The sequence below is a fragment of the Danio aesculapii genome, chromosome 3 (assembly GCF_903798145.1).
Source record: "Danio aesculapii chromosome 3, fDanAes4.1, whole genome shotgun sequence".
Lineage (NCBI taxonomy): Eukaryota > Metazoa > Chordata > Actinopteri > Cypriniformes > Danionidae > Danio > Danio aesculapii.
Genome location: NC_079437.1, coordinates 3,977,940 through 4,050,028, shown reverse-complemented (window position 1 = coordinate 4,050,028; position 72,089 = coordinate 3,977,940). Strand labels below are relative to the sequence as shown.

General features: G+C 39.0%; 4 protein-coding genes and 1 long non-coding RNA gene across 6 annotated transcripts in view; all 5 read right to left on the bottom strand.

Annotated features, from left to right (window-relative positions):
• Positions 1-5,373, bottom strand: part of LOC130220697 (sterile alpha motif domain-containing protein 9) — a 7,067-nt gene extending 1,694 nt beyond the window's left edge. The window contains exons 1-4 of the mRNA XM_056452922.1: positions 5,311-5,373; positions 4,859-4,980; positions 3,004-3,066; positions 1-2,873 (exon numbers count right to left, since the gene is read on the bottom strand). The exon at positions 1-2,873 is cut by the window's left edge and continues 1,694 nt beyond it. Coding sequence (XP_056308897.1) covers positions 1-2,873; positions 3,004-3,027 — 2,897 coding nt within the window. The 5' untranslated portion in view covers positions 3,028-3,066; positions 4,859-4,980; positions 5,311-5,373. The remainder of the gene's footprint in view (positions 2,874-3,003; positions 3,067-4,858; positions 4,981-5,310) is intronic.
• Positions 5,374-11,474: 6,101 nt separating this feature from the next.
• LOC130216758 (sterile alpha motif domain-containing protein 9) lies at positions 11,475-21,434 on the bottom strand. The gene is given in 3 exon segments (XM_056448623.1): positions 11,475-13,540; positions 18,819-21,279; positions 21,411-21,434. Coding segments are annotated over 3 exon segments (4,518 nt in total). The 3' UTR covers positions 11,475-11,507.
• Positions 21,435-21,581: 147 nt separating this feature from the next.
• Positions 21,582-28,765, bottom strand: LOC130220709 (uncharacterized). 2 transcript variants are annotated; one of them, XR_008836220.1, is made up of 3 exons: positions 28,715-28,765; positions 27,464-27,516; positions 21,582-21,644 (listed from the first exon to the last, which is right to left on the bottom strand). It is a non-coding gene; the product is annotated as an uncharacterized LOC130220709 (long non-coding RNA). The 2 variants fall into 2 exon arrangements; XR_008836219.1 differs by lacking the exon at positions 21,582-21,644 and adding an exon at positions 27,308-27,379.
• Positions 28,766-31,508: 2,743 nt separating this feature from the next.
• On the bottom strand, positions 31,509-44,669 carry LOC130216742 (sterile alpha motif domain-containing protein 9-like). The gene is given in 2 exon segments (XM_056448617.1): positions 31,509-36,821; positions 44,616-44,669. Coding segments are annotated over 2 exon segments (4,491 nt in total). The 3' UTR covers positions 31,509-32,384.
• A 6,131-nt stretch (positions 44,670-50,800) lies between these two features.
• On the bottom strand, positions 50,801-54,051 carry si:ch73-59f11.3 (MADF domain-containing protein). Its single transcript, XM_056452935.1, has 2 exons — positions 53,633-54,051; positions 50,801-51,309 (listed from the first exon to the last, which is right to left on the bottom strand). The coding sequence occupies exons 1-2, from the start codon at positions 53,960-53,962 to the stop codon at positions 50,860-50,862; spliced, it is 780 nt and encodes a 259-aa protein (XP_056308910.1). The 5' UTR covers positions 53,963-54,051; the 3' UTR covers positions 50,801-50,859.
• Positions 54,052-72,089: the final 18,038 nt, after the last annotated feature.

The window sequence follows — 72,089 nt, the reverse complement described above, 5'->3', positions numbered from 1 at the left end:
TCTTTTCTGATATCTTTATCTGTGGCTGAATACTGCCTCCTCACAAAGATGTTGTGAACATCCTGCAGTAATTTGTCTTTGCCTGGACCGCTGTCATAAAAGGAGATCGTTCTGAGCAGAAGGTTAGCAATTTTTTCCTTTGTCACTCCATGAGAATCTGAAAGCTCCTTCAAACATTGCTCAGCTATACTTGAGTGAATCACCGTCATGCCTATAATGGAAACTTTGTGAAAAACTGTGCATCTTTTCAAAAGAGTGGAAAACACCTCAAATCCATCTTCAACCTTAGCTTCTATTGGCAAACCAAGAAACTCTTGACATGTAGAGACTGAAAGAACTGCATTTCTCCGGTAGACCTGCAAGAGGACAAGAACAGCAAAGAGCTGAGCAGGCTTATGTTCAAAGTTGAAGCCCTTCAGGGTCTTTTTCACGACATCCCGAATACAGTCCAATGAATATTTGGTCATGAACATGTGCGAGTAAACTGTTTCAGAGTTGGTCTCCTTCAACTCCTTCAGCTTTTCTTCAGATAGTTTTCGTTCCCTCTCAGACAAGTACTGTGGAATGAAAACTGCATTGCCAGCATCTTCGATGTGTCTACAGGAATCCACTCTGATGCAGTTGACAATAATGACTTGTGGACTTCTTGAAAAAACATCCTGGTTTGAACATTCCTTCTCAATTAGATCTTGAAGTCTTTGTACATTTCCAAAGAGCTGGTACTCAGTCTTGAGCAAAACAGGAAGTCGTGTAGTTTTCCCTTTTGCTTCATATGTAAGTAACTGCACTACTTGTTTAGCTGCTTCTACTGTGTAATCATCTGTTGAGTCCTGCAGCACCGCACAACGAAATTCATCCTTGAGTGTCCACAGAACATGCATGGCCAGTGTAGTGCCACCACAGCCTTCAGTATGGGAGATGTTAATAAACACACAAGCTCTCTTCTCATTCAGTACGTTTGGAATAAGAGCATTGACAATATGGTCAAACTTGTCCCGTTTGATGACTGAAACTGGCTTGTTCTGACTCTGACGCTGTTCAGAGTAGTAGAAGTTCCACCAAGTTGGCTCTCCTCCCTTGTAAAAGTTCTCCTCATGTAGTTTTTGATCCTCATTTCCTCCTTCACACTGGTTCACACAAAGAATATTCAGCAAATTTAAACGTTCCTCTGTTTTCTTAAAGAGCACAACATTGCTGCCGCCACCACAAGGCAGAAACCGTATTATTTTGCGGGCTTCAGACCACAGGCTGAGCACAGTGCCGTTGATTTCAGCAAAGCTCAGGTCATAAGTGCATTTTGAGATGTCGATGTTATATCTGCCTTTAATGAGATCCTTCCAGTAGCTGTATGTTGCTTCATTGTCACAGATGCATAAGATTTGGTTTTGGCTTCTAAGCTCCTGTAAAAACATTTTGAAGGTCTCAAGTAAAGGGTCTTTGGCATCTCTAACCTGACTTGAAAGCAAGAATATGACAAGAAACTTGTGAGGTATCTCTTGTCGGCACAGGGAAGAAACTTTATTTTGCACTAAGAATCCTTTCTCTGTCTTCCAATTATCATGATCAGACAGGGTTTCACCATTAGTTCCACCATTACAGAAAACCCAGCTTCTGGCATTAGCCAGCTTTAAGCTACCTGCAGTGTCTTCAAGTGTACCCGTAGCCGGTAAAATATGATGCCCATTTCTCTCTTCAAATAGCTTTCTCAAGCCATTCTCAGCGGATTGTGGATCAAAGTCCAAAACACCCAATAGATTCATAGGAAGAAGGAAGTCCATGTTTTCCAGCTGAACAGGATGAGACTTGTTGGCCACCACAATGTATGATGTAAAGTTTGATATGTCCATAGATGTAGCCCCTCCTGTTATCATATGTTTGAGTTCAGAGCCCTGCGCATACGTTTTGACAACAGAGAGATGCTTTTCTTCAGCATTTGTCCTCCAACTGTCCTTCTCTGACATGTCTGTGATATATTTCTCATACTCCTTTGGTTTAGCTGTAATGAGATTCCTGCTGCTGCTTCCATCTCTTATGAAGAAAGATTTGTCACCTTTCTTCTTCTTCTCTCCAGCTGTGGGCTGTTGCATCTCATCTTCATTTATCTTCACATTGTTAGTGTGAAAGCGATGGCCTTCACAGATTATAGTAGACGGCTCTATGTCTACCTCAATAACATATTTTCCAGAGGGTGTCATGTCTGCTTTGAGAACTTCAACAAATCGAGGTGGTTTAATGCACATCTTTGCTATCTGAACTTTATCTGAATTGAAATGTTTTCCAATTGCTTGTTTCAGTTTTTCATCAAACTCATCTGTTTTTGGCTCGTCCACACCCAGAATTTGTCCGTGTGGTTCGTCTGCTACTCCAAAGTGAATGGTGCCATTAGTGCGGCTGTTCATACAAGCTGCTGCAAATCGAATCACCTCATAAGTGAATTTTTTCATTCTGTTCTTTTCTGTTGTGTTGGTAAAACCTTTAAATTCATGGCAGGGCTGAATGAGGTCTTTAGGACCAGTTTCAGTCACATCTAGAATGCTGTTTTCAATGTACCTGTAAGCGGCATCATGTCTTTTGAAGGGGTAAGGCTTCATGCTTGGCCACTTCACCATTTTGTTCAGCTGCTGAGTCTTTGGGTTCAAAGGATCAATGTGCTGAATAATCATTTCTACTGCATCTGATTTAATTTTTTGCACTATAAGATAGGTCTTCTCCAAATGAAGAAGATCAGCTCCATTAACTCCCTGATTATACAACAATTCTGCATCTTCTCTGTTCACATTTATCTCAAGTAACCATTCTCTCACATCGTCTTTATTCCAGTCCTTTATGTCCACTGGATGTTTAGGTGAAACAGCTGTCCTGCCTTCATTTTTCTGAAAGAAAATCAACAACTAAAGTTACGGTGGCATTGACACTAGACGCCTGGATATTATTTATTTAATATCTATTAAATAGCAGTAAGATGAAAAAAGCTAAAATATTAGCCTATCTGGTGCAACTTACCCCAGAATGTGTTGAGGTTTCCATACTGGAACCAGAAACTCTTCTGATCAGGAGCTTATGATACTGTAAGTAAATTACACATGGTAATTATTATGATGCTTGTGTTAATAATGAAAATAATAGTAATGAAATAAAAAGTTATTGAATGTATATGTCATTTGTGTATAAGTCCCAAGTGTTTGCCTCCTTATTTCTTGATTTTTTGCATATTTATCACACTTTAATGTTTCAGATCATCAAACAAATTGAAATATTAGTCGACGATAACACAAGTAAACACGTCATGCCTTTTTAAAATGAAATATTTTTATATTATCATTAAGGGAAAACTAAATGCAAAACTACATAGCCCTGTGTGAAAAAGTGTTTGCCCCTCAAAACTAATAACTGGTCCGGTCACCTTTAGCAGCAACAACTGCATTCAAGCGTCTTCAATAACTTAAAATGTGTCTGTTACAGTGCTGTGAAGGAATTTTGGCCCTCTCATCTTTGCAGTATTGCTGTAATTCAGCCACATTGGAGGTTTTTCAAGCATGATCCACCTTTTTAAGGTCATGCTGCATGATCTCAATTGGATTCAGATCAGGATTTTGACTAGGCCAGTCTAGTCAAAGTCTTCATTTTGTTTTTCTGGTGTGCTTTGGATCCTTTTCCTGCTGCAGAACCCAAGTTTGCTTCAGCTTGAGGTCACTTACAGATGGCCAGACATTCTGCTTCAGGATATACATGTTCAGCAGAATTCATGTAGGTGATGAAGCAGCAAAACAGCCCAGATCATCATAGTATGATTTTCTTTTTCAGAAATGTATACTGATGTGTCGCAATTAATGGGATGCACACCTTCCAAAAACCTAAACTTATTCTTGTCAAAAGCACTGAGGTTGTGATACTTCGATTGTATATCAATTTCCCGCAAACAATTGTGTCCTGTTGAGCGCGTTCTTAAACACAACTGATCTCCACAGTTCCATGTCGTCTTTGCCATTTGTATATAATGGCTCTTACTGTGGTTCACTGCAGTCCCAAAACCTTTAGAAATGGCTTTATAATCTTTACCAGACTGGTAGATCTCAATTATTATTTACATCTTTGTTTTTGAATTCTTTGGATCTCAGCATGATGTCTAGCTTTTGAGGATCTTTTGGTCTACTTCTACTTTTCAGCCTAGTCCCTTTATTAATCAGGGGTTGCCACAGCGGAATGAACCGCCAGCATATGTTTTATGCAGCGGATGCCCTTCCAGCCACAACCCAAGTCCCACATTCACACACATACACTATGGCCAATTTAATTCATTCAATTCACCTATAGCACATGTGTTTGGACTGTGGGGGGAAAAGGAGCACCCGGAGGAAACCCATGCCAACACGGGCAGAACACGCAAACTCTACACAGAATGATTGTATTGTAGCCTAATTGTTAGTAATTAGTTATTAAAATTATTAAGCTTAAATATATAAGTAAATGTGTAATTTTACACAGACAACAACCACACGCTGTAAATGGTGAATTGAAAATGTGTCAGTTCAACAATTTAAGCTTCTTGATAGAGATGGGATTAACATTCATTCTAAAGTGTTGTCTCATTACAAAGAAATAGACAAATAATAGTTGACCTATGTATCATATTACAGTTAAAGGACTTGCTGTGTTGAAGAAATGTACTGAAGGAGGAAAAATAAACTATATTCTCAATAATATTACTATACTGTAATCAAAGGTATATAAAGGTAAATTTGTATAAATTAAAAAAAAGGATAGTTCTGAGCTGGGTTCAATTCTCATATCAATTGTGTTTCTATCTAGTAATACAAGTTTAAGAAATAGATTTTCAAGAAGTTAATATAATACTTACTATGTAATGAAAGTATTCATCAGACTGACCATAGTCGTTTTACACAGTCTGTTCACCAAGGCAGCAGCTTATGTGCATTGTCAGGGGAGTTGGAGTACTTCTGCCCAAACATGGCAACACATCTTGAAGTGAGAAAAACAAAAAAAAGCCTTTTTGAGAAGTCAGCTGATATACTGGAGCACAAGTCCACAATGTTTACCTTTATTCAGCCCACAAAGACGATACCGTGTATAAACAGACAACACAGAGCTGGGTTGTAGGCATAGTTTTATACTTTTAAAACTAGAGTTCTTTCTCGAGTTTTAAGAAAAGACATGCTTGACAAGACTAATCAAAACAAAATTGGCACCCTTAAACTTTAATTTGCACTATGACTTAAAACAGTACTGGATCATAGATCTAGAGAAATGCTCAAAGTGAAAGATAAATGAAGTGAAAGCTGTTCTATTTACCCCCATGTCAAGTATCCTTGTGTAAAGGTCGTTCTTTATAAGTTTTGCTCTCTCCGATGTTTCTTCTTCCTCTTATGGGAGGAGTGGATATGTGGAAAAGAAGGAATTCAGCCAGGTTGCCACATGTTTCCCAAACCCACACATATTTGTCGGCACTCTATAGTGTGTGGCTCAAAAACGTAAATTTATCCTCAATTTTTATCATTCTCATTGCATAGTTATAATTATTATAAATGCAATTTGTAGATAATACATAAATGTAATAAATAAAACTTTAGCCTGTGTGAGCCATTCTAAGAAATTTGACGTATTTTGTTCTGTTACTAGGTTCCATAGGAAAATATATACAGTATACTAGATATATTTCTCCCCTCGCTGCTTTTGTTGTTGTTGTTGATATTTACAAATGCCTACACTTCCTGCAGTTGGCTGATGACAACACAGTCATTAGACTCATTGGTTATGTTATCACTGTCAGGTCTTGATGCCTAATTCCGATTTGTTGCCTATATATGATTTGTTTGCCTGTCCGTTTACTTGTTCTTTTAATTGTGACCCATATCTGATTCACGTGTTTACACTTGCCATACAATTTACAACATCACACATGCAGAAAGGCGGGTTCTAGCATCTGCACCACACTAGTCACGATGAAAGAAATGGTCTTGCTTTTAGCTCTGAGAAATATGCAGAGGCGGAGGGAAAGGGCTGTCATCACAGCCTGCGCCTATGGTTTATATGGTGTCCTCCACCATTCAGAGGATTTTGTGGGTACGAGAGAGATCTCAGGTCTGGCAGGTAACTTTTAAAGAGATCTGATGTGTGTCACATCTGAGTAAAAAAATCTGAATTGGGTCACATTTAACAAGCAGGGTTAAAGGGTCCTTTGTTATGGCAAGCCAAGGGCTCACAATACATAAATGTATAAAGAATTCAGAATTTATGTGCTTTTCACCACTGACATTTTCATATTTTTTATTAGGTGGTGCTTTGCAAATAAAACACTGAACCCAGATCATCTATTAACACTGTTTGGTCTAAAGTTATCAAACCAACTGTCCCGGTTTTGTGTTTCGGAGTATTCCTTTAATATTTTATGAGTATAATCCATTTAAATGTACATTTATTTTGCACAATATTTTACATTTTGTATGTCAGGGTTTTTCCTGGGTCAAAATTGGTCTTCGATGGTGGCTGAATATATTAATCAAAATTTAAATCATATTAAAAGTTAAATTTGCTGTATCTGATTGTAATGAGGCAACAAACACACTAACTTTAAATGTTTAATGCACATTTATGCACCGTGTCATATCGCTTAGCTCAGACATGTCAAACTCAGGCCCGCGGGCCAATTTTGGCCCGCACTACAATTATATTTGGCCCGCGAGATGATTTCAAATATGTATTACATCTGGCCCGCTGGCCCGTTATACAGCGCACGTACCGCTAAAGGTGCCTACACATTGAACGCGTCAAGCGCTGGGTGGCGTCAGTGCAGCCATTCATTGTGTATGTGCGACGTCAGTGACAAAGCGCAAGTCCGTGCTGAGGCGCAGAGCGTCGCACAAGGGTGGCGTTTGACTCCCGATTTAAAATATTTTTAATTCGAGCGTCAAAACGTTGTGACGACATCTACGGGCGGCCCATATGAGAGCAGCCGGTGCCGGGAGTTCCCGATGTGGAGCAGGAAGCTAAGCTTAGCTGCTGCTAAGCGATAGAAGGGGCACTGCCGTCCGCGACACTACGTATTAAACTTTATTAAAGGGACACCACTGAGAAAACTCTGCTCTATCGCTTAGCTTAGCTTAGCAGCGGGCTTACTGCTCCGCATCGGAAACTCCGTCCGACCTAAAAATCAGCTTCTCTCCTATTGGCCGCTGCCCGAACTCCGTGCCCAAGCTGCGCAAATGCTTTCTATGTTCGGGAGCACATATCTGTGCGAGCAACTGTTTTCGTTGATGAAGATGAACAAAACACCACATAGGAGTCGTCTCACCGATGAACACCTTCATTCAGTTCTGAGGATTTCCTCTGCGCAGAGCCTGACTCCAGAAATTGATGCACTTGCATGTAAAAAGCGGTGCCAAGTATCTGGCTTGGACCCATGTGCATCATCAGAGTAAATGAACAGTGAAAAAAACTAAAATGGATAAATATTAATTTATTTACTGATATCATGGTCTGTTCAAAGTTGAAAGAGATATTTTTTTTAGGTGTTGGCCTTGATGGTCTGTGATGAAAAGATTTAGGTTACAATTAAAATGAATAAAGTTAAAGATATAAGCCTGATATTTTTTTCAGTTTTTATTTTATTATTTTCTTAAACCTGTCCTGGTTTCAGTATTTAAACAAAAATTTTAATATATTAAGATGGTTAATACAGTAGTTTGCTGTATCTTAAAGATAATAAAAACATAAATAAATTAATAATAAAAATTTGTCTGGCCCTCGACAATGTTCTTTTTTTAAATTTTGGCCCTCTGTGAATTTGAGTTTGACACCCCTGGCTTAGCTCTTAGTATCATTATCTGGAATGAAAGGATGCCAATAAACATCTATGTATGCAGAGGTTGACTTTAAATATACCATATTTACTTCAAAATACAACTCTAAATACATCTCAGATTATCCTTTCTGTCAAGTTTAATTATAATTTTGCCTGTATTTCATTAACAACACAGCTCTGGAGCAAACTCTTCAGGTTTATATTAGATATCTCAGTCACTCACTCACTCAAACAAAGAAAAAAAAAACGTTCCACTACTTGTGATGCAGATATCTAATGATTTCTGATGTCCTGCTTTATTTTGCTTCATTAAAAGTATATTTTGTATAACAACAAAATGTAAAGTAGTCTGGGAATAAATAACATACGTAATAAATATTAAAAATATAAAAAATAAGAATAAATAATACTTTCCAGCTACTTTGAAATATCCATGTAGACATGACTTGGAAAATGGAGTTTATTAGATAACTTTGTCCTAACAGAAACACATTTAGCATGTTTTGTGATCACATGAAAGGGAATGAAAACATGCTGCTTTTCAACAGTGACTTGAATAATGACTAGGGCCAGACGGAATCTGCAGACGTTTTTTGCTATTTCCGCAGAGAATTTTGGTAAAAATTTGTGGATTTCTGTGGAATGATTTTGGGAGTATCATAACTAAAATCTTAATATGTGAAATAAAAAATAATATCTTTTTAACTTTTATTTAATGTTTAAAATGCAAATCCAATTAGATTCACTTTATTTGGTAAACAAAGCAAGTCTCTCATATAATATCTCTACTAAAAGACAGAAAATATTACTTTATAAACTGCATTGTACATAAATCAGATGAACATTTTCATATTAGTCAATAATATTACTGTAATTAATTTAAAATAATAAATATAGATTTACACACATTTACTCAAGTAAATAAACAGAATTAATAATGGGCTAAAAATCTGCGGAATTCTGTGGAATTCTGCGTGCGCAGATTCCATGTGGGCCTAATAATGACGTATGAATACACAACAGCAATAGAATAGCCAGTACCTCTTCTGTTCACAAAGCAAAATTCGAATACATGTAAAAATACCAATGAAAATTTAAATTCCATATTGACATGGTACACTGGCTTTTAATAAATAAAAAAGACAACATGATAAATGAGAAAATGTAGATAAATCAATAGATGAGTAAATGCAATAAGAACAACAAACAATATAACTGAAGTAAAATGCGGAACTGGCAACGTACAGACTTTTAGTCAATGCTCAACTGCTTTTATGAAACACAAATCAAACAAATTAGGCATTTCCAAGTTTGATCCTGAAGAGTTCAATTTCAACCTTAATCAAAAACACATCTGAACAAGCTATTCAAGAAGTTCAGATCTCAAGAAAGCTAAAGGCAGGTGAGTTTTTTCAGCTTTGCATCAAAACTCAGCAGGCTCTGCAGGACTGAAATGGTCCCCACCTCTAGTTTTGTTGATGTATGTAATATTTGATTGTGAACCAACTACAGGGATGTGTTCGTTAAACTATTTTGACATAAAACTTTCTGGCTTGTTTCTACTGAGCGGATTCGGTACACTATGATTCGGTGCATTCATTTCCACCGTCAGAAATACCAAAATAGCAAACTGTACTTGAATGCTGATTGGTTCACAGAGAATTGTCACTTGAAAAATGACACTGTAATAATACAATGAGACTATGCGCAGCAATGAATCATGGTTGACCCAACCTAGTCATCTTCTTATGAGAAACCGCCACATGCCAAGAAGAAAAACAAGATCTGCTGTATAGCTGCTTTTCCACTATCATGCTGAATTGTTCCGAGAACAGTCAGATATGGTTACAGTTGTGTTTCCACGTGAGCCTGGAATGGCGAGCATGGTTACAAACTGCAATATCACATCTGAAATGCTAGCTGGCAGTGGGGTTTCCATGTTCCTTTATGTCAAGTTTCTTTGCGGGTGTTTTGTTTACGCAGGAAATACCTGAAATGCTACCTTAATGTACAAGTAGCTAAAACTCACTCATTCAGAGGCGGAAACCAGCGGACATGCAACAACTTTAATTATAAAGTAAACAAAAGTATCCATCTGGAGCTCCTCCATGGGACACGGCACTTCTTAAACACTTGCTCCAACAGGCTTGCTCCTCTCCCACAGTTCTCAGCCCCACCCACACTTGTCAAAGCTACCAAGTGACCAATCACAGAGCTTGCGCTGTGCGTCAATGTGATGCGTAGTTATATTTTTTGAGAGGTGCACATCAGCGTCGGCATCAGCCACGACAAAGTGTATGCGACTGGGCAAAGGCTGCGCCAGACCATCCTATTAGCCTTTAGACAGCCTTTAGTGAACTGACCACTTGTGTGTATTGTGTGTACCACTGTATTGCCTGGCTGCAAGTTTCTCCATATTTATTAAACAAAACAAATACCAGAAAAAAGGAGTCGCAACACAGAAATATCAGAGCATTGTCCATATCACTATTTAAAGTACAATTAAGTTACCAAGGTAGTGACTTGCGCATTTGTATTACATTTCACAGAGCTTCATTTTTTCAGCATAACAGTGGAAAAAAACGGTATCTGTGTTGACTGGCCTGATCAGCATGGAATGAAACGGTTAAGCAAAAAGAACGGTTTGCCCTGATAGTGTAAAAGTGTCCTCTATTGTTGTTTATGGGGCTATTCACCTGCACATCTAAATGTGTGGAATAAGTTAGGGGCATCATATTTTGTGTGCGCAAAACATGATATGTGAACATTCTCAATGATTTACTTCTTTGAGAGAAAATAAGAGAGTACAACTTTCTGTCATACATCACACCTACCAAGTAAGGCTACAATTGGCAGTGGAAATGAAAAGTTGATCAGGGTGACCCATATCAGACCATACTGTACTGAACTGCTCAGTGGAAACACGGCTTTTATGTTTTGAACAATAGTTTTCAGTCAGTCAGATCATATTTGTGAACCTTACTGTGCGTTCACATCGAAAGCGGTGAGAGCGTCCAAGGTCGCTCTGGCCGCCCTGGTGACAATGCTGTCTGCCTTTAGCTCCGGCGGCGAGAGCGTCAAAAATCTCTACATTGATCTCATATTTAAAGGCAGTCGTTGCAGCATATCAGTTAGATTCCTGCATAAAACATGCTTTCTAGCGTGAAAATGTTGCGTAGTTCTTATCAAATTCATTGAACAATGGAAGATCAAGTTGCATGTGGTGTGACTTTGCTCCACTTAATTATCCAATGTGTTCATATGTCTGAAATATCCTGAAGCAGCAATACTGTTTTGTACTGTCGCGTGAGATTCCAGCTTTTTAAAAGATAAATATATATAACACTAATGCACATCAGTAACTGGCCAGTAACTTATTTAATGCATGTTCCTGTAAGAAAACATTGTAAATAATTGAAAATCTGGTGACCGCAATCATCAAACCCCTGGGAACAACTGTGGTCGGAACCAAAGTTCACAGGTCTGTGTTCTGAACGGTGAACTTCTTCATTCTGATTGCTTGCCGCCGAACCGCGTCATAGCTCATTACCATAAAGTTGACCTCGACGACCACACCGGCGAAGACGCACCGCGCTGCTCCTCGCCGCTTTTCGCCTCCAGCTGTCATTGAAAAAGAACAACTTCTGGTTACTTTGACGCTCTCGTTGCTTTCGGTGTGAACGTACGGTTATGACTCAAAGTCAATGTCAAGTGCGACTGGTCCATTCATTGAGAATCCGATGAAGAAATTCACTCTTGTTCCAGATTCTTTACATAACTGGCTTCTGAACATCGGATCAACCGTGATGCCTGCAACACTGATAAAACCATCCCGAATTTCACCAGAAACTCTGAGAAGTTTCTCGCTGTCTCTCATTTTCTTCCAAATACTTTCATTATCCCACAGAGTAGCAATGTCCTGCACAGGTGATAAACAGCGGTTAATAGCTCTCTGGGATATCAGGGCACTGTAGCCTTTCTCCTTCCCTAGGTAAAAGTGGACTGCTGCTCTCTTTCCATTAGACACAGGATTCAGTTCACTGAAATACGATGCCTTCATTTGTGACACAATTGCTTGCAATGCAACATTCCCCTCTTGTGATAACAATAAAATTGTTATGTAGTGCAATGGCAGGATTTCACTGAAAGATGCGGGTTGCTTGTTTATTTGAGGGAGTAATTTACAAAGGCATTGGTAAGGCATGATGTACTGAGATTCAGGTTTGATGTTGGCCAGAATTACATTGGCATAGATAAAGTTGACTGTGTCCATTAAGGGTTGATCCCTTTGTAAGCTTGCAATAAAACGATACTGCTTGATGATCTCTTCAAGAGTTGATGCAGAGTTGTCCTGATATAAATGTTCCAGAAGACCTGTGTAGGAATCCCCCTTGTTCTTCTCCAGACATTGGCGTGTCTGCTCAATTTTAACCATGCTATTTACATGCTTGTTATTAACTAGCTCACTCCAATTGATCTCACAAAAGAGGTCAGTGTACTGTTAAAAGTACTTGGATATCCTGTGCATTGTCAGTTCTTTTTGCTTGTCTTTCTCAGCAAAAAATGGTACTAAATTGACAAGAAAATTGTCAAGAAAGATAAAATGTTTCTTCATCCTCTCTTTTAGTTGAAGAAGATATCTCTTATGCTTTAGCAATACCTGGTTGTATGGCTTTAGTCTGAGATTCTTGCTGGGCAAATCTTCAATGGTAATTTTACTCATGAGGACTTGACTAAGGCAGTTGTTGCAGGTGTCTTTTGAGTTAAACAGCGGTGTCTTTTGCAGGATTTTTATGACTGTAACTCCAGTCTGAAGTTCACTGAGAAGGCCAGCTGTGTTGTAGGTTTGATAATTTTTATAATCTCTTTTAACCCTTCTTTCATCTAATCGATGCTTGGCCTCTTTGTCTGCACATTTTTGGGTTTCTTTGCAAGCTTTGGATGCCTTCTGAGCCAATGTAAGATACTCGTCAAGATTGTCTGGCTTGATGAGATCATCTTTGTCTTTGTATACAGCATGCTTGAGCTCATAAATGCATACCTGATATTCTGTATCGCACATGTATGAGTTCTCTGGTAAATGGCTTTTGGCCTTCCTTGCCCAGTACATGGCTTGGGGAAAGTCCTGTTTTTTAATGTAATAATACCTGGCAAGCAGCTGTAATATGTATGCATCTTTTTTGAGACACTTTTCTGCATTGTGTAGAATAATTTGTTCCATTCCTTGGGTTTCTTTCATTATATCTTGGATACGAGGAGAAAAAAGAGAGCCTTCCATCTCAGCTGAATACTGCCTTTTCACTAGCATGTTGTGAACATCCTGCCTTAATTTTTGTTTTCCCAGAGTGTACTCAAAAAATAACTCTGTTGTAAGCAGAATGTTAGTGATTTCTGCCTTCGTCACTCCATGAGAAGCTGAAAGCTCCTGCAAGCAGTGTTTAGCTATACTTGGGTGAATCACCCGCACACCCTCAAAGTTAACTTTGGATTCAACTTTGAATCTTGTCAAAATATTGGAAAACCTTTCAAATCCATCTTCGACTGTGCAGAATTTAAAGTCTGCTTTTGTTTGCAGACCAAGGAACTCTTCACATGTCGAGACTGACAGCACTGCATTACTGCGGTAGACATGCAAGAGGACAAGAACAGCAAAAAGCTGAGCATGCTTGTGTTCAAAGTTGAAGCCCTTGAGGGTTTTTTTCACAACGTGAAGTTTTCAAACTAATTTCGAGAGGAGCACGTGATATGATTGACCGCAGCTGGCCACTCATTTACATTCACTAGTTAGCCAATCAGATTAACCCCAACTCACTATAAGTAGCCTAGCTAGAACTACTCTCTTATCTTCGTTTTCCGAAGAAACTAACGACAAGTCCGCTCCAGCTCTTCCGAAAGCTACTCACGGACAAACCAACCTCCTACTATTTTAATCATCATCATTATCATCATCATCATATCGTCGTCAACTACAACGAAAACAACAACAACAACAACGGAGGCGGCGGAGATCACAACAGCGCAGCAAAGGGCAAGAAAGAAAGCTCCGCGCTCCCTGAAACATCAGCCCCATCTCAACAACACCCAGCTCAGCCTGGAAGTCTGCCCGAGACTGAGGCTCCAGTAAGAGGCCAAAGGCCTAGCTACTCCAGCCAGAGCACAATGTTTTATACAATCCTCATCTCCCGCTACTTCAAACCGCCACGTACCTTCTCCAGCGTCATCCTACGTCTCTCGTATCCAACAAACGACAGTCACAGAACTCCTCCAAACTCCTAGACGCCGGAACCACAAATTCCATACTGCTGCAATAAACCCGAAAAGACCTTACGAATCCACGTCTTCACTGACTCCGCCCCCCTAGGACATTACAACCACACGCTCCTGCTACGCCCCCTAAACACTACGTACTACAGCCTATAACACTGCGCCACCCCAGGCCACCAAAGAAAGCCCTAAAGCAATCTCGGAATCTCCCGGACAATAACGCAACTCTTCTAGCCTGCAGCTCCCCAATCCAGTGCAAACTTCAGCCCTCCTCTTCCAGCAATCCTTACCACTCCAAACCCTCTTCAACATTCTCTGCCAAATCTCCTACATTAACCAGCTAATAAGAATTTTCCACCCCAAGATCCACCGGCTACGTACCCGCCCATCTTCCCTGCTAAAGACACCATCCCAGCTCTCCCTCTTCTCACTTCTACACACTTGCTACTACTGCGGCGACACGCACGCCGTCAGCCAAGTCTAAAGAAACAAATTACTTGTCAACATTTAAATCTTTATACTGATTTACGTTTGCACCCTGACCTAATTTTTCTGAATTTCTCATTCCAGGTCTGTATAATGGATCCAAGCCCGGTATCTTGGCGCTCCCTTCCCAGCCCTCCACCAACGCTGAACCAGAAATCACAGAGCTATTATAGATAAAGAGATCGACAATAAATTCATGTTCGATCCCCTCATTCTTGCTGCTTCAAGCACATTCACATTAGCCCTACTGAAATGGGCATTAGAACGTTTCTAAAAACGTCTAATAACGGATCTTTCATCTTCTCATAATTCCGCCTTTTTCAGCACTATTCACCACGCCGAACGAAGATGGCTTAATTACCACGCCATAAACCAAGAAATCTCTTTAATTAATCTAGTCTGCTGCAAGCTTGGCTCGCAGTCGACACCACCCCCGCCTTTTAAGTCATTCCTGATATCTGGTATCTCCGATTTCTGGCATTAATCAGACAATACAATTCTACTTCGCAGTCTGTCTAACATTCGGACGCAAAAGTAACCACATTTATACTTCAGAAACTATTTGCGGGATTCTCGCCATAACTACGGCGTTCGCACGTAGTTCATCTACTAGATGTTTACACGTATCTCTTAGTGACAGAGATATAAGTTCTGAAGATATAATATCTGAAGATATAAGAAAATTTAGTGACAAGTCTTTCTAATATTGGCATTTCCATCGTGGAAGAACCTCCGGCTCAAGCACTTCTATAAAATTCCTAAGCATCAATTTGGACTCGCAGAATTGCATACATGCATGCATACCTAAATAAATATACTGAAATTTAGTTCCCTTATATATTCTTGAAGAGAAAAGATTGCGCTAAGCACAACTGTCCATCTTAGGACATCAAAACTCACACACGCATTATCCTGCAGGGACGCCTTTTCGTCACTCACCTCCTTCAACTCGCAGCATCAGTTCCCGGATTAGATGAGAATATATCTCTATCCGATCTCGGCCATAACACTCGGCCCGAAGGGCGTCGCGCACCGGAAGCACCGCTCAGAGCGGCGACGGGGTGCGCACATGACAAGGGAAGAGTCCTGAATTGTGACTAGGCACTGCGGACAGCCCCCGACGCGCACCCTGATAGAACATATGTTCAGAATCCTAAATGCATGGCGCAACGCAGCACGTCACCGAACAGGGCTTAGGCGTGCGACCGGCTTATGCTTTCCTTCCTAAGCGCTGGAATTGCTGCCCACTCATTCATAAACGATCCAATTTCATCCTCAGTTCATATCTTTAATACACAGACGCCGCCCCCGCCGTAGGCTTAGAGGGATGTTATCAGGACTGCCGACGCGATACCAACGGACCATATCGCGGAGAAATTAAGTCCGCCTCCAAAATTCTCAATTACTGTTACAATGAAGCCGCTGTCCACTGCACTAACAAAGGCGTTATCATTATCATTATCACAACTGTTGTACATGTTCCTAATTATATAAGGAAATTGCTGATTCCCTTTCTTGCTTTTGTTTCTAGAAACTGGTACCAGAAGCAGAGCACCTGACCTCATCCCTCCTTTGAAGATGACATTCCCACATACATGATTTGCATCAACACCCATAAATACATTTTAGGAAGTAACCCCAGAAAGGATACCTATCCTTGCATACAGATCACACTCTAGATGCAATGTTTATTCTTGTTTTTTGAGTTTCTCAGATGTTGTGAAATTACAGTAACATCTAATTTGATCCCAACATCCACCCCACCATCACAGATCTAACTTTGATTGATGAGGAAACTATCAATCAAGATAAACAGATCAATCCAGAAAGGATAATGCATCTACATATTCTATATTCCCTCCCCCACAAGCCATTCCAAATACTCCTAGCATACATACATTATAAGAAATGCTAAGCTTAAGTCCCCCTGCCCCCCTTTTTCATAGATGACGCACACCACCCAGTGACACGCTTTTGGTTCCAAAAACACCTCAAAGCAGTCCTCCACCATTCAGGCTTCCCACCACGATCATACTCCAGTCACTCAGTCAGAATAGGAGCCGCCACCACAGCTGCACACAAAGGGCTATCTCAACAACAAATACAAACACTAGGAAGGTGGTCTTCCGACGCCTTCAAATCCTACATTCGACTCAGCCACAGCCATCTAAAGGAAGCCCAAAGGACCCTCACCAGCAGACACCCTAAACCCAGCGGCCAAGGGCACGAGCCCAATCCAGGGATAAGCCTAGACACAGCCATCCCAGCTTCCAGAGGGCGGAGGAGCTCCTCAGCCACCCAAGGGCGCGGGCACGACCCAGCCACCTAACCCTCCTTTCTTCCTTCTGGCTCTGAGTCGCACTCAGCTTTCTCTCCCTATTCACGCACCTAACTCCAGCAGGAGTTTTTCCCGCCCAGGCACCCCCTGTCACCCCGCCCCCCCCCCCCTGGCCGCTGCCACAGAAGTCTTTACCACCCCTCCACCTTTCCCTGACTTCTGTAGGACCCTGCCCCCCCCATGGCTCTGACTCCCGCAGGAGTGTTACCCCGAGCTTCGGTTCCCGCAGGAATCATCTCACAGCCCCTCCCCCAACCCTAGCTTTTACATATTACAAGTCATTTTAACAATGGCATATAATATTGCCTTTTATTTTTCTCTCTGTTTGATTTTATTTATATAAATTCATATCTATATGCACCCACGCATATAAATATTAATTTATATATAGCGCTGCCACCATCACGCTCTGTTCCCGCAGGAACACCCCCAGAGCACCAATTCTGCCCGTCACCCTCCAGCAGGAGTCTTCACCTCCCCCTCATCTCTCCCGACTCCTACTGGAGCTGGCCAAAATAGCTCAACCAACCCCGAGCTGTGACACGAGCACGAGTCACGTCACCGACCCTCCCCGGCCCTAGCTTATTTTATTTTCTTATACATTTATTTTACACATTTACCTTTCATTTATTTTATTTAATTTATATATATGTATATATATATGCACCCTCGCATATAAATATACATTTATATATAGTGCCGTCACCCTCAAGCTCTAACTCCCGCATGAGTGGTCCCGAGCATCGACCCCCGCAGGGGTCATCGCCCAACTGCCATTCACCCTTCAGCTGGGGCATTCACCTGCCCTTCCTCTTCCCGACTCCAGCTGGAGATGGCAAATACAGCTCTATCTCCCGCAGGAGTGTCCAGGAGCTTCGACTCCCGCAGGAGTCCAAAAAATCGCCCCCCCCAAGGCACTAGATTACCCCATTATATATTTATATATCTATATATTTTCATATATATACATATATATTTATATATAGCGCTGCCACCTCCCAGCTCTATCTCCGCAAGGAGTGTTCCTTGAGCAATTCACTCCTTTGGAGTCCATGCCCCACCCCAGCCCCCTTCACCCCCACTATCCAGCTGGAGTCCTCACTTGCCCTTCCCCATTTTTACTACCCCAGCAGGATTCCTGTCCACCCCATGGCTCTAACCCCCGCAGGGGTCTCCCAGAGTCTATACTCCCGCAGGAGTATTCATAGCCCACGCCAACCCTGCTCGGGCTCCCGCAGGAGTCTGTATCACCCTTTGCTCCCACAGGAGCCCCCTTTACCTTTCCTTCTGAAAAAACCACTATATCCAGCAGCCGGATATAGCCATCCAAGCCTTTTGGGGAGTTTCTTCGAATACACGGCTGCTGTCCCGAGTCTCCTGCATTTTGGGGAGCTCTCGAGAACCACCTGATCTCGTACTCCCCGCATATGCTCTATGGACCAGGCGGGAGCCCTGGGCTCACCTATCTCCGAGCTCAGGGTTCTCTCCCGGGACAGCATGCCAAACCTGCTAACAGTTGTCAAACAATATCTAAGTGTGAACTCTTGAAGTGAAGTTTTCAAACTAATTTCGAGAGGAGCACGTGATATGATTGACCGCAGCTGGCCACTCATTTACATTCACTAGTTAGCCAATCAGATTAACCCCAACTCACTATAAGTAGCCTAGCTAGAACTACTCTCTTATCTTCGTTTTCCGAAGAAACCCCCCATCCACCCCTTCTCCTCCTTTTCTTCCTCTTACCACGGGGAGCTCTCGAGAACCACCTGATCTCGTACTCCCCGCATATGCTCTATGGACCAGGCGGGAGCCCTGGGCTCACCTATCTCCGAGCTCAGGGTTCTCTCCCGGGACAGCATGCCAAACCTGCTAACAGTTGTCAAACAATATCTAAGTGTGAACTCTTGAAACTCTGAATATACTCAGAGGAGAAGTTGGTCATCAGAATCATGAACCCATAAAATGTTTTTGTGTTCATGTTAGTTTTCTTAAACTCCTTCAGCTTCTCCTTAAAGAGTTCCTGTTCCTTTTTTGATAACGTGTTTCCAATGAATACTGAATTATCAGTTCCATCTGTCAGTTCACTGGTTTCAACTCTCATGCAGTTGACAATTACCACTTGTGGAGACTTTGAAGAAATATTTTGCTTTTGACATTCCTCCTCAATTTGAAGTTGGAATTTTTTGACATCAGATATATCTTGGAAGTCATCGATAATGAGCAAAACAGGAAGTCGTGTGGGTTGCTCGTTTGTCTCATATATTAGTAGCTGCACTACCTGTTCTGCTGCCGCAGCGTAATCACCTGTTGAGTCCTGCAACACCGCACAACGAAATTTATCCTTGAGTGTCCACAGAACATGCATGGCCAATGTAGTGCCACCACAGCCTGGAAGATGGAAGATGTTGAAAAACTCACACACTCTCATACGACTGCATATGTCTGGAATAATAGTGTTCACAATGTAGTCAAACTTGTCTCGTTTGATGAACGACATTGAGCCAGGCTGTTCTGAGAAGTAGAAGTTCCACCAAGACACTTTCCCTCCCTTATAAAAGATCTCTTCATGATGTTGTTTGTCCTCATTACCTCCTTCACACTGGTTCACACAAAGAATACTCAGGGTTTCTAAGGACTCTTCCGTTTTCTTAGAGAGCACAACATTACTGCCACCACCACAAGGCAGAAAGCGGCTGGATTTGCGGTTTTCAGACCACAGGCTGAGCACTGTGCCATTGACTTCAGCAAAGCTCAGCTCATAAATACATCTCTTAGAGATGTCAGCTACATCAATGAGATCCTTCCAGTAGGTGTATGACGCTTCATTGTCAGTGATGCATAAGATTTGGTTCTCTCCCTTGAGCTCCTGTAAAAAGAAATTTAAGGTCTCAAGTAAAGGGTCTTTCCGATCATTAACCTGATTTAATAGCAAGAATATGGTAAAAAATTTCTTGTGAGGCAGCACGTCCTTTCTACACAGGAAAGAAATGACATCATGCACTGAAGATCCCTTCTCAATTGACCACTTATCAGCATCAGATGGGCTTTCATTATTAATTCCTCCATTACAGAAAACCCAACTCGTACTCTTGGTAAGTTTTAACTTCTCTGCTATGTCCTCAACTGCCACTGTAATTTTATATTGAGTCGGTAAGTGAACATTGGTTTTTCTCTCTTCAAACAGCTTATATAAGCCATGTTCAGCAGATTCTGGATCAAAATCCAAAACAGCCACTAGGTCCATGTGAAGAAGGAAACGCAGGTTTTCCAGCTGAACTGGATGAGACTTGTTGGCCACCACAATGTACGATGTAAAGTGTGACCTGTCCAAAGATTGTGTCCCTCCTGTTATCATCTCACAGAGCTTCGAGCCTTGGACACTGGTTTTGACATTGGAAAGATGCTTTTCTTCAGCTTCCTTCCTCAGCTGGGATAAATGTGCCATGTTAGCAATATATTTCTCAACCTCCTTTGAGGAATCAGATGTAATGAGATTCTTACTGCTGCTGCAGTCTCTTATGAAGAAAGACTTGCTTTCATTGTTCTTCTTCGGCTCAGACATCTTGTCTTTATTTTTGAGATTCTTGTTATTTTTTTCTAAATCATATGTGTTGAAATGCAGGTCTTGACAGACATTTGAGGATGGCTCTATGTCCACTTCAATAACATATTTTCCAGAGGACATCATGTCAACTTTGAGAACTTCAACAAATCGAGGGGGTTTAATGCACATCTTTGCTACTTGAACATTCTTTTCCAATTTAAAATGTCTTTCAATTGCATGCGACTGTTGTACATCAAAATCGTCTGTTTTGGGGATGTCAACACCCAGAATTTGTCCGTGTGGTTTATCTGCCACTCCAAAATGAATGGTGCCATTTGTGCGGCTATTCATACAAGCTGCTGCAAATCGTATCACCTCATAAGTGTATTTTTTCATTCTGTTCTCTTCTGTTGTGTTGGTGAAGCCTTTGAATTCATGACAGGGTTGAATGAGGTCTATTGGACCAGTTTCGGTTACATCTAGAGTAGTGTTTTCTCTGTACCTGTGAGCTGCATTAAATCTATTAAAAGGGTAAGGCTTCAGGCTACAAGACCAAGTCACCATGTCATTCTGCTGTTGAGTCTTTTGTTTCAGAAGACCTATGTTGTGAACAATCAGTTTTATCGCATTCAGTGACAGGCCTAGTTGCCTGAAATCAGTCGCCTCCAAGAGGAGAAGACTATCTCCTTTAATTCTCTCATTATACAAAATGTCTGCACCTTCCCTGTCCACATTTATATCAAACATCCAAGCTCTCACATCGTCTTTATTCCAGTCTTTGATGTCTTCTGGATGTTTAGAGGAAACAGCAGTCTTGCCTTCATTTTTCTGAAAGAAAATTGACACCTAAATTCATGTGGCATTGCAACTTGATGCCTGCATTTTAATGATTTATTATGTTATGGGGCATGAAGACGATTCACATCACATTCAAAAATGGCTTTTCTGGTGCTACTTACCCCAGAATGTCTTGAGGTATCCATAAAGAAACCAGCGACTCTTCTGAGCTGCTGCTTATGATAAGATAAGTAAACATGCATCAAATCAATTATATCAAATAAATCATAATTAGTATATATATTTTTAAAAGTAATGATAATTAAAAACAGCAACAAACGACTTACCAATTCAAGGAGAGAATTAATTTGTTTCCTTGTTGATGGGCTGATGGATTTGTAACATTTGACTGCTACCTGGAATTTAATAAATTAAGAAGTTTTACAAATTTAAGAGTTATTCCATAAGGCTTTAAATACTTTGATTATTTTAACCAGTTGCATGCAAGACATTACTGTGGGAGCAGGGGCAGAAGGGGGGGGGGGGGGGGGGTGTGTGAGATGCATATAGGAAGTTGAAGAGTGGGGTTGGGGAATTGAGTGTAAGATGCGTATAGGAAGTTGAACAGTAGGGTTGGGGGATTGGAGTGTACAATGCATGTAGGAAGTTGAAGAGCGGGGTTGGGGGATTGGTGTGTGAGATGCATATAGAAAGTTGAAGAGTGGGGTCTGGGGATTGGTGTGTGACATGCATATAGGAAGCTGAAGAGTGAGGTTGGCTAATTGAGTGTAAGATGCATATAGGAAGTTGAACAGCAGGGTTAGGGAATTGGTATGTAGGGGATTGGTGTGTGACATGCATATAGGAAGCTGAAGAGTGAGGTTGGCTAATTGAGTGTAAGATGCATATAGGAAGTTGAACAGCAGGGTTAGGGAATTGGTGTGTAGGGGATTGGTGTGTGACATGCATATAGGAAGCTGAAGAGTGAGGTTGGGCAATTGAGTGTGAGATGCATATAGGAAGCTGAACAGTGAGGTTGGGGGATTGGTGTGTGAGATGCATATAGGAAGCTGAGGAGCGGGGTTAGGGATTGGAGTGTGAGATTGATATAAAAAATTAAGTATTAATATTAAATTGATATAAAAAATTAAAGAGTGGGATTGAGGGATTGAGGTGTGAGATGCATATAGGAGGTTGAAGCACTTGAAGGAGAAGCACTTTAGCATCGAGAGCAACACCGAGTAAGTACATTTAGACCTGTTTTCAGTTGCTGTGTTTGGTTAGAGAACACTTAGACTTGTTTCAGCTGGTTGTGTATTGGTTGTTGGACATTTAAAAATTATTTTCAGCTATCTGTGTTTAGTGTTTGGTTAGAGAACACTTAGACTTGTTTCAGCTGGTTGTGTATTGGTTGTTGGACATTTAAAAATTATTTTCAGCTATCTGTGTTTAGTGTTTGGTTAGAGAACAGTTAGACTTGTTTCAGCTGGTTGTGTATTGGTTGTTGGACATTTAAATTGTTTTTCAGCTATCTGTGTTTAGTACTAGCAAGTTTTAGCCACTGTTTCCTTTTGTTTACTGTAAGAGCTTGCGTGCCGAGCCGGAGGTTTTTCGCGCGCCCCCGCGGCTGCAGTTTCGGGTGTTTTCACTCTCGAGGCGTGTCCACCTGAGCTCAATCAGCAAAGCGCTCGGGGGTGTATATAAGCGACTAGTCTCACCGCGGCAGCGGTCGCGGCAGCCTCGTGTGAAGACCGACGAGGGTAAAGACCATCGACTCTACCTGTGCGACTCCACCGAGCAAAGACACCGACAAAGCACTTGAGTACTTCTTACTTTATTTTTTTTTTCCTTTTCTCTGCACTCATTATTGTTTTCCTTGCACTTTATTATGTGTTTACTAATTCCTGTTGTTACTAATACTCGCAGAGCACGGAAGGTACGCTGCAGGCGCAACCCTCACAACCTTCGATCAATTCATGTATCCTCTATTTCACAACTCTCTCTCTCTGTGGGCCTCTGGAATTGTCAATCTGCTGTTAACAAAGCAGATTTTATTACCTCCATAGCCACTCATTATGACTTTAGTCTCATGGCTCTAACTGAAACCTGGCTGAGACCGGAGGACACTGCTACACATGCAGCTCTTTCTACTAATTTCTCTCTTTCCCACACCCCTCGTCAGACAGGGAGAGGGGGTGGGACTGGACTACTGATTTCCAAAGAATGGAAATTCACTCAGAGACCGTCCCTGCCAAAAATCAGCTCTTTTGAATTCCATGCAGTCACCATTATCCACCCCTTTCGCATAAATGTGGTTGTCATCTACCGCCCACCGGGTACATTAGGTCACTTCTTGGATGAACTGGATGTTCTTCTCTCATCTTTTTCTGATTATGACACTCCCTTGTTGGTGCTAGGTGACTTCAACATCCACATAGAAAGACCTCAAGCTGCTGACTTCCAGACTCTGCTTGCATCTTTCGACCTCAAAAGAGCACCTACCTCTGCTACTCACAAATCAGGTAATCAACTAGACCTTATTTACACTCGACATTGCCTCGCTGACCAAACACTAGTAACTCCACTACAAACATCGGATCATTTCCTTCTCTCTCTCAACATCCACATTACTCCTGAGCCGCCACACACTCCTACTCTAGTTGCCTTTCGCAGAAACCTACGCTCTCTCTCACCCAACAGTCTATCCACCATTGTTTCTAACTCTCTTCCTCCATCTTCCAAACTCTCTGCACTTGATACGAACAGTGCAACTGATACACTCTGCTCCACGCTAACATCATGTCTAGACAGACTATGCCCTCTGACATCCAGACCAACCCGAGCCAGTCCTCCTGCACCCTGGCTCTCTGATGTTCTCCGTGAGCATCGCTCAAAACTTCGGGCTGCTGAGAGAAGCTGGCGAAAAACAAAAAATCCTGAACAGCTCATAACATACCAAACTCTTCTGTCTTCTTTCTCGACTGAGGTTACTTCTGCAAAGCAGACATACTTCCGTCAGAAAGTCAACAGTGCCACCAATTCTCGCTTGCTTTTTAAAACATTTTCCTCCCTCCTTCACCCTCCTCCTCCACCCGCATCCTCCACACTCACTACTGATGACTTTGCTACATTCTTTTGCACCAAAACTGCAAAAATCAGTGCTCAATTTGCTGCACCTACAACAAACACGCAAGATACACCACCAACACCACACACACTCACCTCTTTCTCCCAGCTCTCTGAGTCTGAGGTGTCCAATCTCGTGCTATCAAGCCATGCAACCACCTGTCCGCTAGATCCCATTCCCTCTCATCTCCTGCAAGCCATTTCTCCTGCAGTCATACCAACACTGACTCACATAATTAACACATCTCTTGACTCTGGTCTATTCCCTACTTCATTTAAGCAGGCTAGGGTAACCCCTCTGCTAAAGAAACCCAACCTGGATCAAACGCTACTTGAAAACTACCGACCGGTATCCCTGCTTCCATTCATGGCCAAGATTTTGGAGAAAGTAGTGTTCAATCAAGTCCTAGACTTTCTTACTCAAAACAACCTCATGGACAACAAGCAATCTGGCTTTAGGAAAGGCCACTCAACTGAGACTGCCCTGCTCTCGGTCGTGGAGGACCTCAGACTGGCTAAAGCAGACTCTAAATCATCTGTCCTCATCTTGCTGGATTTATCAGCTGCTTTTGACACTGTAAACCACCAGATCCTGCTATCTACGCTTGAGTCACTGGGCGTCACAGGCACTGTTATTCAATGGTTCAGTTCCTACCTCTCGGACAGGTCATTCAGGGTGTCGTGGAGGGGAGAGGTGTCCAACCTACAGCATCTATACACTGGGGTACCTCAGGGCTCTGTGCTTGGACCACTTCTCTTCTCTATCTACACGGCATCTTTAGGAACAGTCATCCAGAAACATGGTTTTTCCTACCACTGCTATGCTGATGACACCCAGCTATACCTCTCTTTCCACCCTGATGATCCCTCGGTTCCAGCTCGCATTTCAGCCTGCCTGTCAGACATTTCACTCTGGATGAAAGATCATCATCTCCAGCTTAACCTCATGAAAACGGAAATGCTTGAAGTTTCTGCCAACCCGACTCTTCACCATAACTTTTCAATCCAGATGGATGGAGCAACCATCACTGCATCCAAAATGGTAAAAAGCCTTGGAGTTACGATTGATGACCAACTGAACTTCTCTGACCACATTTCTAGAACTGCCCGATCTTGCAGATTCGCACTCTACAACATCAGAAAGGTCCGACCCTTCCTATCTGAACATACAGCTCAACTCATTGTTCAAGCTCTTGTCCTCTCCAAACTGGACTATTGCAACTCTCTGCTAGCCGGGCTACCAGCTAGTTCTATTAAACCTCTTCAGCTGCTTCAGAACGCAGCAGCACGAGTGGTCTTTGATGAACCCAAAAGAGCACATGTCACTCCGCTACTCACCCGTTTGCACTGGCTTCCAGTTGCTGCCCGCATCAAATTCAAAGCTCTGATGTTTGCTTACAAAGTGACCTCTAGCTGTGCTCCTTCGTATCTGCTCTCACTTCTGCAGATATATGTGCCCTCCAGAAACTTGCGTTCTGTGAATGAACGTCGCCTCGTTGTTCCATCCCAAAGAGGGAAGAAATCACTTTCCCGAACTCTCACATTCAATCTGCCCAGTTGGTGGAATGAACTCCCCAACTACATCAGAACAGCAGAGTCACTTGCTGTCTTCAAGAAACGACTAAAACGCAACTGTTTAGTCTCCACTTTTCCTCCTAATCTGCAATTGCCTCTCTGGCTATACCACTAACTGAGCCCTCTTTCTCTCTCTCTCTCTCTCTAAAAAAAAAAAAAACAAAAAAAAAAAAAAAAAATCTCTACTAATGTTTTGCTTCTTAGACTTTTACACGCCTGAAACTTGTCTATAGCGCTTGTTCACTGCTGCTCTTATAGTTGTGTAAATTGCTTCCTTGTCCTCATTTGTAAGTCGCTTTGGATAAAAGCGTCTGCTAAATGACTAAATGTAAATGTAAATGTGAAGAGCGGGGTTGAGGGATTGAGGTGTGAGATGCATATAGGAAGTTGAAGAGCGGGGTTGGGGTATATACCCTTACCAAAAATGAATGCAGTGTTCTTAAAAAAAAAAGAAGACCGCAGTTTTTTTTTTAAAGGAATTCTGCAGTTTTAGTTAATAGTGCATAGTGTAGGAACAGTGCAGTTTTTTGGACACGAAAAAACTGCGTTATTTAAGTAAATTGTAGTATTACTGCTATACAATTGAAGTACTAGGATACCTTCAACTGCAGTACATCTACTGCAAAACAACTGAAGTACTACTATAGTACAGCTGTAGTACAACTACTACTTTTCCTGCTCGGTGGACAATGGTTTCCAAATGAGGTTTCAGTATTTCATTTGTATTGCTGAAGTATGGCCACAATATATTGTATTGCACTTTTTCAGAAACATAACTAGCTACAGAAATGCTTCTACAATACTGCAATACATGATAAAACTAGTGCATGAACTTAAAAATAAAACACCAGCATTGTGCAACAGGGCTCTGCATTACTGTAACACGGGGAGTGACAGAGACAACTGAAGTTCGGATCCACGTGCAGGTTTATTCGAAGTGAGGCAAGCAAAGGTCAACACAGGTGCAAACAGATGTATGAAGGCAATACAGAATCGCAGTATAAACACAGGCGAGAGGTCAGAAGGCAGGCAGCGAGCAGGGACAAAAGTATTAACAAGACTAGGGGCAAAACACAGAAACCCAAGACTAGAAGAAACACATTGTATTGTCACTTTACAGAAAACAAGACTCGGTAAAGGGAATGAGTGTGTGAGCTGCTTAAATGGTGTTTCTAATCAGTCCTTGACGATCCTCAGGTGGTGTGAGTGTAATCAGTATGTGTGTGTGGCATGACTGAATATGTAGTCCATTAATGGCGGAATTGTAGTCCATATGTGTTTGTGTGAGATCAAGCAATCTGGGAGTTATGATTGCTGGTGATCATGACAATTAAATCATGCTTATACTATTAATAAAGAGTCAAATAAACATTAGACTTACCACATCAAGGGACAGAAATCATGTTGTTGAGCTTTGCAACAAGCGCTTTGGGGTGTTTTATGTTAATACCTGAGTAGATTTATACAGTGGGGTTAGGGAACTATTTAATAACTTTCTTTAAAATGCACTTGTTACAAGACAACATACATTTACCTGCAATACTGAAGCTCAAGGACTTCCTGTTTCGAACAAATTGTTGTTTGTGCCTGGAGAAGCAGAATTCACAAAGATCAGGTAAATAATACATTTGCATTTCATTCAAATCAACATGGCCTGCATTTAAACAAATGGGCGTGTTTGAATGCTGCCCTTGTGTCTATTACACACCTGTCTACACAACATCTTGACAACATTTTCCTCTTCTTTTTTACGTTCACGTGATTTAGTGTAACTGTAGATGCAAGTTTTCTTTATAGTTGCTTTAAATGAAGTGCTTCAAAAATTCACCAGCATAATAGCTCAGTGAGTAGACATAACTGTTTTTGCATTAGAAATGAGTAGAGCAGTAATGGATCAAGGAAACTTGTTGCTCTTTATAAATAAAATAGCAATTGCGACTATTCACCTTATTCTCCGCGTACGAATGGGCGCAGCCATTTGAATCATTTTGGCTCGAGACTTCCGGTCTCATTCACTTCCATTCATTTTTAGATGTTAAAAACAGCTCGTTTTGCTGCTTGATGTTGCAAACTGATATTTTCTTATTATATTATTCTACTTTGTCTGTATTGTCATGCAAATTCTTGTTTGTAGAGTAAGTAGTTCAGCCGTTTTCTGCCGTTTATTATTCATAGTCATTTCTCCCATAGGCAGCTGAATCGGAAGTTCTGAAACAATCGCAAAAACGTGCACACTTCCGTATTGAAGAATAAGGTCAATAGGCTTTTAAAATTTTCATTAACATCTGAAATGCTGGATAATAACTGATTATAGCTAATCTGGTTTATGTAGTCAGATTTTAAAAAGTAATTAAATAATTTAAATTAGATTGTAGTATTCTTTAAGTTGATCATAATCTGTTAACTATCACATTTCTTTTTTGTGTAGGACATACATAATCTATTCACAATGGCAGTAAGTTATTTTAAATGTGTAGTTCATCCATCTTTAATGTTTCATTCTAGAAATTCTACTTTGCGCTATATAGTTAATCCTTCATATTCATAATTTAAAATGACCCTAGAGATGTCCTATGGGTATAAAGACCATGTCATTGCTATTTTCATATTGTTGTTTTCTTTAGGTAATGCAGGGATTTCTAAATGTTGTTTTAGCTGCTGTTTGTAAGTTATCTACTCTAGACTGCCTATCTGCCCACTGTTTAGATCCTTAGTAATCCAATCATGAAATCATTCACAAATCTAGCATATAAGATAGCTACTGTAATAGTTACTGTGATCTTACCTCGCTCAGAGACACATTAGGCCAGCTCCCTCTTGTAGTGGTGATAACAGCAGTACAGTGATGCGCTGATCTGAATTATCCACAAACATATTTCATCCTATTACATGACTCCACCCTCTGTTGCCTCCACCTGAATATGTGTACTAGGAAGTGGACTCCGCACTGCCCCTTGTATGGTGTTAAAATGCATGTCAAGTAGACTAAAATGATTTGTAATATTTGCTCCTGTACCCTGTTTTAAAGTGGTAATTCACCCATAACAGATGATTATTTACTCATCCTCAAGTGGCACCAAACTTTGAGTTTCTTTCTTCTGTTGAACACAAATGAGGATATTTTGATGAAAGCTGGAAACCTGTTACCATTGACTTCCACAGTATTTGCTTTTCCTACTATGTAAGTTGATACTATGTTCAACAGAAGAAAGATACTCAAAGGTTTAAGAGTGAGTAAATTAAAGATTTGAGGTGAACTATTGCTTTGTGTAAGTCAACATATATTTCGGGTACTGTTTGTACTTGGTATCAAGACACATTTTCATTGATTCGATCACAAGTGGTCAATGCTAAGTAGAGGTACGACTTAAACTTTTTGTCATTGAAACCTTATGTTTTGTTTTAGAGAAAAACTATATAAAGTACAATGATCTCTCACCAGAAATGTTTTAAATACTCTATATTAATGTTTTTGTTTTGCTGAAAGATGGTGTATTACTAAGATTTGTAGCAGATCTGAAATACTTTACTTACTTAATTCTGGTAGTATGAAATTATTTTACGTAAAGGTTTATATATATATATATATATATATATATATATATATATATATATATATATATATATATATATATATATATATATATATATATAAACCTTTACGTAAAATAATTTCATATTACCAGATTATTATCATATTATATTATCCAGTTGAAGTCAAAATTATTCGCTCCCTGTTTTTTTTTTTTTTTCCAATTTCTGTTTAACGGAAAGAGGCTTTTTACAACACATTTCTGCACATAATAGTTTTAATAACTCATCTCTAATATCTTTGTCATGCTGACAGTAAATAATATTTGACTAGATATTCTTCGACACTTCTATACAGCTTAAAGTGACATTTAAAGGCTTAACTAGGTTAATTAGGTTAACTAGGCAGGTTAGGGTAATTAGGCAAGTTATTGTATAACGATAGTTTGTTCTGTAGACTATCGAAATAAAATAGCTTAAAGGGGCTCATAATATTGACCATAAAATTGCTTTTAAATTTTTTTTTAACTGCTTTTATTCTTGCTGAAATAAAACAAATAAGACTTTCTCCAGAAGAAAAAATATTATCAGACATACTGTGAAAATGTCCTTGCTCTGTTAAACATAATTTGGGAAATATTTAAAAAAGAAAAAAAAATTCAAAGGTAGTCTAATAAATCTGACCTCGACTCTATATGGGCCATTCTTCAACTATGGGCACTTTTAGCCTTTAGAAGTTGAGTAAAAAAATGTGTTCAACATGAACATACCTTAGCCTCATAAGTTTAAACAATTTGTCTAGTTTTAAGATCTGTAAGAGGACAAACTTAGATAAGAGGAGAAACATTTTTTCCATCGTGAACTGAACAAATTATCAATTCCACCACATCTCAATATACAGCTTTTATTTCAAAATGAAGTAAATTATGGCAGCCAAACATTGTCGAAGATCATTTTTGGATCTCGTTTAACCAACCAATCTTTCCACAATATATATATATAATATATATATATATATATATATATATATATATATATATATATATATATATATATATATATATATATATATATATATATATATATATATATATATATATATAATAAATTTACATTTGTCAATGAAATACATTAGTTGTATGCTCAATTGTACACCTGTCACACTCTACATATTATTTTGATTAAGAGTTTATTAGAAAATAAATAAACTGAATTTGTACATTAAATAGAGCGTGAACCTATACATTGTGAATACACTTTTAATGTGTGATGAGAACTTTTTAAATATTTGTTAAATGTGTGTGTGGTGATGGAAATGACAGTGGTGGAAATGACATTACTACAATTTATTGTGAAAAAATAAAAAATAGCTTCACTGATTAGCTTTGAACTGATACTAGCCTTTCATGTATACAAAACACTCCTATTAACCTTTTTGTTTGGTTTTTAAAAACATCTTTGAAGGTACAACATGTTTGGAAATGACGTAGAATAAATGTATTTCCTTATCAAGCAGTATTTACCTTGAATTTTCTTCAAGTGTTCTTGATAAAATGTAAATTCCCTCCATCTTGAAGATGTTCTCAGACAGCACTATTCATTTTCAAAGAAACCACCTAAATAATCTTTCACACAAACTTTTTAAAGCGACATTACAGTGTTGTGGTGGAAATGACACTGATACTGTGCGACAGCTATATTTTGTTTAAAAAATAATATTGATAATAGTCTCACATTAATAACTATAAAATATTTAACCTGTTTTACTAGTGCTTAATTAAGATACATTAATAGATACCAGATACATAATATTTTAAAATGTTATTTTCATTGTTGAAGTTTAAGACTCTGGGTGTGCGACAAGGCGAAAACAGTGATTTTGACACCTAAAAGGAGGTTGAGTAATATGAGAAAAACATAATAGAAAGGTAGTACATTTTTTAAAAGTAGGTTTTATTGTTAGTTTGAAAAAGAAGGAGCATGTCTAGATGCAAAAGAATGAGTGTAAGTCAGGAAAAGAACTGATTAGAAATATGTTTATTCGGTAACCTTTGTTAACTTAAATATATTAAGTCTTCTAACCACAAGGACATAGAAATATTCTGCTTGTTAACAGGGATTTATGACTTTTTTGTTACACATATTACAGAAAAACAATGTACAAAAGTAAAAAGAAAAAAAACAAAGGCAGAATGTTGCTTAAACATCATACTGGAACAAATGGAAAAAACAGCAAATTCCCAGTACCTCTTCTGTTTATTACATTTCCGAAGACCAAAAACACTGCTAAACAACTCAAAATACATGTAAAACACTTGTAAAAGTCAAAACAAACAGTAGAAAACCCAGTTTAAGTTAAGTACAGCACAAAAGTCTCTTGAATTTAATGTTTTACTCACTTCTCATGCACATGCTTATATTGACCTTATTCTGCAATGTGGAAGTGCGCTTGTTTTGGTGATCGGTTTAGAACTTCCTTCCGACAAACAAGTGTGTTCCTGACAATACATAAAACTAAAAGTTATGTAATTACAAAATATCAGTTTGCAACATCAAGCTGCATAACAAGGTGTTTTTACAGTTAAAATTTATGGAAGTGAATGAGAACATAAGACTTAAGCCAGTAAGGTTCCAATGGCTGCGCCTGCTCATATGTGAAGCATAAGGTCAGAAAAATTCACATCAAATCTGGCATTTCTGCTAAAACATAGCTTGAAATCTTGCAATGTCAGTGATTGAGAAATTGCTTTATATTGGTATGTATAAGATAAAATAATGAGGCAAGCTAAAATATGAGGCAAATCTCTAGCAACTAGAGAGCTTTGAGTCCATGAGTCTGTTTGAGTTTTAATTGTATTAATGGAAATAAAGAAAGCTTTGTCTTTGTAGATACATTTGTAGATCATTCTGGTGATCCTTTTGAATCACAATATGTCAAGTGCCACTGGTCCATTCATTGAGAATCCGATGAAGAATTTCACACGGGCGCCAGATCCTTTGCGTAACTGAGTTACAAACATTGGATCGACCATAACCTTCACATCAGCAACCCAGATCAAATTGTTGCGAATTTCACCTGAAACTCTTTGAAGCTTCTTACTGTTTCTTACTGTCTTCCATATTTTTTCGTTGTCCCACTGAGTTAAGATGTCCTCTCCTGGTCCTAAACAGCGGTTAATATCCCTATAGGAAAGTAGGCCACTGTAACCTCTATCCTTTCCTAAGTAAAAGTGGACCGCTGCTCTCTTTCCATTAGACAGGGGTTTCAGCTCTTTTGAATATGATGCCTTCATTTGTGACACAAAAGTTGGCAAGTCACGGTGGGCCTCTTGCCATAATAACAAAATTGAGATGTAGTACAATGGCAGAATCTCACTCAGTGATCTTGGGCAAGTGTTTAAATTCAGGAGCAATTTGCGAAGGTCTTGGTAGGGCATGATGTACTGAGATTTCGGGTTGATGTTGGCTAGAATTACATTGGCATAAATAAAGTTTATAGTGTCCATCAGTTTTCTGTCCTCTGTTTTGGGATCCAGAAAGAAATGATACTGCTGGAGGATCTCTTCAAGAGTTGATGAAGAGTTTTCCTCATATAAATATTCCAGAAGGCCAGTATATGTATCACCCCTGTTCTTCTCCAGACATTCACGAATCTGTGATTTTCTATTTGTGGCGTTCATTAACTCTTTGTTACGTAGCTCACTCCAATTGATTTTACAGAAGAGTTCAGTATACTGTTGAAAATACTTGCAAACCTTGTGTTTGATTGCCTCTTTTTGTTTGTCTTTCCCAGCAAAAAAGGGTACCAAGTTGACAAAAAAGGTCTCAAGAAAAACAAAATCTTGCTTCATCGTTGCTTTATGTTGAGTTAGAAAGTTGACATGCCTCCCTAGTACTTTTTCATATGGCTCACTTTCTGCATCTGTTGATTGCCTGGTGTCAGATCCCTCCAGCTCTGTTCGTGATTTATACAGTGGCGTCTTTTGTAGGATTTCTATGACTGTAGCTGCAACTTGAAGTTCACAGAGATGGCCAGCAGTGTTGTAGGTAATATAATCCTTTTGTCTTTGCAGTCGAGTCATGGCTTCTTTGTTTGCTGTTTGTTGTGTTTCTTTGCAAGCTTCTGTTGCCGTCTTAGCCAATGTAAGATACCTATCAAGACTTTCTGGCCTGATGGGATCATCTTTGTCGTCGCGAAAAGCACGCTTGAGCATATTTACAAGTACCTGGGATACCGTATCGCATATGTATGAATTCTCCCTTGAAAGTTCTTTGGCTTTCTTAGCCCAATCCATGGCCATAGCAAAGTCTTGTTTCTTGATGTAATAGTACCTGGCGAGAAGCTGAGGTATTACTGCATCCTTTCTGTAGCACTTTGCTGCATTAAGAAGAACAGTTTCTTCCATCCCTGGGGTTTCTTTCATTATATCTTGAATAAGAGGTGAAAAAAGGGAGTCTTCAGCCTCAACTGAACTTTGCCTCCTTACCAACATGCTGTGAACATCCTGCATTAATTTTTGTTTTCCCAGAGTGTACACATAAAATAACTCTGTTGTAAGCAGAATGTTAGTGATTTCTGCCTTTGTCACTCCATGAGAAGCTGAAAGCTCCTTCAAGCAGTGTTGAGCTATACTTGAGTGAATCACCCGCACACCCTCAAAGGTGATTTTAGAATCAACGGTACATTTTGTCAAAAGAGTGGAAAACGTCTTGAATCCATTTTCAACATTGCAGGATTTAGAATCTGCTTTCATTTGCAAATCAAGAAACTCTTCACATGTAGAGACTGACAGCACTGCATCTTTGTAGTAGAAATGCAAGAGGACAAGAACAGCGAAAAGCTGAGCGTGTTTGTGTTGGAGATTGAAGCCCCTGAGTGTGTTCTTTACAACACCCTGTATATAGGTGGAGGAATAGTTGGTCTTTAGAATCATAAATCCATAAAATGTTTTAGTGTTTCTGTTGGTCTTCTCAATCTCCTTTAGCTTTTCTTCAAATAGTTTCTGTTCCTTCTCAGATAAATTGTTTCCAATGAAAACTGTATCATCAGTCTGTACACAAGTTTCAACTCTCATGCAATTGACAATTATGACTTGTGGAGACTTTGAAGAAAGATTTTGCCTCTGACATTCCTCCTCAATTTGAAGTTGGAGTTTTTTGACATCCAAAATGTTTTGGAAGTCGTCGATCATGAGCAAAACAGGAAGACGCGTAGGTTGCTCGATTGCCTCATATGTTAGTAGCTGCACTACCTGTTCTGCTGCAGTGTCATCTGTTGTGTCCTTCAGCACCGCACAACGAAATTTATCCTTGAGTGTCCACAGAACATGCATGGCCAATGTAGTGCCACCACACCCTGGAAGATGGAAGATGTTGAAAAACTCACACACTCTCATACGACTGCATATGTCTGGAATAATAGTGTTCACAATGTAGTCAAACTTGTCTCGTTTGATGAACGACATTGAGCCAGGCTGTTCTGAGAAGTAGAAGTTCCACCAAGACACTTTGCCTCCCTTATAAAAGATCTCTTCATGATGTTGTTTGTCCTCATTACCACCTTCACACTGGTTCACACAAAGAATACTCAGCATATGTAAGGATTCTTCTGTTTTCTTTGAGAGCACAACTTTACCGCCACCACCACAAGGCAGAAAGCGGCTTGATTTGCGGTTTTCAGACCATAGACTTAGCACAGTGCCATTGACTTCAGCAAAGCTCAGCTCATAAATACATCTCTTAGAGATGTCAACTCCATATCGGCCCTGAATGAGATCCTTCCAGTTGGTGTATGATGTTGCATTGTCACAGATGCATAAGATTTGGTTCTCTCCCTTAAGCTCCTGTAAAAAGATACTGAAGATTTCAAGCAATGGGTCTTTTCCATCACTCACATGATCTAAAAGCAAGAATAAGACAAGAAATGTTTTGTGATGCAGCACATCTTTTCGGCACAGAAAAGAAACAACATCACGCACAGAGGATCCTTTTTCAGTTAACCAGTTAAAGGGACCAGAGGGGCTTTCCCCATGAATTCCTCCATTACAGAAAACCCAACTTGTATTTTTAGTCAGCTTTAACTTGTCTGCAATGTCCTCAACTGCCTCTGTTACTTTATACTGAGCTGGTAAATGAACATTTGTTTTCTTCTCTTTGAATATCTCAATCAAGCCACTTTCCGCAGATTCTGGATCAAAATCCAAAACAGCCAGTAGATCCATGTGATGAAGGAAACTGAAGTTTTCCAGCTGAATTGGATGAGATTTGTTGGCCACCACAATGTACCATGCAAAGTGTGACCTGTCCAAAGATTGTGTCCCTCCTGTTATCATCTCACATAGTTTAGAACCTTGCACACTGTTTTTGACAACAGAGAGATGCTTTTCTTCAGCTTTCTTTCTCAACAGGGATAAATGTGCCATGTTAGCAATATGCTTCTCATACTCCTTTGAGGAATCAGATGTGCAAAGATTCTTACTGCTGCTGCAGTCTCTTATGAAGAAAGACTTGTTATCGTGCTTCTTCTTGCCTGTTGCTTTGGGCTCAGGTATCTTGTCTTTATTTTTGAGTTTCTTGTTATTCTTTTCTACATCATATGTGTTGAAATAAAGGTCTTGACAGACTATAGAGGATGGCTCTATGTCCACTTCAATAACACTTTTTCCAGAGGATGTCATGTCAACTTTGAGAACTTCAACAAATCGAGGGGGTTTAATGCACATCTTTGCTATCCGAACAATCCTGTCCGACATAAAATGTCTTTCAATTGCATGTGACTGTTGTACATCAAAATCATCAGTTCTCTGAACATGTATACCCAGAATTTGTCCATGTGGTTTATCTGCTACTCCAAAATGAATGGTGCCATTTGTGCGGCTATTCATGCAAGCTGCTGCAAATCGTATCACCTCATAAGTGTATTTTTGCCTCCTGTCCTTTTCTGTTGTGTTGGTGAAGGCTTTGAATTCATGGCAGGGTTGAATGAGGTCTATAGGACCAGTTTCGGTTACATCTAGAGTGGTGTTTTCTCTGTACCTGTGAGCTGCATTAAATCTATTAAAAGGGTAAGGCTTCAGGCTACAAGACCAAGTCACCATGTCATTTCTCTGCTTAGCCTTTTGTTTCAATAGGCCTATGTTGTGAATAACCAGTTTTCTTGCATTCAGTGACAGACCTAGTTCCCTAAAATCCTTCTCCTCCAAGAGGAGAAGCCCAGCCCCATTAATTCTCTGACTGTAAAAAATGTCTGCATCTTCTCTGTCCACTTTTATGTCAAGCATCCATTTTCTCACATGGTCTTTATTCCAGTCTTTGATGTCCACCGGATGTTCAGATGACATGGCTGCCCTCCCATCAGTTTTCTGAAAGAAAGTCAACACCTTAAGTTTTATGGCATTGATATACTTGATAACTGTGGCCAGTAGCATGAAAGCTTTTAAAGCTTTCTTTTTGGTAAAAAATTTTAATGGTAATGTGAATCAACACCTATTTTACTCTGTCAAATGCACCTCAGTCCACAGTGAACTGTTGCACTTCATATCTTCTTAAATTCTAATGACCTGTTGCTCACCCTGCCCTTGCTTGAGACTGCAGGACTAGGAATGGTGATCCATTCTTGAGAAGCAGTTAAAACAGCACAGCCAACACATACAGAGCTCAGCCAAGCTTCAAGCTTCTGATTACTTTCGTCTGTATGATTGACATGAAGAACTTAAAGCTGTTTCCAAATTATTTTAACAAAATGTGAGAACGTGCTGGGCAGTCTCTGTTGCATAAAATTGTTGTGTGCAATTTATTATTGCAGCCTTCCATTTTCAGTACAATATGTATTTAAACAAACATCTCTACATATGAAATATAATATAATATAATATAATATAATATAATATAATATAATATAATATAATATAATATAATATAATATAAATTAATTACATATTTTAGACAAATTGTAGGTACAGCTACATCCTTTAAATGCAATCTTGATATGACTTCAGCATGTTATTGGCTTGTAAAGATACAGGTCGTAAAGCAGTCCAGCAAGTGTTTTTTGTTTGTATATAAAACTAATCCCCTTCACAGGACACCTGGGAACTTCTACATCTTAACACAGAGCAGACTGCATGCCCGCATAGCTTCATTTAAACACAGAGATATGAAAGGCACCATCTTTGGCTTATAACTTAAGTGTTTAAAAAAAGGTGAGTAATTGTCCATAGTTTGGAGGTTGGCACATTTGTAGAAGTAGCTGGTTATGTATAAAGTGGCACAACTTGGTCAAACAGGTCAATTCTGGCACATAAATACGCTCAGATAGTTTATAAAATATGTTTTCTTGTCAAATTGTCTGAGCTGGCTAACACAGGAGAAACCTAACCAAGCACAAAACAATTTACAAAAGTTATTTATCTGATATCTTAACTGTCATGATCACATAAGTGCTTCTAATAAGCTGTAGTTTCTGGCAACATACACAATACTTTTCTAGTTACACATCACAATAAATAATCATCATAAGAAACTGAAAACCCAGCCTTTGGTTAAAACTCAGTTCCTTATCAGCAGCTAAATATGACTTATGTTATAAATGTATAAGTTGTATGAAAAAGGGCCAATGTATCTGCGTGTGCAACCACTTCTCCTGACCAGGAGAATATAAGGTGCACATGTGAAGAGGCACATCTTATTTCACTTCAGTGCAAGCACTGCCTACTCCTGAAGCCACTCTTTGAGTTTGGCGGAGAGAACCCTGCAATGAGAAGTTGTATATACTTTGTCCCTGGGCATTTAACTGGTGTTTCATCCTAAGAAAAGAGAAAATGTCTAATAGAGCAAGCAGTCGGTTTAACTTGAGTCTTATTTAAGATGGCATACCGATTGTGCATTTCTGGATGTGGTGGTTTTCTGCTACTGAATGACAACCACAATTTCTGCATTACAGGTCTGGGTGTCCAGCATGTAGATTCAGTGCTTGTGAGTAGTGCATGTTCTCACTGTAATGGCATGCCTGCAGCATATACTGTAAAAAAAAAGATGAACACATAGTGTCCATGACATCACCTGTAGGTTTCTGAATATTGCAAATGAAGCTACAAGTTGCCAGAGCCAGGCGATGCCATCTTGCCATTACATCATTGTGCCAACCGTGCATCACTCCAGGCATTGCAAGCAAGAGATGTCCTAATTGTCAACTCACAGCCCAGAGAAATGATTTTGCCAATGGCTAGAAGGTAGCTGCCAAAGGATGGGCTTCTTCCTCTCTCACCTCCTGCCTCATTGCAGGATCCTGTGAACATAGTATGTGCTGTAATGCACTTTTCGACCCACCTTTGGGACACACCATGTTCTAAGACGTGGGAGGTGTTCTCAATTTTGCTGGCTCCCACAATGCTGGTGCATCAGTGATTGTACTGATGGTGCCTATTGTACAGGTTCTGCCAGCCTAGTTAGCAATGCCCAGCCCATTTCAATAGCTCATCCGGATGATCAGACTCTGCTACGCAACTCAGTTTGCCAAACAGCCTCCACAAAGACTTTTCTGACCTCCTGCCGAAGGTTCTAATTGAGCCGGTCCCTCCAGCCAAGATGAAGTGTGGTTCCCCTGCAGTGGGAACTCCGATGTATGTCTAGATAAGACACTTTGGGGAGATCGCTAGATGACCAATCACTCTGAAGACTAAGAAAATGGGCCAACGAATGCCAATGAGTTGGCAGAACTCACCTCTACATGTGCCGGTGATCACTGGTGGCTAAAAAAAGCAGTTTCTACTAAAAGAGCAGAATCCCCTAAGAGAGCAACATGGTCAAACAACGCGTCTTTTTAAATATGTCGTTCCAACCGTGCGCTTCTGGATGCAGTGGTTTCCTCTCCCTGGATGACGGGCACAAGTACTGCATCACTGGGGATCCAGCATGTTGAGGAGGTGCTCCCAGACAGCTGATGCCCTCACTGTGAGGTTGTGGTGCAATCTAGCCTTGTCACCCCTTAGGGCGTGTTACCCCTGCTGCTCCCCGCAAGTCAGTTAGGACACGGGCAGACCTGAAGATCACAGTAGTGGCTCATCCAGTGAATGTGATGATACATGGCCAGGGATGGCCGAGCTCTCATTGGATGACACCAGAGACCAGATGTCCCCCGCTGCATTGGAGGATGGGCTAACATGTTCAGAGGATGATTCGGACCCACTGCCACCCTCCGGGGTTCCCTGGGCTTAATGCATGAGCTCCGCATGGCTATCGACTATGCTTACATAACCACCAAGTTGGCCGCTTGTTCCCTGGGGAAGAAGATCTCCACATTAGTGGTCCAGAAACACCACCACAGGCTGAACCTGTCCAATATGCATGACGTTGACAAAGCTCACTATTTTAACATGCCCATATCCAAGGCCGGCCTATTTTGTGACACCGCCGGGGACATTACTCAGTGAAAGATCGGTCAAAGGCTCCCTCTGTCAGCAGTAAGGGCTGCAAATGTGATAAATGTAGGGAAATAGGCTGACAGAGAAGATCTCATAATTAGAGATACACATCCAAAGTTTAATTGAGGAAAGTAAGAGTGTTAGGACTTTAGATAGGGGTGTGACTAGCCCAGATGTGACTAGCCCAGAAAGCTGTTCAGCTCTGGTTGTAGTGTCTTTGGAACAGGACAATTGGGTTACTGTCAGAGGCATTAGGAGGGACTTAATGTCCTTTACAATATCAAACAGGTTTAGCCGTAACGCACATGCTGAGAAACTTGATAACTTGATGATTTCTAGAATATCAAAATATACCGTACGTCGTATATCAATCTTATTGCATTAATTAGGGCAACTGGAGCTGGGAACACTCCCAAAAAGACACTAATTTGAATGGCATCTATGGTCATGTTAGTCTGCGTTTCTCGTACATAATTGTTGATCTGGTCCATATCCAGAGCAGATGGCTTTCATGGTCAATGTTGAGTGGAGAGCGTAAGTACCGGATGAGTCTTTACATTGATTTTGTTAGCTAGGCTAAACACTTGCCCACTGACCTACTTGGACCTGCAGCTTCTCTACGATAGACAACCATCATTCTCAAGCCTCAGATGTCCAGACTGCAGCTCTGCACAAGACGTTTGGCCAAAAGAGAAATGGTCGTGCCCAGTTGATCCTGGTTTCTCTCAAGGTTTGTTCTCACTTTCGTCAATTGGTGAAGTTTTAGTTCCTTACCACTGTTGCCTACTGCTTTCTGGGATGGGACTAGTGAAGCTGCACATCGATGGAGTTGCTCTTCAGTGCATCAGTGCCTTTCAGCTGTGACATTTGTATTACATTTATCTGAGCTGAACCTGTACAGTGAGATTTATAATAAACTCAGCTGAAGCAGTTTCAATTTAATAATTTGAAATATAAGGGCTTCTTACCTTTTGAATCTATATTAAGCTGCTTTGACACAATCTATATTTTAAAAAGCTATGGAGTCACATGCACCTCAAAACGATGCATGCTGTTCATATTCTGGTCGAGCTCAATTGTGCAGCCAATACGTTCTCACAACTCATCACTCTCCACAGAAAATGAAGAGATTCCACCTGATGTAGTTAAGCAGGTATGTGGGCAATTTGAAGAAGCCCAGGTTGACTTGTTTGTTTCTTCTAAATCCACCCAATGACGGTCGTTCTTGACCTAGGACTCCTTCTGCCCCAGAGTCTGCGCAAATATGCGTTCCTCCCAATGAGCCAGGAGGGATGTGTAGCATATCTTGCTGGTTGGGCCTCAATGGTACACCTGGACCTGATTAACATGAATTCATTCATCTAGCGACAGCCCCTCCCTGCCAGATAACCCTAAAGAAGGACCTTCTTTCACAGGCACAGGGGCTCCATCAGGCATTGATGGCCAGATCTGTGGAACCTCCATGTGTGGTCCACAGATGGAAGCATGAAAGTCTTAGGGTGACCTACAGCCAGTGGTGGTTAACATTTGATGAACTTCTTGCTATGGAAATCCCTAAACTTATTCAACTGCTGTTGTGCTATGCTTCCTTCAGGAGAAGTTGGAGCTGTCACCCTACACTCTAAAGTTTACATTGCTGCAGGATGTTCGGGAAGCATAACTTGATCGTATGCTTCCTAAGAGGTGCCAGGTGACAAAATCCTTCTAGGGTCAGGGGATGTTGGATGGTTATACCTTTAGAGGTTCTCGTATGCTCACATTAATTGCTCGGCATTATTACTTTTTATACAACTCAAAGTTATTAATCTTTTATTTCTTCTCTTCCCTCCTTCTGGGATCAAGGGTTACATCCGTATAGAAAATATATGTGACAACTATTAATTGACTATGTATTATTGTCAATAATCCTTTAAGTTTATACACCTTATATTGAGGCTGCACAATAACAGAAAAAAAAGATAATCACGATTATTTTGCTCAAAATGTTAATCATGATCAATAATGACGATTATTCCTTATATATATATAGCCTGTTCTGTGTTTAGATATAACTTTTGTAAAGCGCGCTAAATCTCTCCAGAATATCAGACCCTAAGAACTGTTATGGAATTTCATGAGACAAGACCACAAGAATTGCTATGCAATACAATAACAGACTTTCTGATCTGAGAAGTGATCAGAAAACCAGCTGTTCAACTATTCTATTCAAATCATCCTGATTAAATCTTCCTGACTATATGTCTTTTGATATAAGGGAAGAATGCAGGAATGCACTCTTCTCCTTTCACCCCAAGCCTCCCTTCTTGACCTTTAAGTGACTTACTGATCAGAGCACATTTCACATAAAATGTCCACGGTTTTAATATGGTGTATCTTGTAGCCTTATATTCATGTTTGGAATCATTTTAAATGTCTGTGTAATTGGTAAAGTGCTCTTAATTTCACTGTAATATTTCACTGATATATGTTGATTTGTTTTTTGGCTTTGATAAAATCTCTGCCGGATGCTCCCCCTCCTTAGAAATGGTTAACACCTCAAATTCACCAGGCAAGGGTCTCAGTGATGCTTTTATTGTCTTGAATTTATGGCTGTTTGTTCTGGGTTGAGTATTTAAAGCAAATGTGGACAAATATCACAGGGATCTTGTAGCCAAGAGACTTATGCTGCAACATACTTCTCTGGTCAGGTGTGCATCTCTAACTCTTTGATTTATCTTTCAGTAATGGATGTTGTATTGTTACAGTATCATCTCTGAATTGGCTTTCTGATTGTTTTATTATGTAATTGGCTTAATACAATTTTACCTGACAAATAAAATGTTAAGTTTTGACTTATTCTGAATTCTCCTGAAATCTTTTATATCCAGTAGATTAAGTGGAGTCTGTGCTACCTTTATGATGCGACATGATTAGATTGATTCTAAGGCACATTTGACTGTACGGAGCAGTGTGCACGACAGCATGGAGATCTTTAATCATCTATTTGCTGAAATTAGCACGTTGTCTGGAAGTGGCTAATTATACTACTTTTTAGGATGAGTGAGCAGTTGGCAACCAGACTATCAAAGTATTAGCTAACCCTACATCCTCTGGCTAATTTCAGAGCATCGACATACTGTCCATGAGAAGACACGCAAACCCAGGGCGTAAAACTCTGAGCGTTATTTGGTCCCTAATGAACGTATAACTGAAGAGTAAGGGAACAGATATAAATCAAAACTCTAAATGAAGTCTTAAATGATGAATGTGAGCCGTTCTTACAATTAGAAATACAGTCTTTGGGATCACTTAAAATATGAGTCAGATTAAATTCGGAGCTGAAAAACAAACATAAATAAATTTGAATAAATAACTAAATTCTTTTCAGAAGCACTAGAAAAGGTTAACATGCATTTAACCTTCGACCATGCTGTTAGTTTCGTCATTGGGCTAACAGATGGACTTCTACACTTTAGAGGCTTACAGGTGTCCTTACATAGAATCACAGCCTCAGAAGAGACAACAGAGAAACAGCATAACATTATATATGAAGAGAATGCCCCAGAAAGAATGGGCACATTTTTTTTTTCCATGGCACTGCTTTACGACCTCGGCAATAAAATCTGGACTAAAATGGATGTTAATGTGTAATTTTTATAGATAATTCTTGTTTGATTTGTTTGGTTATTGTTAGCAAATGCAATGTCAAGCAATGATAAATTATAAATGAAAATTATACACGACCAAGTGTTTGTCAGATTTTGTCCTTATTATGTAAAAACAATATTGAATACTCCATACAGACTGGTCAATCAAATACTTATACAGACAAGAGTCAGCAGTACCTCGAGAATGCTTGAGTGCTTTTATGTGTAGCGCACTGGACCAACCCTTAAGAATGCATCGGTAGGGTACCACAGCCACTTATGATCCAGCCTCATTGAGCAGCAGCTCATTAGCATTTTAATCAAAATGGTTCGCTGTGAAATTAGGTTTTTTAACAGGGTAAAATGGGTGTTTATTTATGCTACCATTGAGAAACATGAATCAAGAAACCAAAGTGACTTATAGACTTTTGGTTTAAAAATCATTTAAACTTCCAATCTCATATGTCACCTTAAAAATTTTGATTAATAAATAAACAGCAATCACATCTAAGTTTAAGTGGACTAAGGAACTTGTTTTGGTCCCTTTGATTTATTACACTTAAATTATTTAAAAATTAAATCATTGGAGAGCTTAAAGACCAGTGCACACCAAGTCGATGCCAAACAACTAGCACTGACAAAACCCAACTGTGTTGTCTCCTCACATTGGCTCATGTCTGGTTCTGTCTGGACCAAAAAGCTGCCTGTGAACACACCAAACGGACTAAAATGAGAGAGTGTATTCTGAGCTGGAGGACATGTCTGTTCAAACCAGCGGAAGGCACTATCTTTTTTCTTGTTCACAATGGGAAACCAGAACTTTCTGGTTCGCCACTTCACTACGTCACACTCATGCTCTGATTCATTGCTGAATAACTAGACCACCACCGCTGTTTATACATGTTGAATTGGCCAATGCGATCTGACGTTAACTCTACGAGAAGCGACGTGTGTACACACCAAACCCAAGCAGCCTAACCAATGCTGACCAATGGACTGACAAAGCCCAATAGCCGACCATCAGCTTGGTGTGACCTGGAATTAAGAAAACATTTAGATACTTGCCACAAGTTGACCTTTGGGTTTTTTCTTGCAACCTGATTTTTACTAAGGATTCCCTTCACTTCATAACTATGGGATGTTTTAGCTTAAGGAGTTTCATGCCACTGGGTCCTGGACATTTAATGCAACAAATATTCATTTTCTATAAGAATAACATGATGCCCATAAAAAAAAAGGATTGTCCTCTGCACAGCTACTTACCTCAGAATATTTTGATGTTTCCATAAAGGTACTGGAAACTCCTCTGATTAAGAGCTTAAAGAAAGTGCGTTTGTAACATAAATTAGGTTTCTTATAATAATAATAAAAATAATCATAATCAAAAGAATAATGACTGACTTACCTAATCAAGGAATACAATGTGCTGCTTATAAAACATTTGAGTGCCACCTGAAATTTCAGAAATGAAGGAAATTAAATACAGAACTTTTTCATTAGAGTTTCAATGCTGTAGTTTTGTTTATATTATTTAAATTCAACTTAACAAGGGACGAATAAGGGAGGACATACTGTACAGCAGGGACTCAAGAGGCCCATCTAGATACATTTTTTGGTCCGCATCACGCTAAAAATTAATGCACTTTTATATTTTAATTCGCATTCTCGTCACATCCATAGGTCCATTTACACATCTGAAATTGTGGAAAACATAAGTTATGCTGCGTACGTTACATGCTCTACTTTATTTTCTCACCTGGGTACATCTGTCACTGCTAAGAACCCATCCATGAACAGTGTGTATAGGCTACGCTAATATAGCATATTAAAGCTGCAGCACTGCATTGTGCAAATAGCAAATGATGCTCTCACCATCATGAAAAACTAACCTATTCAAATTGTAATGTAAAAAGTCATCCAATAGCAGTGAATGGAGCTATCATCGCGTCAGCAAGTTATTGGAGTTCAGACTTCCATTAAGAACAGCTAGCCGATCTCCACAGTGAACCGCTGACTAGTGTAATGTGTGTGTGTGTGTGGTGTATGTTTTTTCTTCTTCCTTTGGTTGTGGTAAGATTTGTCTGTGCAGAACTGAGCTGCAATGAATAGTAAGAATAACCAAATGAAGGCTAATTGATACTTCTGTGTTGAGTCTGTGAGGCAGTGGAGGAGCTCCAGGTGGACACTTTTGTTTTGTGTTTACTTTATGAATAAAGTTGAATATCGCTGGTTCTCACCTCTTTCTTCCATGAATGAGTGTGAGTTTTAGCTACTTCTACAGTACCCCACTGCATGCTAGCATTTCAAACATGTTCACGGATGTAAAAAATGCATGACTTTGTGCAAGGTATACACCTTAGAGTATGACAATCACTCGATGCAGAAGTATAAACCAAGCTTAAAACCAGTAGGCTACTCTACCATTACTAGTAATAGTAATAGAATTAATAACAACAGATGTTCTATAGACCCTAAGTAGAAATGTACGATATAAAGAAAACAATGCATCAATTTGTAATATAATAAGCCTACTATATTATTAAATATAAAATATACTATTGGTCTATGATATGTATCATTCATTTATGACATACTTTTCAATGGTGCTCAACATATCTGGATATAGTGTAAATGCAAGTGTTAATCAACCTTTTTTTCACCCAAAATGATTATCATGTTCAGAATTGTTGGTCAGATAGAAGAAGAACACGCTGACTTAGTAATAAACAGCATTTTAAAGTCAGTAAAACTCCTGAAAGTCTTTTGATGCAGATTGTAATTTGTGTCCCTTCGCATTTTATGTGGTTTAAATGTGGCCCCCTTGAACTTGAGTACCCCTGCTGTACAGTATATACACACAATTGGAATAAATAATAGTAATAGTAAATAGTCAAAGTTTGACTCATGCTATTTCCTGCTTTAACCGTTCATTTTAAGCGCTTGTTTCGAGAACAAATGAAGATAATGTAGTACATGTCAAATTGGTTGAGGTGTAAATATACTGAAGATTCCATAAATATTACTCTATTCTAAACAAACCCGGTAAAATAGCCCGCATTAGCAAAGGTTAGACATTCAATCCATTTCAGTCAGTTGTCAAAAGTTCATGGCAGCAATATAAAATACATTCAAAAGAACTGAATGTGTTACTCTCGTCTGGTCAAAATAATGTTTACTTTACAATGTTGTGGAATATACTGCATATGAAGATCAAATATTTCCATCTAAAATGAACCCCTCTCACTTCGGTGTGTGATCATTCAATTACACCCACATTTTTGTATTGCGTTTTGAACAAAATAATGCGAAAAATATAGGAAACATACCTCCATGTCAAGTTGAGAGATTAACATATGTTTTGAACATATTTTGAACATATGTTTTGAACTCAGTGGTTTAATCCTTCGGTTTGTTCTTCTGGAATGTAACAGGAAAGGTATGCAGATAAGACATTATTCAGCAAGGTTGCCAGATGTTGTCAATATCTCACAATATCATCATCACTTGAAAGAATATGCACGAAAACTGGTTTATCTAGACAGTTTTTAGAAGTGCAGGTCTTACCTGTTGTACATGGTATTTGTGTATGTTTGTACAAGAAGTATAAACATTAATAAAGCAACTTTATGTGAGCTGGATGTGTGTGTGTATTTCTTAGAACTGATCAATCTTACCTTGTACATGGATGTAACTGCAGAATTCTGTCTGTATGAATTCTTAAAGCAGGTATAGTTAAGTGGACAAAAAAATGGAAAGTTCAATATATCATTGCATTTTGTAAACGATCTGTTTTCATTCGTGATGTAAATATAAAAATGCGACCGCAATTTATTCCACAGCTATGTTTGAGACTTCTCTTTATGTTTCGTATGGTGAAGTTTCCTTTTGTGTTTTGTAGTGTACTATAGCAGCCATTTCTTTTCATCTGCGTTTGGAAGCATTTGGTGACTTCAGTCCAAACATGGCAACAGAGCTGGAAGTGGTTTATGCAAAGAAGAAAAAAACTTTCCTCAGGAAACGGTGACTACCTCCACATCTGTGTGCCAAAGCATTGTCTTTACATAACAAATAGTGTTACGGGGCCTATGCCCTATTCATTCAATCAGACACATTTAGCTTACAAAGCTGATGGCATCAATATATTTAGCTTCTACAGGGCTGTTTAGATTGCTTGATGAAGTGTTAAAGTATGATTCAGTTCAGCATTCAGCTGCTATAACTTTACCATCATCTCTTTTAAACTTGTCAGCAACATCCGAGCTAAAAAGCTCTTAGTGCAAACTGAAATATAAATAATTAAATTGGCATTATGCCTACTTTTTTCTCTTTACATACACTCACAGGCCACTTTATTAGGTACACCTTACTAGTACCGGGTTGGACCTCCTTTTGCCTTCTGAACTGCCTTAATCCTTCGTGGCAGAGATTCAACAAGGTACTGGAAATATTCCTGGTCCACATTGACATGATAGCATCATGCAGTTGCTGCAGATTTGTCGGCTGCACATCCATGATTGGAATCTCCCGTTCCACCACATCCCAAAGGTGCTCTATTGGATTGAGTTCTAGTGACTGTGGAGGCCATTTGAGTACAGTGAACTCATTGTCATGTTCAGGAAACCAGTCTGAGATGATTAACGCTTGACATGGTGCATTATCCTGCTGGAAGTAGCCATCAGAAGATGGAGACACTGTGGTCATAAAGGGATGGACATGGTCAGCAACAATACTCAGGTAGGCTGTGGTGTTGACACGATTCTCTATTGGTAGTAATGGGCCCAAAGTGTGCCAAGAGAATATCCCCCAGACCATTACACCACCAGCAGCAGCCTGAACCGATGATACAAGGCAGGATTGATCCATGCTTTCATGTTGTTGATGCCAAATTCTGACCCGACCATCCGAATGTCACAACATTTTGGTGAGTCTGTGTGAATTGTAGCCTCAGTTTCCTGTTCTTAGCTGACAGGAGTGGCACCCGGTGTGGTCTTCTGCTGCTGTAGCTCATCCGCCTCAAGGTTGGACGTGTTGTGTGTTCAGAGATGCTCTTCTGCAGACCTCGGTTGTAACGAGTGCTTTTTTTGAGTTACTGTTGCCTTTCTATCAGCTGGAACCAGTCTGGCCATTCTCCTCTGACCTCTGGCATCAACAAGGCATTTGCGCCCACAGAACTGCTGCTAACTGGATATTTCCTCTTTTTCAGACCATTCTCTGTAAACCCTAGAGATGGTTGTGCATGAAAATCCCAGTTGATCAGCAGTTTCTGAAATACTCAGACCAGCCTGTCCGGCACCAGCAACCATGCCACATTCAAAGTCACTTAAATCTCCTTTCTTCCCCATTCTGATGCTCTGTTTGAACTGCAGCAGATCGTCTTGACTATGTCTACATGCCTAAATGCATTGAGTTGCTGCCATGTGATTGGCTGATTAGAAATTTGCATTTACGAGCAGTTGGAGAGGTGTACCTAATAAAGTGGCCTGTGAGTGTTTATACTTTGCATATATAAAGCAGCATCTTGATTATACGCCATTGCAAAAAGACTGTTTTACTATTAACAGTGCCATAACATTACATCAGCCAGTAAACAACACATTTACTGCGCTAATGAGAAATGAAAGCTTGACCTCTACCTGCCTCTTTTGTGTAACTGCATTCAGCGTCCACTAGAGGGCAGCAAAAACATAGTAAACTTAAGCATTTGGTATTTTATGATAGGGTAAGTTATACTGAGTGACATTCACTCAAACATCACCAAGATTTAACTCAGTTACAAGTAAATATAATTGTGATTGTTCTGCTAAATGTCTTTTAAAGGGCCAGTTCACCCAAAAATGAAAATTACCTTATCATTTACTCTCCCTCATGTGGTTTTAATGAGTTTCTTTTTTCTGTTGAACACAAAAGAAGATATTTTGAAGAATGCTAATAGCTTTTAGCAGGGGGCTAAAAAGATACCAATATTGCCAGCGTTTTTCAAAACCTTCACACACAAACACACTCTAGGGACATCAGACATATTGTACACCTTGTAAAAAGGGGCATAATACGTCCCCTTTAAGTAAAGTGACCGATTAAATAACACTTGAAGAGTTCAGGTGCAAAAACCTCTAAATGCCATCTAAAATCTTCTAAAATCGGCATTTTTGGTAAATTCCTGTGTGTGTGTTCAGTAAATCCACTCTTATGGCAAAAAATAGGTTATTTGCATAGCCTTTAAAGTGAAATAACTGCACAAAAATATTGCAGGCTGAGAAAAAAGCTTATTTTAGAAGAAAATTTCAGATGGTATTTAGAGGTTTTTGCACCTGAACTCTCCACTTATACATCAGTGTATAATGTGATGTGAGCCTGTGTATTCGAAAATGAAATGCATCACTAATAATTATTAATAACACTATTATAAATGTAGCTATAACTGTCAGCAACAGTATAACACCTTTATAGATACATTTATACAATTGTTATGACTGATAATTAATAATTAGAGTTATAATTCATTATAAGCAGGAGCTTCACTGAAAGTGTTTACGTATATTCTTTATATTTATTGCAACTTTCTGAGTAGCCCTATTGAAAATCCAACCCAGGCTCATTCTGAGAACGTAGTCCCGGGGACGTTTCTGGAGACCGTGAAATACGTAGCCGGGGGTACGTACGGCTGCATTTCATTTTTTTAAGCGAACGCTGCGGGGCGGTGTGACGCCGTTCCCTTCGGCGCTTGCTGGCCGGCCTCCATGTGGAGGACTTTCCCGCTGCAGCCAGTTTGTCCGGTTAGCTCTTCGTGTACTCTGGCGGACTCGAGGCGCAGAGAGGGGCTGACCACGACGACGACGACCGGGTTCGAGTCCGGGGAAGAGCGGTTCCAGAAATCAGGTAAGAAAACAGAAACAAAATCCAAAAAATGAAGCGAACAAGTTCGTCACAGGGTGAGAATGTGGTCAAAATCCGAAAACGTGGTAAAAATCGGACGAGGGCTTTTCTTTTTCTGGACGGCTTTTGTGAATCGTCGTTGGTTGGGTTTAGGGACGGAGGAGGGTGGGTCAGCCGATTGGCCGGTCGCACAGTCAATCATTCCGTCATCCAGGCAGACAGGCGGAAGGTCGTTCGACAGCGGCCTCTAGCGGGTTTACGCGAGAACGGCGCGGGATAAAGCGCGCACAGCGGCCTCTCGCGGACTCGCGAAAACAAAAACTGCACAAATACGTACCTCCTGGGACGTATTTCGCGGTCTCCAGAAACGTCCCCGGGACTACGTTCTCAGAATGAGCCTGGGTTGTGAAAATCAGCAGCTTCAGCAGTATAGTATAACATTTATTTACAACACAAGAAACGCCATTGCACAAGACTGGTTACAAGATATAAACCGCCTCTATTGTGCCTCGGTCTTGCTCATCCAGCAGCTGCATCTCGGTTTCAAACATAACGTCCTGTAATCTCTTCTTAAATATGGCACAGTGCCGTGGCGGCAGCTTGCGCATAAAATCAGCAACAATCTGCGCATGGCGATCAAAACTGTCCGTTTCGTGTTTCTCCTGCTGTCCAATGCCATCACCTGCACTGTCCCGTCTCCTTTTCCTTCTGCTGGACAGGGCTGAAGATGGCGATGGCTGAGCAATTGTACTTGTTACAGCTTCGCATGGAGTACTGCTCGACCTGTGGAGTACTGAAGTCCCAAAAGCATCCAGAGAAACTGCTGAGCACCGGCCCTCTACATCACTTTCATTTGTGCAACCAGACGATGATGATGATGATGATGATTCTTCAGCCACCATGTTTTTTGGAGTCTCATCATTTTTAATCTATAATACAAAGAAGAATATCATTTTAATGATCATCACCAGACAAAATGAACATGCTTTTAAAGATAATATATACAGTCAAGTATAAAAAACACAAGATTAATTCTATTTTATTTATATTTCTGTTTAACAGAGGGATTTTTTCAGCACATTTCTAAACATAATAGTTCTAATAACTGATTTATTTTATCTTTGCCATGATGACAGCACATAATATTTGACTAGATATTTTTCAAGATGCTAGTATTCAGCTTAAAGTGACATTAAAAGGCTTAACTAGGTTAATTAGGGTAAAGTTAGGGTAATTAGGCAAGTCATTGTAGACAATACAAAACAAATACTGCTTAAGGGGCTGATAATATTGACCTTTAAATGGCTTTAACAAATTAAAATCTGCCTTTATTCTAGCCGAAATAAAACAAATAAGACTTTATGCAGAAGAAAAAATATTATAGGAAATACTGCAGTTTTTTCCAGATGTGGCGGCGGACTCTGTTGGGTGTTTTACACAGGTCTACCAACTACCTGTGGCATTATTTCATTCACAAATGTCGTGAGCGCAGTATTACAAGTCGAGATCGCATTCATGTAATTCGAGCATGCGAATCTCTGTGCTTGAGCACTGATTTCTTAATTAAATAAATTACTGCTTCACCCATTACAATGCCGTTTCCGTTATTAACAATAAATCTGTTTCAACCCTGGGAAGATGTCAACTTCATTTTTATATTTCATTTACAGATTAACATTAATACTCTAAAAATAATACTGTAATATTTATACTCTAATTTTGTTACATTTCTTAAGAAGCATCATCCTTTATGTTGAGACGTATTTGTTGGTCAGCTGTGGTCAATATTAACAATTATCTGTTATGTATTAATGTCACCATAGAACTTATAAGATTTACATCCATTCATTTTCCTTCGGCTTAGTCCCTTTATTCATCAGGGGTCGCCACAGTGGAATGAAACGCCAACTATTCCAGCATGTTTTATGCAGCGGATGCACTTCTAGCCGCAGCCCAGTACTGGGAAACACCCATACTCATACACTATGGCCAATTTAGTTTAGCCAAATCACTTACAGCACATGCGTTTGGACTGTGGGGGAAACCAGAGCACCTGGAGGAAACCCATGCCAACTGGCCCTGCCAGGACTTAAACCGTCGACCTTGTTGCTGTGAGGCTACAGTGCTAACCACTGAGCTACCGTGCCACCCTATAATATTACAATAAAACATTGAATTTGATAGAGGTCTCTCACGTTGTCCCACAGCAACATTAACATAGAATAGTGTAGAATTTGTTATAACAAATTTTATTTAATGTTCATTTTATTCAACAAACATTTGGTAATTTTTAGACATTTTTTAATTAACACAATAGTTACTTTCCCTGGTAATTTGTCACTTTTATAATGATGTAATTCAGTTACTATTTGTGAGAAGTAACTAGTAACTGTAACTAATTACTTTAAGTAACATACGTGGCCTACACTGACTATAAACTACTTTATAATCTATAAACTAGTGTATATATACAATAAACTAGTTTAATTACAAAAAAAAGTCTGTTGACAATAAAAGTGCTACAATTTTCTAACTAAAAGAGTCTAATCACATATATTTAAGCATAAAACTGATTGAATATCATATAGTTTAACCTGTTCAAAACAATTACTGAGGTAAAGTTGGTTTAATGTTCCCACATTTGTTCAATTTTGAACAGTGACAACTTTGGTCTCTATATTGTTTACCGCTAATTTGAATGTTCGGTCTGAAATCACATTTAAGTATTACTTCAAATCAATATTAGCAATATTTAATTGACCCCCTATTAGAATTTGTAAATAATATTTTTTCTGAAATCATATTATTAAGGAGAAAGTCTGAATGTGTGACTATAAAACCAACTTTACCTCAAAAACATGGTATGTTGGACATGGTTTCTGTCTGAGCCGGACAAAAAGTCTGAGCCATTTGAGATCCAAAAATAATAATTAGTTTTTTATAACAATGTTATTCAGCTACTATTTGTGAGAAGAAACTAGTAACTGTAACTTTATATCTTACAGTTTACCTGTTCAAAACAATTACTGAGGTAAAGTTGGCTTTATATTCGCACATTTGTTCATTTTTAACAGTCCCTATATTGTTTACCACGTGTAAGTTTGACTTCAAAACAACATTAGTACTATTTAATTGACTGTAAATGTTGTACTTGGCTGCTTATATGATTTCCCCATATTTTTGAAATCACATTATTAAGGAGAAAGTCTGAATGTGTCAATCTTTTTCACACATTTAGATACTTTAATTTACCTCATATTCAAAACATGGTGTGTTGGACACAGTATTTTCTCGGAGCCGGACGAAAGGTCTGAGCCATTTAAGTTCCACAAACAGCCTGGGAACCCTGGCATCTTCATCTCCGCCTTTTCTCTGCATTCGCTTCATAGCTTTGGAAAACTTGTCGCGGATGTTTCTCCATGTGGATTTGCAGGTCTCCGGGTCGTCGATGCCAAGTTTCGTAGCGATTTCTTTCCAGGAATTGAACGCCTTTTCCGGGACTTTAAAATCTCTCAGCGAGCGATCGTACAGGTGCGGGTACAGCTTTACCAGCTCCGCGACTCGTCTCTCCAGTGTATTCATGCTAATGTTGTTAATATTATTGTTGTTGTTGTTGTTGTTGTTGTTGATCTCAGTGAAATGAGAAACTCTCTTTCTCTCTCTGCATTTAATGGCGGATCGCAACCAAATTGTTCAGGCGCATACCGCCGCCTACTGTACGGGGATACAGTAATATCCAGTGTACATCTTTTTATTTACTTATTTAAAGAACAGCATATAACATCTTACAATTAAAATATAAACGTGACTATAAATAAAATACAAATATAAAAAATGTACATATGTAATATATTAATAAATTATACATTATAAAGTTCACAAATATTTAAGGTGTGTAAATAGGGCTTTCTTGTTTAGAGAGTCTCTTATACTGGTAATATAGACCATTTCAATGTGGTGATGCCAATGGCCCATGAACATTTCCTGTTTATTGTCAAAATATTTCATAACTGTAAGAACTTTACGTTGAAACAGCTATCATAACAATATTTCCATTATTATGGAATTTGGAAATTGACAATTGTCATTGTTTACATCCCTCAAAATGGTCTATACAAGCATATTTCAGTCGCCAATACCTTTAAATTGGGTTTTTTATTAGTAAATTTACAATTATGAAAGGATTCATGTACATTTTATGGTAAATTAAATCCATCCTGTGCTTCAGTCCTCCATCTCTAAGGGAAACTCAAGAAAGCTGTGCATATTTCCCACATTTTTTCATCTGCCTCAATAATCCTTTCAATCTCCATTCTTGTTCTAAATCATGAATTTTATCTTTAAAGATTGTCCTTTCTGTTTTATATTTGTTACACTTTATTTCTGGAACATTACGCTCATCACACTTATCTGATATACTTTTCCCCATTAACACGATTGTCTTACTTTAAAACCAGTATGTATTATTACTTTAAGCCAGTACTTATTATCACTGTATTATTACAGTTATTAAATAAAAGGTGAATAAATAAAAATTTATTTTAAGTCACAATTGAGGCTATTAATACTGGCCTATTATTACACTGTAAAATAAATCTTGCATTTTTTTGTTGAATCAAATCTACTTTTCTAGCCATCAACTTACAATTAAACTGAGCAAAAATATTAAATTCACTTCATATAACTTAAAAATATAGTTTAAACCTGATTAACTTAGTAAAATAAGTCAAAGCAAGCAAAAAAAGTAGACTTTTTGTCATTACAGTTTTTACTGTGTACGATATTTACTGTTTATTAGTATGTAGTTTAAAGCATGATCTTATTTTACATCCCTAATCTTACTTAAAACCTAAATCCAACAACTAACTATTAATACACAGCTAAGTAGTACTTTATTGAGATAATAGTCTTAGTTAATAGTTTGGTAATAGCGTGAATGGGGTACGTATATGCACATGGACTTATAATTTCAGCCAGCCAGCCTTAGTGCTTCCGGTGAACTGTCTTTTCATTATAAATTGCCACATTTAAGGTCTGATTTCTTTAAAAATCTGAGATCTTCACTGCCTGATAGATGTATGAAGTGGGTCTCAGATCAGACAAGAAGCACTGCATTAAATGTCATTTCCCCCTGCCATGTCTTTAAAATATGAACATTTGTTTTACCCCAGGATTTTCAATGGAGTTTACACGGTATTTTCTAGCCGTTACACGGTCTTTGATCCCGTTTTAAGTTTGAACAACTAAATGAATGCTTAAGTCTGTTTAACTAAATGTATATTAATTATATTACAACATTGTTGCTAGTCACATTAAGCTTTCACCAGACGTTTATTAGCTTTCACTGGACGCCACAGGCTGAACAACACTAGCTGTGCGTACAGCCCATTGTGACTTAAAGTGAAGTGTTACCAAATTGTACAAACTTGTTCAATTTCTACATAACTGAGTCTTTAGCAAATCATAAAAAAGTGTGTCCTTTTTCATACAAATATTGATTTCTTTGGTATATTCATGCAGTTGATTATGTGCACAATCAATAATGTATCGATTATGTTCACTTTGTTACTGAACTGAGTACTGAGTTTGATTCTAAGATGAATAATAACATTTTATACAGTCTGTCTAGGATTTATACACTCAGTCAGACACACTTGGCCAAACCGATTCACATTCATTGTTATTAATATAAGGTTTATTGTATAATTAGCTATACCACAAGGCAGTTTAGATTAAGCTCATGTCACCATCACTCCTAAATTCACAGCTTACAATGGACAACATTACTACTGAACAGCCCTCAGAGCAAACTGAAACATTAATAATATTCACATGATGTCTTCTTAATGGACACACATTTTCCCATCTTATGTACGATATACTTTGCATTTATAAAGCAGCGACTTGACAGATATTATTAATTATTGTTTTAAAATTATTATTAATAAGAGTAAACTGGGAGGGGGGAGGGGGCAGCACGGTGGCGCAGTGGGTAGCACAATCGACTCACAGCAAGAAGGTCGCTGGTTCGAGCCCCGGCTAAGTCAGTTGGCGTTTCTGTGTGGAGTTTGCATGTTCTACCATGTTTGTGTGGGTTTCTTCCAGGTGCTCCGGTTTCCCCCACAGTCCAAACACATGTGGTATACTTGAATTGGGTAATTTAAATTGTCTGTAGTGCATGTGTGTGAGTGAGTGTGTACGGATGTTTACCAATAATGGGTTGCAGCTGGAAGGGCATCCGCAGCGTAAAACATGTGCTGGATAAGTTGGTGGTTCATTCCACTGTGGCGAGCCAGATTAATAAAGGGACTAAGCCGATAAGAAAATGAATAAATGAACAGTAAACTGGTGTAATACATGTACATTTACTACTGACCAATAGGGTATATGCCGAAGCATGCTAATAGGACTTTTAATTTGCCAGTAACCTGGGTTAATCGTTTCCGGTGAACTGTATGCAAAATCGGCACGTTTAAGGTCTGTTTTCTTTATAAATCAGCGATCTCCACTGGCTGAGTGATTTCTGATATAAAGTGGGTCTCAGATTGTACAAGAGGCACTGCATTAAGTAACATTTCCCCCACCATGTCTTTATAATATGAACATTAATTTTACCCCAGTATATTCAATGGAGCTGCCGATTCTGACGGTCACGTGCGAGTAAACAGCTTTTTGTCTCGTTTTACGCTTGAACAACTAAATGAATGCCAAGTCTATTTAACTTAATGTATTTTATTTACAATACACCATCGATGCTGTAAAAGGAACCGTATAAAATGGAAAAAAATTCACAATACTAGGTCACCGGAAGTTTATCAGTATGGGAACAACACTAGCTCGGCATATACCCTATTAAAAGCTTGATCTCTGGTGTGCAACTGTATTCAGCGTTCACTAGAGGGCAGCAGAAACACAGTAAACTGAAGCATCCGTTTAAGATGGTGTGGAGAGTGGCTGTTTGAGAAATTCACTCAAACATCACCAAGTATTAACTCAGTTACAAATAAATCAAATATAATTGTGTTTGTCTTGTTAAGTGCTTCTTAAAGATGTTAGATGTTATTATTAGTGCGTTAGTTTTAAGGATATCTATAAGCCAGCGTGCTCTAAAACAGTGATCAACAATTTTTTTTGTTGTTGTCACCTCATACATACAGTTTCTCATCATTTCTTCTGACCAACAAACAAAAAATGTGCCAATAGTTACCCATCCTTTTCTCATTTTAAAATTGATCTCCTACAATCACTTTATCTGAGGAATAAAAAAGATTAAAGAACGTATTGATAAAATTTTATACAGCGGTATTCAAAGAAAATCAGTGAATTTAGATGTCTTCCTTACATGTGTTTGGTTGATTGTCATTGTGACGTCATTTTATTTGATTATTTATGTCTGTTTCCCCCCCCCTCTCTCTAGGCAAATGTTAAGTGTATGTGTTAATATAGTTTTGCACATGACTGTGTCTGTTAATATTGATCTTTTTCCAAGGATCTGTGTGATCGCTTGGTTCTGTTTTGATATTCTGGTATTGTCAGTTCAAGCAAATAAAAAAAGGTAAATATATATATATATATATATATATATATATATATATATATATATATATATATATATATATATATATATATATATATATATATATATATTTATTTTCCGCTTTGTCTCCTATCAAGGGTCACCACAGCAGAATGAACTGCAGATCTGTGATAAAACAAAATGCTATTGGCTGTTTTTTTTAAAGGGGAGGAGCTACCTTTAAAGGTCCCATAAGGTGCTTTGAAATTTGTATTTTCTGTATTTGATGTTTGACGTAATCTCAACCAAAGAGCTTAGAATGACCAAGAGGCGACACTCAATAGAACGTTCCATTGCAACAGCAGCGCCCAGCAACAGCCCCGGATTCCGCCATTTTAGAGTGATAGCGATCGGCTGTCCATTGAATCTTATTGCTGTCACGATGTCAAGCAGCTGCTTTGTTTTTTATTTTTATTTTTTAAAAGGGAATTAAAGCTGAGATACAACCTAAAAGACGACAATACAACACTTACTATCACAATCATCAGCACTTTTAATAGTTTATTTTACAGACTTATAATATGCTGTTGTTCTATTTGAATTTTCATTCCAAAATGGCCACCGCACCATCTAGTTTCCCAAATCGCACTAGAGTGTCGCCTCTGTGATTCTATGCTCTTTGTTTCAACTGAAACATGAAGAAAGGCGGGGCATTGAGTAGCTCCTTTAAAAACAGCCAATAGCTATTTAGCTCTCTCACAGCTATGCCAATAAGAATGCTTGAGCTCAAGCGCATCAAATGAACAGCCAATGAGAAGAAGGGGTGAAGCATGTCAGATACTAGAAAGCATTTGATTGGCCAGAAGATTTGATGAAAAACTGAAGTATGAGGTGACGTCCAAGAAATCGTTGATCCATTTAAACGGAAGTGACAAATTGCAAGCTTAGGATGTATATAGCAGGTTTATGTCATCTGAATGTGAATTTTGGAGCACACTAGCTTATAGATATTCTAAAAACCAACAGACGAATACATTTAAAATACTTTATTTTGTTTTACGCGACCTTTAAAAGAACAGTTCAAAAGTAAAATTTGTATTATAATATGAGATTATATGAACAAAAAGGCACAATGACAGCTTAAACATATCTGTTATGAATAAACAAGCAACACAGAAAAACAAACAAGATTTAAGCAGCTTCTACTTGTGGATGAAAAATGTTACACATACAATAAAGATAACAACATAATGTTTTTGTAATTAAAAATGTTCGTTTAAATAAAGGTTAAATGTAAAAAGATCTCATCAGCGCTTATTTTGTACATGACGAGGTCTCAGAACAGATTGGATCCGGCATGTTACCCGAGAAGGGAGAGGTGTCGTGGACGAAAGTGAAGTCTAGGGCGGGGGTGGCGGTGTTTGGCGCAGACGAAAGTGAAGAGGATTGGGGAGTCGTGGACGAAAGTGAAGAGGGGGGCGGTGGTGTGTGTGAGGTGGGGGATCAGTGAAATGAGGTGCCGGATCAGATTTCAGAGGATCTCATTCATACTTAACAAGATTTGACTGTAGAGTACCCACTCTTTTAGTGCTCATTAAATAAGTGCTTATTGAATTGAGTACCTACTCACTGAGTAGGCAGGTTTCGAACACAGCCACGAAAGTATGAGGTGACGTCAAAAAAATTGCTGATCCATTGAGGCGGAACATTGCATATATATATATATATATATATATATATATATATATATATATATATATATATATATATATATATATATATATATATATGGCGGCCACCATATTGCGCCAGACAGCAAACCACACACCAGCTGATTGGTGGAGAGGAGACAGAGTGATGAAGCCAATAATGATATGGGGATGGTTAGGAGGCCATGATGGACAGAAGCCAGTAGGTACATTTGGCCAGGATTCTGGGGTGAAACCCCTACTCTTTTTGAAGAACATCTTGGGATTTTTAACGACCACAGAGAGTCAGGACCTCAGTTTAACGTCTCATCCGAAATATGACGATCACTGAGCAGTATAGAGTCTCCAACACTATACTAGGGCATTAGGACCCACACAGACCACAGGTTGAGCACCCCCTGCTGGCCTCACTAACACCATATCCGGCAGCAACCAAGCTTTCTCATGTGGTCTCCTATCCAGGTACTGACCAGGCGCAGCCTTGCTTAGCTTCAGTGGGCGACCATGTGAGAGTTGCAGAGAGCTAGCTGCTGGCTATATCATCTAAACACAAATTTTGTCATTGTTTTGGGGCAAACTAACCTTATAGATATCCTTAAAACTAATATACTGACACTAACATCTAAAAAAAAACTTATTTTAATTTCACAGGACCTTAAAAGTTCATCCAAAATTTAAAACAACCTCATTTACTACCTCTCTAAACCTATTTGAGTTTATTTCTCCTGCTGAACAAACAATCAAAACAAATAACAAGCATTACCTGCATTTTAACAGAAGAAAGACACTTTTGAACAAGCGAAGAGTGAAGAAATGATAACTCTTCAGTTTTGGGTGAACTGTCGCTTTAAATAATGGAAATGAGCAATGTATGAGTCTGCGCTGTAGCCACCGATTGTGTAATTGCAGTTCAGAAATGAAGCATGAACAGGAGGATTAAGATAAATACTGTAAAGAGTCAGTGATGATGGCTCACAGGCCTCAGGGTTGGGACGTGTCTTCAATAAAACCACATCTGCCTTTCATTTAGATTCCTGACCTTATACACCCACACGTACACTGATGCAATCTGGACACTTCATACTTCAGTAGCACAGCGCTGATATATGATGCCGTGTGTGTGTGTGTGTATCAGAAATATTTGAGATTACTAAAACATCTGCATGCCACATTTGATTATTTTGTTTTTCCAACGCTGATATTGATATTACACGCCTAAAATGAAGACTGATGTTGAAATAACTCTGATCTTGCTTGTTCTCTAGTTAAACTGTATAAAATATCTGTAAATTAACAGTTTTACGTATTCTGTGATTCAGGTTTTTATTTTTTCCTGCTTATTTATGCTGTTGAATTGCATTATGGGAACTTGATCTTTCTTCCGACAACTCTGACTCTTAAAAAGTGTGAAAAAGTTACTTTTATTGACATTTTTAATAGTTTAAAGTGATATATTGTCTGGGTTGGTGTCATATATCATGCTACAAAACCCTTGTAATAAACTGCAGCACATTTTCTGTTATTTTACAGACTTATTTCTCTAGATATGATTTTTTTATTTATTATTTTATTATTTCAAACGACTAAAATGCCAATAAAAGTCTCTTTGTTTAACTGTAGAGTTGAATTTTCAACATCAAAAGTCGACAGATCAGAGATCAACATCCCATAATGCAATTCACAACCATAAATTTAACACTTAAAATACAGAAACTGTTCATTAACAGATATTTTCACACTGTGAGTTTACTTTAAATATCATCTTTGTTTCAGATATCATTCAAACACCATAGGGCTGCACGATATATCGCGAAATGATTCTTATCGTGATAATAGTATATGCAATAAACGTATTGTAGACATATGACAAAGGATATCTATTTAAAACCCAGGCTCATTACAGATACGTAGCCACGTATACATTTCTGGAGGGTGCCAAATACGTTTCAGGAGCTACGTTTGTTGCATTTTTGTTTTCGCGAGTTCACCAGAGGCCGCTGTGTATACTTTTTCAGATCTCAGATTTCTCTCGTGAGTGCCATTCACGCCTGCTGTTCTCTCGTAAATCCACCAGAGGCCGATGTCGACCGACTGACTGACTGACTAGTTGACCGACCGATCCCCCCCCACCCCTTCCCTAAACTCATCCAATAGTGTTTTCAAAAGCACCGATTGACCCAGCCACCCCCTTCCCTAAACCCAACCGACAGTGTTTTCAAAAGCAATCCAGAAAAAGAAAAGCATCGTGGCAGCCTGATTTTTTACCATGTTTTCAGATTTTACCATATTCTCACTCTATTATTTACTTGTTTGTTTATTTTTTGTCTTTGGTCTTACCTGCTTTCTCGAACCATTCTTCACCAGACTCAAACCCCATCGTCATGCTCAACTCCTCTCTGTGTCTCAAGTTCGTCAATGTATGCGGCGAGCCACAGGACAAACTGGTAACAGTGGAAAAGCCGTCCATACGGAGGTAAGTGGTCAGCTGGTTGCATGAAAAGAAACAGAAGCCGTCAGTGGCGTCATACCACCCCGTAGCGTTCGCTTTAAAGACAAAATCCAGACATATATACCTCTGGCTACGTAATTTGCTCTCTCCAGAAATGTATACTGGGCTACGTATTCACAATAGCTGCTTTTCCACTATCGTGCCAAACCGTTCTAAGAACACTTGGGTATGGTTACGGTTGTTTCTTCACTGAGCCTGGAGCGGCGCGTCATGATTACAATCCATTCTCGGACTGGAATTCTCAGCACACAACCATGCTGAAGTGTGCCGGCAGATTCAATGTGTTGACGCCGCGGCTCTGTTGCCAAGCTACCACAGCTGGCTCAGCGAAAGCGGGCTAACGTTACTCATCAGACATCCGTAAGAAACTACACTACATTTAATATAAAAGATGATACAGGCCTAAACGATACAGTTTGAAAAGGGTTTTAAAACCATAGACGAGTCTCTGCAAAGAAGGGAATCACCGGCTCACCACATTCTTACCAACGTTATCGTTTTATTGGCTTGATTATAATTAACCATGTATAATATAATTACCATCCCGTCATCTAAAATCTTAAAATGATAAAATAGCCTATTGTTTTATTCGTGGCTAGAGCTTGATCAATTTGATTGACATCCTAGGCAACGATAGCTTTACTTAGCTTTGACTGAGCGTGAGTTTATTGCATGCAGCGCTGGATTTTAGTAACACAAAAACTCGCTCTGATCCGGGTGAGAACTTTAGCAACGACTACATGCACTGCGGACAGACTTTTCTTTCTGCTGCGCATCGTATAAGGACACGCTTAAGATCGTCGATGTCCGCAATCCACAACATCCTATATCCATGGAACACGAACTTGCAGACTTTCTGAACAACGAGGAAATAACTGCAATTTTTAATTCAAAGCCCAGACGACTTGTTTTATGTTATGCCGGCTATACAAGGACGGTTACGGTGTGTTGTGAATATCGGCCGTCACTGTAGAATGTCAAATCTTTCTTTTATTTTTTGGACTTTGTTTGAAAGCTTTAGTGGCACTCTAGCTGTCCAAGGTACTGTTGTATGATTTAACTTATAGCCTATATATGCACCAATAAACAAGTCAAATTAATGAATGAATTTAACAAATTTGGATTCTTAAATGTCTGTATTGTTTTTCCTGAAAAATATCAATGTTTTGACAAATGTTTTATAAATATAAAATGAGCAATTTTTAACATTTCAAGAGTTCACACTTACAGTAGATAATGCTCGACTATGATAGCAGGTTTGGCATGCTGTCCCGGGAGAGAACCCTGAGCTCGCAGATAGATGAGCCCGAGGTTCCCGCCTGGTCAATGAGCATTAGGAGGGATACGAGATCAGGTGTTTCTCGAGTGCCCCCTTTGCTATGTATGCGTTTAAGTGCTTGTGACTGTATTACGATTCACTTATGTACATGTTTTTAGACTGTGGGAGGAAACCGGAGGACCCGGAGAAAACCCACGCAAACACAGGGAGAACATGCAAACTCCACGCAGGGAGTGCCGACTGGCTCAATTAGAACTTGAACCTGCGGCCTTCTTACTGCGAGGCAGCAGTGCTAACCACTGAGCCACCGTGTTGCCCGATCATGAAAGAGGAGGAGGGAGAAGGGAAGGATGGGGGGTTTTCCAAAAACGAAGATGAGGAATGAAGTTTAGGCAGGATATTTATAGTAGTTTTAGAATGATCTGATAGGCTAGCTAATGATTAGCAATGAGGATCAGCTGTAGTCAATCATATCACACGCTCCTCTCGAAATTAGTTTGTGAAACTTCACTTATACGATTCAGTTAAATATAGGTTGGACATTTATGGGACCATGTGTAACATCCTGGGTTTGTATGTTTCAGTTCTGTGTTCATGTCACTTCCTGCTCACCTTAGTTTACCCCTAATCTTGTTAGCCGGAGTTAATTGTCTCCACCCTCTTGTCAGCTTGTTTAGTTAATTGTTTCCTTGTGTATTTATACCCTGTTCTGTTAGCACTTCGTTGTCATTAGTTTTGGTCACTCCCTCGATGTCTGTGTTTCTCTCGTTGCTTTACTTTGTTTTGTTTGTTTAAATAAATGTTTGTTTGGCTGCATCTGGATCCGCACCTTTTATTATTTCCTGCTTGACGCCAGACGTGACACCATGTAACATGTTTCTGTGTTGTTGTTTTTTTGTTGTCGTTCTCAGTGATTTTTAACATATACTGGATAGCTACGCAAAATATTTTCTAAAACGTCAAGCATGTTTTTGTCTATAGCTCGTTAATTATGAAGACAAAAAAATAATTAAAATAGCAAAAATAAAATGATAAAAATACAAAGACAAAAATTAAGGATATCTTTATAAATAAATAAAATAATAAAAAATTTGCTAATAATGATAATGATAAGAATAATACTATGATTAATTATTATTAATAATAAAAAAGAATAAAAGATCGAGAGGAGGAACGATAAACGTGATAACTATAATATACTAACGTCGATAATAATAATACTAATAATAATAAAACAACAACAGCTTTCACAATAATTTGAGGTGGTGGAAGATTTCAGATCAGCATTGAAGTGTATTGTATATCCTGCTATGTGTAGGGCTCATTTTCAGTCTATTTGGACACAAGAAATGGAGGTAAAACTAGTGCAAATTTGGCAGGAGCACTTGTGTCTGTTTGACGTGTCATCTGAGCAGTATCACAACCGGGTCAAAAAAGAAAAAAAAATTACCTTCAAGGCCAGGTGAGCAAAATAAGCCCATTTTCTAGCCCACTAAAGGCTTCTTTCTTATTATGTAGTTAATAACAAAAGATATACTACATGACCTCACGTTGTTTCCATCTCACTTCTCGCGTGTGTTTGGTTGTGAGATGAAATTTGCGGACCGAGACAAAGTTGTCGGCAATTCTTTCTATTGTAAAGTCATGCAGTGTGAAACCCCCTGTCGCCGATCCATTTTGCAGTGTAAACACAGCAGCGACGAAACGCTAGCCCAGATAGTCATGCAGTGTGAAAACATCCTTGACGCGACTACTGTGAAAACCCTGCAGTCTGAACTCAGCATAAGTTAAACCTCAAGTGGGGTCGACGGTTAAGGGCTTTTCAGTTATTTGAAAAACTAGTGAAGCAATGCAACCAGAGAGGAATGACGATCACAACTCACTAAACACACAGACAGGTGTCAGAGTGACCCGACGACCCCAAAAAACACACACCGCCCATCAAAACAATACAGAGAAACCTGTGAACCCCGACACCTGCTGTGCTCTCTGTGTGTGTGTGTGTGGGAAATAAGATGAAAACACACTCATCCTCATGCTGACATGTAGAGGAGTTTGTGTAGATCTGAAGAAATTCTGTAAACCAGAGTAGAGAACCAGTAAAATAACAGGCCATGTGGTGAAAACAACTATTCATATTGTAAATAATAATCCATGTGGTGAAGAACGATCCATTTGGTAAAAACAATTCACATGGTAAATAACAACCCGGGCTTGACATTAACTTTTCTGATCGCCAGCCACTGTGGCTAGTAGTTTTCCAACATTACTAGCCACTCGCCATTTTCACTAGCCACAATTTTATTGTTGGGAAAATATATTTTATACACATAAATATGACTTTGACATGCTAAAATGACTTGATTTAGATTTTGCGTTATCTCCACATGCCTCCTCATTCATTTCACTGTTTGTGTGTCGTGTATGAGCTCAATAATCATGAGTTAATGGGTCATGGTTTCACAGTATTACAATTAGTTTTAACTTCACATCATTTTCAGAGCTCAAAATGAAAGATTTACCAAATTTATCTCTGACCACACCAAACATAAATAAATAATTATTTCTTATTCACAAATTTTAAATGTGTCAAAACAAGCTAAATCTAGCTGTATACTATACTTTTTATTTAACAAAACATATGCACAGTGATCTGTCCTGGCTAAAGGTCCCAGATCAGCAGTTAACTACACATAAATGAGGAGTTAATCTCCCATTAAAGCAATGTTATTGTAAAAAATTATAATTAAACCATATTAATGCAAAAGAATGCAGGTAAAAAACATACCGTGTGATAATGAAAAGATGATCACACACACACGGGTAATATTAGACCCATAAATAATCTGTTCAAAGAATGGTTAAAGCGAAAACAACTGGCGCTGCTTACAATAAGTCAGCTCTGGAAATCTTGAAAGCAGCAAGACTGTGGGTGCATGTTCATCACTTTCTGTCTAGTCTATTTGAAAGAGAACAGATCACATCAGTTGTGTTTCTAGACACAATTGCTTCACGCAAGGAAACGGGAGCGCGCATGCGTTTAAAACAGTCGCATCACCTCAGCTGTTAGCGCAAGTGGTTATCCTCTCATTCGGTACTCAGCTTGCTCAGTCATGTTGCTTCTCAATTCTAAGATCGCCTTTGCATGCATATCGGACCATCCTTATTGTCGAACCCTGCTTTTAAGAATTATTATCCGGGAAAATTATTTTCAACCAGCCAAAGTGGCTAGTGGAAGTGTCTGTCTTTCCCGCCACCGCTGAAATCTACCCGCATTCGGCTGGTGTTAATGTAAAGCCCTGATAACAACCCATATAACATCAATCATTATCCATTACAGTCTCTTTAGCTGATTTGTCAGATCAGACTTGAAATTCTCAAAACCACTTGTTCTTGTTGTAAAGTAATTAATTAGTAATTACTGATCAAATCGTCAAAAGTGAGCTTAAATTTCTTCGTCTAAAAAGTAACTTAATGACACTGTAATTAATTGAATTGACTAAATACGAATACAGAATGCTAGATTAATACACGGAGAGTTAAAAGAAATTGAACTTTTAACTATTGAAATGAGAGTCAAATAAGACCTTTCAAAAAAAAAAAAAAAGGTAAGACAGCATATTCTATGCACACCATATACTGACGTTAAATTCCTACCTGTTTCATTGGCATGTGGACAAATATGTAATCTTCTTTAGCTCCCATGTGTTTTTCATTTTCCACAGCTTCCTTGTAATGTGTGCGTGCATAGAGTTGCTATCTTGTTTCTAGTCCAAATATCTAAAACGTCTTAAATCAAGGAGCTTTTTATTGACAAGTATAAAATATTGTCTTGTTTTCAGAAACAGTAAGTTAAAGTTAAGTGAGTTTATCCTTAGGACTAGTAAAATAACATTGTTTTTGCACATTGGCAGATTATTTAGTTTATTTTAAGAGAAAATCTCACTCAATTTTGATTGATCAATTTTTAAAACAAGTCAAAACAATATATTCTGCTTGTCTTGAAAAAGCTTCTTGATTTAAGATTTTTTTAGATATTTGGACTAGAAACAAGACTAAAACTAAGGAAAGCATTTTATTCAGTGTGTGAATGCTCTCCAGTGTTGGGTAAGTTACTTCAAAAAAGCCTTTAATCATTAAAAGTGAATGTAAATTACTTTACTCATTGAGTAATTAAGATAATTTACAGTCAATTACATGACTCAACACTAACATTCAACAGAAATGAAAACATTACAGTTTCTCTCAGACCCTTTAGTGCATTTCTGCAATCATAATTAAAATTTGCAGACATTCATTCTCAATACAACTTGTGCAAAAACACATATTTTCTGCAAACGCTTGTATAAATCATTCATAATCTGTAGTTCATCTCTCAAAAACAAGTCATATCAGTGGCATCAAAATGAAAAGTCACTCGGTCATTGTGTCAAAATGCTGAGTCATGTTGTCAACATAACAGTGAACTCTGATTTTATTACCTGACGTGAACTCAGAGAACAGTTTGATTGACAGCTTACTGTACTGACATGCACAAAACTGAACTTCTTACCGTATACACTGCAGAAATGCTTTTCTTACTTACATTTATTGTCTCGTTTCCAGTCCAAATATCTAAAAATTCTTAAATCAAGAAGCTTTTCATTGACAAGCAGAAATTATTGTTTCGTTTCAAGAAATAATATGCCAAAATTAACTGAGATTTTCTTTAAAACAAGCTAAATAATCCACCAATGTGGTAAGCAAAATAAGTAAGAGTGGTAAGAGTTTTTCCCCTCTGACATAAGATTATTTTGCTGACCCCAATGGCAGGTTATTTAGTTTGTTTTAAGGAAAAACTCACTTCATTTTGACATATTTCTGAAAACTACACCATATTTCACAGTGCTGTATGTGGGATGCTGGTTAAAACAGACTGGATATGATTCACAGTTACACTTACACAATCGTGGTCTGGCCAAAATAATCAAGTCCAGGATACATATTTGTCAGTTCTCAAAAATGTAACCCTGGGCACATATTTGCTTGGGCTGGAAAATATGCTTGACAGTTTACGACAACTAGATCAATCACTTTGCATTGAACGATTTATATGATGAGCTAAAGGGTTTGCTTTAGGTTTTTTGAGCATTTTTAAAGTCATGCCACATCATCTCAATTGGATTCAGGTCAGGACTTTGACTAGGACACTCCAAAGTCTTCATTTTGTTTTTGATGACCTAAAGGCGTAATGAGAATATTGCAATGAGAACTAGTGTACACAGTATAATACATGTTGAGCAACATGATGGGGGAACTGCTGATCAATACACATAACGAATTGCACGAATGTACAAAAGCAAACACAACTTGCTCCAAACAACAAGAAACTGCTGTCATGATGTGCACAAGAGACTGGATGATTGATTAAACAATTAGTTTTGAAAAGTCTGACCTGAGAAATTGGCCAAAGCAACTGAGTACAACTATTTCTTTAAATCTGATCCAAAAAAGGACCTGTTTCTGAAGCAACTGTCAGAAAAAATCGTAAGCAAAACACAGATGAACAGGCTGGCCGACACAAGTGAGGAGTCTGGCTGTAAGCCAAGCGCTCCTGAAGAACAGCGCAAGCGCACGGCTTTTATACGGAGCGGACCCGGTTCTGATTGGCGTGTCGATGGTGATTGACAGCTCCTTGGACCAATGGTTGCACACCTAGAACCAGCACATGACACACAGCGGAAGAGAAAGAAGAGCACGCAAAACAGAACAAACAAAACATACGTGAAACGTAACACCTTCTTTAGATAAATAATCCAGTTATACACAATATCTAAATAACTACACTCATGCACACACACACACACACACACACACACACACACACACACACACACACACACACACACACACACACACACACACTGACACACAGACAAACACATCCTTGTATATATGATTTTACAAAGACCATTCATAGGTGTAATGAAATCAACACAGGCTCAATTATAATATGTGCCCAGGGCTACATTTTTTGGGAACTGGACAATATGTACCCAGTCTGGCTCTATTTTGTGTGTAAAACAAATGCAAATTTGAATTTACAAGATGGAAAATGTGCACCAGTAACATATTTGAGATTGTGGATTTGTATAGTAAATAAACTGCTAGCATATGTAGCCCCAAGCACATATTCCCAAAAATGTATCACCCTGGGCACCTTCAATGGTGTGAAAAAGTGTTTGCCTCCTTACTGATTTCTTTTTTTTTAATGCATGTTTGTCACACTTTAAATTTAAATATTAATTAGAAATAACACAAGTAAACAGATCATGCAGTTCTAATATGAAGGTTTTTAATGATTAAAAGAAAAATTAAATGCAAAACTACATAAAACTAATAACTAATAAAACTAATAACTGCTTGGCCCACCCTTAGCAGCAACAACTGCATTCAAGCGTCTTCGATAACTTGCAATTAGTTTGTTGCAGCAATATGGAGGGATTTTGTTGTAATTCAGCCACATTGGAAGGTTGTTTTGAACATGTTTAAGGTCAATCCACAGCATCGCAAGCTCTGTGATTGGTCGACTTGGTAGCCCTGACAAGTGTGGGTGGGACCGAGAGCCACGTGAACCCATTGGAGCGAGTGTTTACAAGTGTGGAGTCCTGTGAAGGAGCTCCTGAGGGAAAGTTTTGTTTTGTGTTTACCTTATGATTAAAGTTGTTGCACATCCGCCGGTTCCCGCCTCTGAATGAGTAAGTTTGAGCCTCTTGTACATTAAGATAGCGTTCAGAAAAAACAAAACACCCACGAAGAAACTCGACACAGAGGAACATAAAAACCTCACTGCCAGCTAGCGTTTCGAAAGTGTTATTGTAGAGCAACACAAACAGCGCGCAGAAGTATAAATGCACGGCAACGTGCAAGGCTTGCGCCGTGGGTCACGCCGATCACTCGACGCAGAAGTTTAAACCAGGCTGTAGTGTGCATTTTTCGCAAGTGGATTTGCGAAGGGGGCGGGGCGGAGGATCGCGATGTCTATCGGCCATCAGCAATGGATGATGCCATCGTCTATCATCCCAAACCTAATCTGCAACAAAAATAAGAAATCAGTATTGGGCAAACTCTTTTTCACACACCGTGTCTCCAATGAGCCTGGGTTGAATCTATTTACTGTAAAAACCACTAATTGTATGACTCTATCCCACTCTTAGCCCTAAACCAAACCCTCACAGGAAACCTGTGGTAAAGTCTGAATGAAAAACCACTGTAAAGTATCATTTTTAAGCATTTTGAATAGCAAGAAGAACACAATGTCCTTGTAAATCACCTTAATACAGTACAACTACGTCAAACCCATGCCATTATACAATTTCGTTTCCTCATAAAACACACAAGTACACACACACACAATTCACACTCACCTCTAACCAACTAGTCTAATTAGCGGATCATAAAGATCTCTGAAAGTGCTTCATCAGTTTAAACATTTGTCAAGAGTTGATTAATTTTACAGCTCTATACTTTCAGTGGATGACTCTGTGTGTGTCCTGAGAGAGAGTTAAGGAGGAACATCTGTTTGCACTTTAAATACAATGACACAAAGCACCATTAGGTGGTAAAGGAGCAATAAACTGCTCTTCTGAGCGTGCAGCTGTCCACAGACGCGCTTGCTCTTCGACAGATTGTGTGTGTTTGTTCGGGATAAATTACCTGCAGCTCTCCATTGGGTTTCCAGTGCTTCATCTCATGTGTTCATCCTCCTGTATAAGAGCAAACCACATTTAGTCAGTAGATGTCATTATAGAGATGGTATGATGGAAATTAATGACGAGTTTTTATTTTTGGTTGAACTATCCTTAATGCATGATGTTTTTATCTAAAGATGTGAATTAAACTAAAGCGCAAAACTGGAATATGGCATAAAACATTTGCGAATAAAGCATAGTTTTCATTTAATGAGTCAAAAAGATCAAAATCCTGATGAACTGGAGCAGATATCAGTCAGAGAAATTAGTTTAGTGTGTTGGGATTTGCCACTGTGGTGTTTCTTCTTCTCTAATAAATGAGTTGCGCCTCAGAAGACGAAATACAATGAACACGCTGAATTTGGTGTTTTTGGAGGCGTGAGACGCTCTTTGGGAGCGCAGACAGATGCTCAAGATGGTTCTGGAGGGAAAAATAATAGAAGAATAATAATACTGAAGCACTGTGATGATCGACTGACGACTTAGGGGCTTAAGAAATCAGCAAAACAACATTTCAGATCTTTTACAATCTGCTAGAAACATCTGCAAACTCCATCAAGCATTTTTTTATGTGATAATCCAAAATGGAGATAACAATGGAAGCAAATGTGCAACCATCAAAATAAACTAAAACTCTAAATGCAAAATTAGCAACTCCATCTAGCCTAATATCATAGTCTCGATTTAGTTTCGTCATGTTTAAACTCCTATACACTGCAAAAAACTGCATATCTAGTCAAGAGTTACAGTCACGTTTCAAGATCTACTACGCAAGGTCAGATTGTGTAAGATTATTCTGATTGCTTTATGATTATTGATCTTTTTTCTTAAGTATTTTACCTGCAAATTTTGCTTAATTTCAATCAGAGTCATAATTTAAAGGTGCAGTATGTACGTTTGACACTCAGTGGTTGAACTAGGTATTGCACTCCTAGTTCTGGCAGGTTGCCAGATTGTTGACACCAA

What these genes read in the sequence shown, in the direction of transcription:
- si:ch73-59f11.3 (XM_056452935.1), bottom strand. Translation starts at nt 53,962, where the DNA reads ATGAATACACTGGAGAGACGAGTCGCGGAGCTGGTAAAGCTGTACCCG. An exon ending in CACCATGTTTTGAATATGAG is followed by an intron (nt 51,310 to 53,632) that starts GTAAATTAAAGT and finishes TTTGTATTATAG; the next exon opens with ATTAAAAATGATGAGACTCC.